Source organism: Phyllobates terribilis, unplaced genomic scaffold (genome assembly GCF_046119375.1).
Source record: "Phyllobates terribilis strain yellow unplaced genomic scaffold, ASM4611937v1 Scaffold_5__5_contigs__length_657084704, whole genome shotgun sequence".
Taxonomy (NCBI): domain Eukaryota; kingdom Metazoa; phylum Chordata; class Amphibia; order Anura; family Dendrobatidae; genus Phyllobates; species Phyllobates terribilis.
In genome coordinates, this window is record NW_027362765.1 from 618440897 (window position 1) to 618512985 (window position 72089).

Below are 72089 nucleotides of genomic sequence, written 5' to 3' on the forward strand. Positions count from 1 at the left end.
TGTTCACTCATCATGAAGGCGATTTCGGGTGCACTGAGGCTATCCAGAATGAGAACTCTAAGGGGGACACCGCTCCCATTAGAGAGAGATATCATCAGATTCCACCGCAAATGTGTCAAGAAGTGAAAGACCTATTGTCCCATATGTTATGAAATGGAGTGATTCGAGAAAGTCAGAGCCCTTGGGCCCCACGCATTGTACTGGTTTGCAAGAAGGATGGGACCTTGAGGTTTTGCGTAGATTACGCGTTGAACTCTTGCATGGTGCAGAATTCCCATCCCCTGCCGCGGATTAAAGAGTCTCTGTCTGCTTCAGGAAAGCTAAATATTTCTCCTCCCTCAATCTGGCTAGCGGGTACTGGCAAGCTCCTATGGCCGATAAGGATCAGTCGAAGACTGCCTTCATCCTCTCTATGGGTTTTTCAAGTTCGACCGGATGCCCTTTGGCCTAACTAACGCACCTTGAACATTTCAACGGTTGGTGGAGAGATGACTTGGGGATCTCAATTTGGAAGCAACATTAATTTATCTGGATGACATTGTAGTATTCTCCTCCACCTTCGAGGAACATCTCAGTTGGTTAGAACAAGTGCTAGAGAAGCTCCAAAAGCATGGGCTGAAGATTAAACCTCGGAAATGTCACTCGTTCCAGAGAGAGATTGAGTATCTGGGGCACACTATCTCCAGTGCTGGGGTCTACCCTACCCCCGAAAAAGTGTCAGCTGTACTGAAGTGGCCCACTCCAACTAATATAAAAGATCTAAGAGGCAGGTTACTATCAAAGTTTCTTCAAAGATTTCGCCAAAAGAGCGACCCCGCTTCACGAGCTCTGAGAGAATCAGCTGGGGGACATAAACAGGCCAATCAGTGGGGGCCCCAACAGGAAGAAGCCTTTTGTTCCCTGAAGATGGCATTAACTAACCCCCATATTAGCCTATGCCGACTTCTCCCAACCCTTCTTACTATACACCGATGGAAGTTTGTACGGCCTAGGAGCAGTATTAGCGCAAATTCAAGAAGGCAAAGAACGGGTGATTGCATATGCTACTCGGTCACTGAGAGAAACCGAAAGGAACCCTGATGATTAGTGTTCATTCAAGTTAGAGCTGCTGGAGCTGGTCTGGGCCATGACTGAAAAGTTTGCTAAGTATCTTTCGGGGTCGGAGGTTCAGGTGCGAACCGATAACAATCCCCTTTCTCATCTCAAAAATGCAAAGTTGGGAGCTTTGGAACAAAGTTGGATTGCCAGAATGTCCAAGTAGCAGTACAGAATCGCGTATCGGTCAAAAGCTCAGAAAACCCATGCCGATGCCCTCGAGTAACTCCAATAAGTCCCAAGGGGGACACAGATGAAGATCTAGAAGGCGACGAGATCCCAGATTTCACCCATTTCGCAGCCATCTAAGTAGCCGCCCCAGAAAAATAGGGGGAGTGTAAACCCACCCAGGTCCTGAGACGCCAAAGGGATGAGTGGATTTATCTCCAGCAGTCAAATCCTGAAATGGTAGAGCTAAGGAAGTGGGTTACCTTGGGGCAGAAACCTGATCAGGAGTTAAGAGCATCTCTATCAGCTAGTACGTTGCAGATCTTGGGCCAATGGGAAAGATTTGTCATGAAGAATGGTCTGCTGTGCCGAAGCATTCAGCTGTCTAGGGAAATGGATGTCACCTGGCAAGTGATGATCTCTGAAGAAATGGCGGTGAGTCTGCAAAGGAAGCTCATGAACGGATGACCCATTTCAGCACTGAAAAGACTTTCTGATGGCTGCAACAAGTAGTGTACTGGCCTCAGCTATGCCAGACGGTGGAAGAAGCCTGTCGAAGGTGCCATCAGTGTGAGCTAACCAAGCCTCCAGAACAAAGGGCACCAATCCAAACTATAAAGATGTCTGCCCTGTTGGAAGTATTGATGGTGGATTACTTGATGAATAAAAGATCCTACAACGGTTATGAACATTGTTTGGTAATGACTGACCACTTCACAAAGTTTGCTATGGTCATTCCGACCCTAGATTAGATGGCAGAAATGGCGGCCAAAGCAATTTGCCAAGATTTTATCAGTGTGTATGGGTGTCTGAAGAGAATTCATTCAGATCAAGGAGCCTGCTTGCAAGGGAAGATAATGGCTGAAGTGCACCATCTCTACGGTATAGACAAATCCTGGACCACGCCATACCACCCACAGGGAAATGGAGCTTGTAAATTCTTCAGTAGGACTCTGTTACATATTCTATGGACACTGGAAGAAAATCACAAAATGAGGTTGCCTGAATTTGTCTCCGAGCTGGTGTGGGTGTATAACAATCAGGTTCATGCGACCACTGGATACACACCCTACACATTGCTGTTTGGGCGAGGTGGTCGAGAAATTACTTCAATTAGGACTAGAGTTGGAGGATGAACATCCGGGAAGTCACGCAACTACCTAGGTTCGGTGCCATCGCCATCGACTTCAAATGATGAGACACTTGGTGGAACAAAAACTTAAGGAGATAGAATACCCCGTCAAAAGTCTGACACAGGAAGAACCCCTTTGGGCAGTAGAGAGGGTGTTAATATGAGCCAAGTGACCCAGGAATAAGTTAGGTTACTGGCAGGAGGAAGTGCCCTATCGAATTGTTCGACCGGAAGATGGAGAGAGTGCCCTGACATGAGTGTTACACAGAAATATGTGTCGCCCATGCCTTTCTGAGGCGGAAATACGGGAGAAGGTGCTCCCCCTGAAAATCCTACTAGAAACAGTTACTGAACTGGCGGCCGATCATGACGACGGCCAGTGAACTGACTGGAACCTCAGATCTCTTGGAAGAACCTCTATTGAGAGAACAGCGCAGGACAAAACGATCCAATGCAGGCATTCCTCCTAGGCAGTACGCACAAAATGAATTCATCTGGACACAAATCCAACAGAAGACTCAGGAATGTGTGCAGCTCTTGGCAGAAGTTGGACTACCTTTAAAGAAGCAACACATACTTGTAAACTTCCCTCACCCAGGGACTGGGGAGCTAAAAGAAGAGAGTAATATAAGAAGACAAGACACTGTGGAATCATAACAGCAAGGAGGCATGGCAGAGGGTAGGAGCTTGATCAGAACGCCGGGTACAGTGTTGTCAGAGAAAACCAACTCAGGAGAAAAACAGTGCGTGTGTAAGTTCTGAAGTGATTGTGGAACCGATGAGAGAGACCGGAGAAGCGACAGTAGTGTCCGGAGCTCCCGTCAGGAAGAAAAGTGCCAGGCATGCACCCAACACAGATGTCGACAGTCAAGCCCCGAAAACCCAAGCGACACCAGTCAAGGTTACCAGCCCAGATGTCGACGCTCAAGCCTCGAAGATCCGAGCAACGTCAGGTGATGTCGGTCGACAGAACGGGAGCAGGTAACGGCGGCACAGTTCTCAGACATGTCCGCCAGCAACAGGACGTCGCAGAAGCTCTGGAGGTGTCAGATCGGAGATTCACGGTCGGGCCAGCAACCAGGAAAGAGATGCAAGACGGGCCGTTACCTCTGAGTGGCATTGCAAAAGTGGATAGAGAGTGACGGGGGAAACGGGCAGCAAGTTGTGATTGGAATGAGTATTGCCAAGGCTTTAAAAGACTGCCCATTGCCCGGTATAGTTAATGACAATTTACAGTGTGGGAAATAAATATTTGATCCCTTGCTGTTTTTGTAAGTTTGCCCACTGACAAAGACATGAACAGTCTATAAGCTTAAGGGTAGGTTAATTTTAACATTGAGAGATAGAATATCCCCAAAAAATCAAGAAAATCACATTGTATAAATTAGATAATTTTTTTGCATTTTGCAGTGAGAAATAAGTATTTGATCCCTCTGGCAAACAACACTTAATACTTGGTGGCAAAACCCTTGTTGGCAAGCACAGCAGTCAGACGTTTTTTGTAGTTGATGATGAGGGTTGCGCACATGTCAGGATGAATTTTGGTCCACTCCTCTTTGCAATTCATCTCTAAATCATTAAGATTTTGAGGCTGTCGCTTGGAAACTCAGAGCTTAAACTCACTCCATAAGTTTTCTATGGGATTAAGCTCTGGAGACTGGCTAGGCCACTCCATGACCTTACTGTGCTTCTTTTTGAGCCACTCCTTTATTGCCTTGGCTGTATGTTTTGGGTCATTGTCTTGCTGGAAGACCCAGCCACAACCCATCTTCAATGCCCTTACTGAGAGAAGGAGGTTGTTGGCCAAAATCTCATGATACATGACCCCATCCATCTTCCCTTCAGTACGGTACAGTCATCATGTCCCCTTTGCAGAAAAGCACCCCCAAAGTATAATGTTTCCCTCACCATGCTTCACAGTTGGGATGATGTTCTTAGGGTTGTACTCATCTTTCTTCTTCCTCCAAACACGGCGAGTTGAGTTAATGCCAAAGAGCTGAATTTTTGTCTCATCTGACCACAGCACCTTCTCCCAATAACTCACAGAATCATCCAGGTGTTCATTGGCAAACTTCAGATGGCCTGCACATGTGCCTTCTTGAGCCGGGGGACCTTGCGGGCACTGCAGGATTTTAAACCTTTAAGACGTAATGTGTTACCAATAGTTTTCTTGGTGACTGTGGTCGAAGCTGCCTTGAGATCATTAACAATTCCCCCCGTGTAGTTTTAGGCTGATCTCTCACCTTCCTCATGATCAAAGATACCCCACAAGGTGAGATTTTGCATATTGCCCCAGATCGATGTCGATTGACAGTCATTTTGTATTTCCTCCATTTTCTTGCTATTGCACCAACAGTTGTCTCCTTCTCACCCAGCGTCTTACTTATGGTTTTGTAGCCCATTCCAGCATTGTGCTGGAATGATCTTGTCCCTGACATCCTTAGAAAGCTCTTTGGTCTTGCCCATGTTGTAGAGGTTAGAGTCTGACTGATTAATTGAGTTTGTGGACAGGAGTCTTTAATACAGGTGACTATATAAGACAGCTGTCTTTATTGCAGGTAATGAGTTGATTAGGAGCGTCTAACTGGTCTGTAGGAGCCAGGAGCCTGGTCAGTATCCGGCTATAGACCTGATATGACGGGCCTCCGCGCCCGGAAATGAGTCACCAATGAGCATGGCGCGCACATACTAAAAAAGCATATCGGAGTGAGTGCCCTGAGAGATTTACTAAAGAGAACCTGTCACGGAGCGCTCCATGCGTGGCCGATTTTTTTTAAGAAAACTACAAAAAAGATAAGGATTATAGAATTATATGTGCAAAGAAGAAGAAACATCTATGTGAGTTATCTACAAGGCTGTGAAGAAGAAGACGTTGTGAGCCAGGTAGCAAAGAGGCTTTAAAAGATGGAGGGAGACACACCTCTTTTGGTTGACTCAAGCCGGCAAAGGGTCTTCCAGAGAGAGAGATGTGAGCACTTAACTTTTGCTTAAATTGCATTTGGTAATACTAGAATAGAGAAAACGCGTCCTTGTATGGAGTGGTTCCGAATAGAGATGAGCGGTGTTCGACTCGAACTGTTCGCCAATCTCAAATTTGAGCTGTTTTGGGCAGTGTTCGAGCCGTTCGGCGAACCCGAATGATTTGAAAAAAATTCGGCTGTTCGAGGTTATGTTCGATAACTGTTAGTGCACCAAAATCATAACTGGATTTTTTCTCAGTAATGCTGAAAATTAATGTTAATACGCAGTTTGAGTGTACAGCGGGGTGGGGGATGGATCTCTGCAGAAATAATGAAGATCTCCATTTTTTTTTCTCTTTCCCGCATTTACAGTGGGGAGGTGCAATCTATCAGCCTATCAGCAGCGCACACATGGAGCAAACTGCTTTTTTTCACACAAGCAAGGGCATGTGTCATTGGCAGTGTATGTCACATGTCCTTGCCCTATAAGACCCAGCCATTTTCCCCATCGCCACCATTTTCTCACTGCTGCAGCTGCATGTTAGACGGCACCGCTGTTGCTGTGTGCGCTATACTTTGTAAATTTGAAGCCAATTTTCGCACAAATCTACAGATAGCTTGGGAGTAGGGAATAGTTGTGATTGCAGTCCTTTTAAGGACTAGGTTACATCATTTCCTATGACTTTTATCAGGCAGGTCTGTGCTTTTAAATAGATAGGTTGGGAGTAAAGACTAATTGTAATTGCAGTCCTTTTCAGGGCTAGGTTACATCAGTTCCTATCACTTTTATCAGGCAGGTCTGTGCTCTTAAATAGATAGGTTGGGAGAAAAGACTAATTGTAATTGCAGTCCTTTCCTGGACTAGGTTACATCAGTTCCTATCACTTTTTGCCAGGCAGGTCTGTGCCAGTGCTGTGCAAGTTTTTTTCACAGCATTTGGCTAAATCTAGCAAAGCAAATCCTTTTTGTCCTCTTGCAGTGTGTGTTAGTCATTGGAGAAGCCTATCTGTGTTTCAAGCTACACCAACTGTGTATAGAATACAATTTTTTTTACTGCACCTAGTGAAGTAAAACCTTTTGGGCATAGCATCATTCTATTAGTCCTCCACCAGGTTGCAAATTCAAAATAATTTTTATCTGCATATAGCGCTGAAAAAATATTTGGGCTTCGGCTTGTAGCAGTGTGTGGAACTTGTTCTATTAGTCCATCTATACTAACCGCCATCAGGATGCAAATTCAATATCATTTTTTTCTGCATCTAGCTCTGAAAAAATATTTCGGCTTGTAGCAGTGTGTGGGACTTGTTCTATTAGTCCATCTATACTAACCTCCAGCAGGTTGCAAATTCAAAATAATTTTTATCTGCATCTAGCTCTGAAAAAATAGTTTGGCTTGTAGCAGTGTGTGGGACTTGTTCTATTAGTCCATCTATACTAACCTCCATCAGGTTGCAAATTCAATATAATTTTTTTCTGCATCTAGCTCTGAAAAAATATTTCGGCTTTAGCAGTGTGTGGGACTTGTTCTATTAGTCCATCTATACTAACCTCCAACAGGTTGCAAATTCAAAATAATTTTTATCTGCATCTAGCTCTGAAAAAAATATTTCGGCTTGTAGCAGTGTGTGGGACTTGTTCTATTAGTCCATCTATACTAACCTCCACCAGGTTGCAAATTCAATCTAATTTTTTTCTGCATCTAGCTCTGAAAAAGTATTTCGGCTTGTAGCAGTGTGTGGGACTTGTTCTATTAGTCCATCTATACTAACCTCCACCAGGTTGCAAATTCAATGTAATTTTTTTCTGCATCTAGCTCTGAAAAAATGTTTCGGCTTGTAGCAGTATGTGGGACTGGTTCTATTAGTCCATCTATACTAACCTCCAGCAGGTTGCAAATTCAAAATAATTTTTATCTGCATCTAGCTCTGAAAAAATATTTCGGCTTGTAGCAGTGTGTGGGACTTGTTCTATTAGTCCATCTATACTAACCTCCATCAGGTTGCAAATTCAATCTAATTTTTTTCTGCATCTAGCTCTGAAAAAATATTTCGGCTTGTAGCAGTGTGTGAGACTTGTTCTATTAGTCCATCTATACTAACCTCCACCAGGTTGCAAATTCAATCTAATTTTTTTCAGCATCTAGCTCTGAAAAAATATTTCGGCTTGTAGCTGTGTGTGGGACTTGTTCTATTAGTCCATCTATACTAACCTCCAGCAGGTTGCAAATTCAAAATAATTTTTATCTGCATCTAACTCAGCCAATACTTATGGGCTAATACCACAGTTTGGCCACTCAGCTCTGCTCGGTTCCCATCCATTGTTTTTTGTACAAACAACTTCAGAGTTGTGAATTAGTTAACCACCAAAATGAGTAGAAAAAGGCCTGCTGCTGGTGGAAAGGGGAATAGGCGTGTTGGGAAGGGAAAAAAAGGTTGTGTCCGTGGGGTAGGTGTTAAAGCAACAGTAACATCTGCAGAAGAAAGACCATCTTCCAGCCAAACAAAGATGTCTACTTCTTTTTGCGGACAATGTGATAAGATCCCTTTCTTATGGCCACGCCAATCGCTACAAATTCCAGATGAGGCACAAAAACAGCAGGTGCTTCAACGGATATCAAGTCCTCCTTTAAGTGGGCTCTCCTCCACCTCAACTTCAACATCACAAATACTCCAGTCCCCAGAGGTGTCACCCCAATCGCACTTGCTTCCTCACAGCTCCCAAGTCTCCAGCTGCCCATCTGAGTATGGGGTAGAACTGATGGTTGAGTCTGCAGAGCTGTTAACTCATACTATAGCCTGGGAATCAGAGATCGGCTCCAGAGCTTCTGTGAATCCAGACGAGGAAATGATCTGCACTGATGCCCAGAATCTTTATGAGTCGGATCCAGGACCAGACGCAGAAGGTTCGGACCATAATGTAGACCCTCGTTCCCAAACTGTAACTCCTGTTGGTGGAGACAATGAAGAAGATGATGATGAGACTCAAATACCTGATTGGAGTGACAACTTTAGTTTTTTGTCAGGGCAGGAAGAGGTTGGCTCTGAGGACGACGGGTGTGATAACACACAGGGTGATGATGACTAGGTTGGAGATCCCACTTACTGTCAACCCACAGTCAGCCAAGAGATGAGGTCAGCAGAGGAGGTGGAGGAGGATGCTAGTGACGACGAGGTCAGGTTGCGCCTTCCTGGTCAGAGACGTAGTACTGGAAGCACGTCAACAACTGCATCCTCAAACACAACTCTGCCTCTGACCACAAGTCGTGGTGGCTCTTCAGGGCATTTTTTCAGATCGATAAAGATGACCCAACTCGTGTTATCTGTAACATTTGTCAGCAAAAGCTAAGTAGAGGCCAAAAAATACATAGTTTGAGTACTTCATGCATGAACCGGCACATGGATATGAAGCATAAATTGCAGTGAGAAGCTCAGTGTGCTACAATGCGGCCTAGCCGGCCGGGCCAACCACCGTCTGCCACATCTTGTGTATCCGCGGCCTCTTCATCCTCTGTGACTGGGGGGACAGCAGTCACACCTGTTTTGGGCCACAGACCTGCCACCTCTTTACCCGCAACAGCCAGCGTGATTGCCAGGTCATCATTTTCTTTGGAGGTGGAAACACCAGCTGGTGTTGAGCGCTGTCTGACGTCAATAGCACCACCTTTGGATCAAGGCAACCTAACATGTCCGCCTGCATCTTCCTCACAGACCGGCAGTTTGCCGGGGACACCCTTCTCAACCCCGTCTAAGCACAACAGCCAGCCCTCGGTCCCTCAGATGTGGACAAGTAAAAGACCATTTCCTCCTAGCCATGAGAAAGCTAAGAGGTTGAATTTCACCATCTGCAAGCTCTTGGCTACAGAAATGCTTCCTTTCCACCTGGTGGACACAGAGGATTTTCGAGACCATATGTCCGTCGCAGTGCCCCAGTACCAGATGCCCAGTCGGCACTACTTCTCAAAGAAAGGTGTGCCTGCACTCCACCAGCATGTCGCACACAACATCACCTCTTCTTTGAGAAACTCTGTGTGTGACAGGGTGCATTTCACCACAGACACTTGGACGAGTAGGCATGGACAGGGGCGTTACATGTCGCTGACTGGGCACTGGGTAACTATGGTGACAGCAGGACAAGGGGCTGCTGTCCAAGTCTTGCCGTCCCCACGAGTTGTGTGTCAATCCTCTTTATCTCAAAGTTCCTCCACTGCTTCTGCCTCCTCAACCTCCTCTCGGTCCTCCACCTGCACCCAAAGCCTGTCTGGTCATGCCACAAGCTTTCTAACTGCGCAGAAGGGATCCTGCACACCTCCTTACTATGCTGGCAGCAGGGCTCAACGTCATCAGGCGGTTTTTACTTTGAAATGTCTGGGTAATGTGAGTCACACAGCTGAGGAGTTGTGGTCATCTCTGGAGAACCAGTTTCATGAATGGTTGTCTCCACTGGACCTGAAACCAGGGAAGGCCGTGTGCAACAATGCTGCAAACCTCGGTGCAGTCCTTCACCGGGGCAATGTCACACACGTGCCTTGTTTGGCTCACGTGTTGAACCTGGTTGTCCAGCAATTTTTAGCCGACTATCCTGGACTAGATGGCCTTCTGCAGAGGGCACGGTCGCTGTGTGCTCAATTCCGCCGTTCGCATCCCGCAGCTCAGCGACTTACATCTCTACAGAAGTCGTTGGGCCTGCCACTTCACCGGCTAAAATGCGATGTGCCTACCCGGTGGAAGTCAACTCTGCACATGTTGCAGCGACTGTGGCAGCACCGACAAGCCCTGGTGCAATACGTTGTGACGTATAGCCTGGGCCAACGAGATCCAGAGGTGGGGCAAATCACGCTGGAGGAGTGATCTCAGATCAGGGACCTATGCACTCATCTGCACAGTTTAGAAATGGCGACGAAGATGTTTAGTGCTGACGATGCCATTATCAGCATGACTATTCCGGTGATTTACATGCTGGAGCACATGTTAAACAGAATTCGGAGTCAGGTGGTGGCACAAGAGGAGGTAAAGGAAGTAGAGGACGAGGAGTTGTATGCAGAAGGGCTAACATCTGCAAGGTCCAGACGGTCGGCAGCACCAAGGCGGCAGGCATGTGAGGGTGGGGGAGATGGTTTTACAAGGGCGCATGGTAGCAGCCAAACTAGTGAGGAAGGTGCAGGTGCCCAGGAAGAAGTGGAGGACGAACTGATGGAAGACTCATCAGATGAGGGAGACCTTGATCACATTTCTGTTGTGCGAGGTTGCGGGGAGAGGGCAGAGGAAGGAAGCATGATTGTTACCTCGCCACCAACACAACAAGGACTTGGCACTCCTGGATGCGCAAGACACATGAGTGCCTTCTTGCTGCTCTACCTGCAACATGACCCTCGAATTGTGAGAATTAGAAATAATCCTGACTACTGGGTTGCCACACTGTTAGATCCCCGGTACAAAAGTAAATTTGCAGAAATTATTCCTGCCATAGAAAGAGATGCACGCATGCAGGAGTATCAGCAGAGACTGTTGCAGAATCTTACATGTGCTTTTCCCCAAAACACTAGTGGTGCACGTAGTGAATCTCACAGTTCCAACTTGCCAACCGTGGGACCGTCGAGTGTTCAGCACTCAAAACGTAACAGAAACACAGTATCTGCTGGTAACATCAATTTTGCAGAATCATTTCACCACTTTTTTAGCCCATCCTTTGCAAGGCCACAGGAGACAAGAAGTCTGACACATAGTCAACGCCTAGAGACGATGGTACAGGAGTATCTCCAAGTAAACATTGAAGCCATGACTGTGTCACCGGACCCTTGCTCTTTTTGGGCTTCCAATCTGGATAAATGGCCAGAGGTCGCCACTTACGCCTTGGAGATCTTGTCATGCCCCGCAGCCAGCGTTCTGTCTGAACGTGTGTTCAGCGCTGCTGGTGATGTACTGACAGATAAGCGCACGAGGCTCTCCACTGATAATGTAGACAGACTCACATTCATAAAGATGAACAAATCATGGATCCGAAACGACTTTTCTACCCCTGTGTCATCCTGGGGAGAGTAAAAGCTTGATGATTTGTTAAAATCACCTCACCAACCATTTTAAGCTTTCAAATTACTAATCATGTTTATCTGTATCTTGGCTGGAAAATAATTTGGGCCTTGTAGCAGTGTGCAGTACTGATTTTATTAGGCCATCTCTACTAAACTCCACCAGATTTAAAATTACTAATCTTGTTTATCTGTATCTTGGCTGGAAAATAATTTGGGCCTTGTAGCAGTGTGCAGTACTGATTCTATTAGGCCATCTATACTAAACTCCACCAGATTTAAAATTACTAATCTTGTTTATCTGTATCTTGGCTGGAAAATAATTTGGGCCTTGTAGCAGTGTGCAGTACTGATTCTATTAGGCCATCTATACTAAACTCCACCAGATTTAAAATTACTAATCATGTTTATCTGTATCTTGGCTGGAAAATAATTTGGGCTTTGTAGCAGTTTGCAGTACTCATTCTATTAGGCCATCTATACTAAGCTCCACCAGATTTCAAATTAATAATAATTTTTAGCTGCATCTAGCCCGGAAAATAATTTTGGGGCTCCTAGATGCGCAAGACACATGAGTGCCTTCTTGCTGCACTACCTGCAACATAACCCTCAGATTGTCAGAATTCGAAGTAATCCTGACTACTGGGTTGCCACACTCTTAGATCCCCCACACTCTTCTATCAACCTTTTCATTTTAATAAAGAACAAAAAAATGGTCATTTTTGAAATTATAAGCATTAGCAGGTTATTAGAAACTGAAATCAAACAGTTTTCAACTCAAAACTTTATTCTAGGTGATGTTACATTTGCACATAGGACCCCTTGTTCGAAAGGAGCTTCTGAACTCTCTCATTCATTGAATTTGTCAGGTTTTGGATTTTTTCTTCTTCAATTCTTTTGCATGAGGACAGAATACCCTCCCAGAGCTGTTGCTTAGATGTGAACTGCCTCCCGCCATCATAGACACTCCTTTTGATGATGCTCCAGAGGTTCTGAACGGGGTTGAGGTCAGGGGAGCATGGGGGTCACACCATAAGTTTGTCCCCTTTTATGCCCATATCAGCCAGAGATACAGATGTGTTATGTGCAGCATGAGACGGTGCATTATCATGCATGAAAATGATCTTGCTGTGGAATACACGGTTCTTCTTCTTGAACCATGGCAGGAAGTGCTGTTTGAGAAACTCCACATACATTATGGAGTTCATCTTTACCCCTTCAGAGATCCTAAAGGGGCCAACAATCTCTCTCCCCATGATTCCAGCCCAAAACATTACTCCATCTCCTCCTTGTTGGCGCCGTAGCCGTGTTTGCATGGGGTGTCCATCAACCAGCCATCCTCCACTCCATCCATCTGGACCATCGAGCGTTGCACGGCACTCATCGGTGAACAAAACAGTTTTGAAGTCAGTCTTCATGTATTGTTTGGCCCACTGGAGCCATTTCTGCTTGTGTGCAGTGGATAGAGGAGGTCGACAGGATGGCTTACGCACAGCTGCAAACCTCTGAAGGACTCTGCATCTTGTTGTTCGGGGGATGTTGGAGGCACCAGCAGCTTCAAAAACTTGTCTGCTGCTATGACAAGGCTTTTTGTCGCTGCTCTTTTAACCTGACATAATTGCCTGTAGGAAAGAGTCCTCAATTTTCCCTTATCAGCACGCACACGTGTGTACTGTGAATCAGCTACATACTTCTTGATTGTGCGATGATCAGGATGAAGTGTCTTGGCAATGTTGATTGTAGTCATGCCTTGACCTAAACACTCCACAATTTGTTGCTTCTCAGCAGCCGACACATCCTTTTTCTTTCCCATTTTGGCAGAAAATGTAGGCTGCTTAATAATGTGGGACAGCCTTCTTAAGTAGTCTTGCCTTTCATTGGACACACCTGCCAAACTAATTAGCACAGGTGTCTGCAATTGCTTACAGTGATATAAAGAGCCCTGACACACATCACCATCAATGAGTTTAACTGACAAACAAAAAAATTCTTACCTTATCACTCCTAAACACTTTTTGCATAATAATTTGGAACACAGTGTACATGTGCTTTTCCACAAAACAACAGTGGTTCACGTAGTGAATCTTACAGTTCTCACTTGCCAACCGTGGTCTGTATGGAGTTGTTCAATAAAGGGCCCAAAATTAAGATAACATAGACGGGAGAGGTCTCCATGAATACGAATTCCTAGGTATTTGATACCCTGTGAGGGCCAGGCAAAGGGAAAGTTGGACTGGATGGAATCCTGTATGGATTTGGGGAGGGAGACATCGAGGGCCTCAGACTTCGCTGCATTGATTTTAAAATTTGACCATGTAACAAAGTGATCTATTTCAGCCATGACAGCAGGGATGGATATATCTGATTGAGTGAAATATACTAGGACATCATCAGCAAATGCAGAGCACTTGTACTCGGTGCCTCCCACCTCAATCCACCTAATATTGGGGTTATGGCGAATTGATGAGAGCAGGTGCTCCGTCACTAGGATGTATAAGAGAGGGGACAGAGGACATCCCTGCCTTGTCCCATTGGTGATTATGAAAGGTGATGAAAATGTTCCATTTATCCTCAGCCTAGGTGACGTATTGCGATACAGGGCCGTGATTTTGCCTATAAAAGGGTCCCCTAGACCCCTACCCCAAGCTTTTTAAGATAATAATATATGGCGTGCCAGGAGACTTTATGGAATGCTTTCTCAGCATCCAACGAGAGTATCTAATTACAAATTTTTAACTGCATCTAGCCCAGGAAATTCTTTGTGCCTAGTAGCAGTGTCTGCTAGTCAGCGGATTATCCCAGCTGTTAAGCAAGCTACACCACCTGTAGTTTGGACACTTAATTTTTTCAAAGGAAATGGTTCGGGCCCCCGGGACACTCAGTGAAGAGCATCGGGGAGGCACCCCAAGGCATAGGGGCTGGGACTGGCGGTAGGACGCCTTGCGGTGGACCGCCGAGCTCGATCCTTATAAAAGCTTTTTAACTGCAGCAGCTTTAGTGGACTCTACTGGAGCTGGAATTACGCGGCTGCTGGCATGAGACTTGCCCTCCAATAGATCCTTGTAAAAGGATTTAAAGTGTATTCATTCAAATTAGAGAGACAATTTAAATTAAAAAGATTAGACCTGCCTCCACGGCAGGGGGGCTCGCTCGACCCACCAGTGAACAGGCACCAGTATTGGGAGAGGGGGGCTGGCCGTCAGGGTCCACCGCGGCTCTGGCACAAAGCCGGCGACACGGAGGTCGCACGGGCAGGAACAGACTGGCCGTGTCGTCTTCGCACTTTTTTGGTTTTAGAAGGGCATGACATGCCTATATCTGTGTCTCCCCCTCCTTTTACTCCTCCACCTCTTTTCTTTTCGCATGACTATATGTACTTGTCACTTTTCCATGTGTTAGTTGTGTCTTCTGAGCAGTTTGTCAGCTTTTGGACACCTTTGAAGGTGTTTTCTATGTGTTTCTATGTGTTTTTGTTTGCCTGCCATTGGTTTCAACGGTGTTCGACGAACAGTTCGGCGAACATACGGGTGTTCGACGAACCGAACCGAAATCGAACTCTACGGGTTGGCTCAACACTAGTTACGAAAGCAGGCAGCTAAGCATGATAGCACACCCCAGCTGGAGGGGGTTAATGTTGAAACCACTTGGCTAAATTGTATGCAGTGGTTAATAAAGGAAAACAGGGAAATAGACAAGAAAAGGGCGTTAGGAAAAGATAATAGCCGAATAGTGGCTTTATGTAAAACAGTAGAAGTTTTTGATCAGTCCATTGATAGATGTCCTGCAAGTCAGCATGTTAATGTGATCACCCAGGGACAGGCTGTGTTCAGAGCAAGAGTAGAACAGCTGGATGAAACTCTAAAGCAAGCAGAGATAATACAGAAATATGGGTATGAATACTAGGCTTTGCAATTAGTCATTGATTAGATGGGAGATGTAGCAGAGGAGCAGTAGGTTAACGGGGATAAGATTGACGACTGGAGACTTAGGATAGCAGAATGTGATGACAAGACATCTTGAAAGCAGGGAGGAACAGTTTAGGAAAGCGTTTATGGGCCCCAGAAGTTCTCCAGACCCCCCATGGACTTAGACCGCCGTAGCCAGCGGTGAATGACCCTAGGCAGTATCAGCAGTATAATGGGTTAACCCTGTCTCTCAGTAGCCTTCCACTCCAGCAGTTCCTAGCCATTCAGCCCAGAGATCAATGCTATTCAGAGAGGAGATATTCCTCCTTGTCCCTGTTCTTCATTAATGAAGGAGCTGCAGGAGCATGAGGACGTGGGCTCTTACTGATGGTCTCTTTGGGGCAGAGGTGGAGGCTATAGGATGGAAAACTTTCTCAGATGAGGAAACTCCGACTGATGAGGTGCTCCCCTTGTTCTCCTTGCCCTCCTTGCCCCTCTTTCCCTTAGGAGGGAGGGAAGACCTTATGTCAGAGGGACAATAGAGGTTCTGCCGTGGGAAGACATTTTCATCGATACCGGAGCCTCAGTTTCAGTAACAGGATACAAATTGCAGTCACCCCCTGGACTGCCTGAGACTACCACTTTGGTAGGATTTGAGGGCTCCTGTATTCAAGCAGAAAAAAGTCTTCCAGTGAACCTGAGATTTCAGGACACAGGGGGATCGAAGAAAAGGGGTTTGTTTCAACTTTTGGGTAAATCCACAGTTACGGTCCACTATTCGGGGTACCAATGTTTTGGGAGCAATGTTGTTGATTTGTCTAACAAAGTTCTGTGACAAAACAAAGAAGTAATTATTTTTTCCATAATTGTATCTGTGGAGGGGGAGTTGGAGAGTCACAAATTACCCATTGCCAGTCTAGGTTTATGTACTGATGAAAATGTTGAGAATGATGTTCTAAAAAATGAATTGAAACAAAGGTTGCCTGAATTGTGGGTTTCAAAGAAAAGTTATTGTGGATTAATACAAACTCAAGTTAAAGTTGATGGCGAAAAGCAATCACCTTTCCAACACCAGTATTGAATTCCTGAGGACGCAATACTTTACATAAGGGTTGTGATCAGTGAACTGGAAAAACAAGCCGTTGTTGTAAATGGTAATTCACCATGAAACCGTCCCATTTTACCTGTGAAAAATGAAGATGGTAGCTTTGAAAGAGTTGTAGACTTGAGACTTGAAAATAAGTAAACTCCCTCAGCTGCTCACCTTGTTGCACCTGTCCTTGAAGTTATGTCACAACTAAGGCGTGAGTGTAAAGTGTTTTCTTGTTTGGACATTGAAAATGGCTTTTTCTCAGTACCCCTAACACCCAAATCTATACTCCGCTTCGCATTCACCTTTGAGAATGTGCAGTACTTGTTCATGCGGTTGTCCATGGGATTCCACAGTTCCCCTGTCTATTTCCATCAGGCATTGGCTCAGGTTTTAGAACCCTTCAGTTATGGAAACAAAGTCTTACAATATGTGGATGATTTGTTAATTCAAACTGTTAAGGATGTGAATATATTTGTTGAAATACTATATATTAATGCATTTCGATATATTGAAGATATCCAAAATGCAAAATGACTTTTACATGCTGTACCATGTCTAGGGACCGCTCCCAGTCCAAAGACAATATGCATTTGCCTGTGTGGACAGCTAATCTGATTGTTCCGTAACTTGCTAATAGATTTTAATAGCTCGGAACCAATAACAGGCTAATAAAGATAATTGCTTCAAACCCAATAAGGTTAACTTGACCACACTGATTAAACATTGAACTAAAAACATGTGACATTTGTATAATCATAATGACTTGGCATATTGGAAACCCAATCCTTTGCTATATACTGTAATCTTCTGTAATAGGCTCAATAAACAGAATTCACTTATGACTCCATCTGGTAGTCATTTGTCTTGATTTCTGGCCTGTGTAAAACTTATACCTTATTTGGCAGAAGACAATTAAGAGCTTCAAACACCTATTGAGTGTGCCCTAACATAACTGTTGATGAATATGAACACAAAGAGACCCTTGAAACTGTGTGTCAAGCCCTGCATGATGCAGGACTCAAAATGAGCCTAGATAAAGTACTATTGATCAAGTCAAAGATTACATTTTTGGGTGTGTCAATTTCAGCAGAAGGAAAAAAACAATGCATGACAGGGTTAATGCTATTCAAGCTGTTTCCATATTAGCTAATATTATTGACCTTAGAAAATTTTTGGGTCTTGTTAATTTTTACAGAGAATTAATGAAGACTTTGCTCATCTGGTTATACCACTCTATGATTTGTTAAAAGAAGTTGATAATGATTACGCCTCTGTGATAATAGAGGTAGAAGCCTTGGAGGCTCTTGAAGGATTGAAGCATACCTTTGCCTGCCACTGCATTGATTAATCCTGACCCTCCCCAGCCCTTTTACATCCCATCCCACACCGGTGATATATCTATTTCCTCAGTGCGTTTACAAAAATTGCCCAAAGATTGTCCTGAAGTGTCCAGTCAATTGTATGCCCTGGGTTACTACTCCAGGTTGCTTACCCCTTTGGAGAAAGGTTTTACTCCGTACATGAAGCACTTACTGGGTGTGCACTAGACTATGAATCAAACAAAACATATAGTCGGACTGGATCCCTTAATTTTACAGACCCCACTGAAAAATACAATGATTCTTAATTTATTAAAGGAGCTCAGGTTATGATTAAAAATTTCAGAAAGACGGGACCTTGGGAAGCTAATTGGGAAGGTTCCTTTGTTGTTAGTCAAATAACTCCCCACAGGTTTAGGAGTGCGCTGTGTTAACAAACCAAGGGACAAAGGAGTTAAAATTGTTCATACTGATCAGTGTAGACTTTTTAATTATCTTACTGAGATTTCTAATAAGGATTGATACGAAGATTTTCATATTCGACTCCCATGACCATGATCCTACTGATGATCTGGGGATTGTGTTTCACACTATACAGAGGGACTCTGATAGTGTGCAGAGGGAGAAGACCCAGAAAATCCAGAAACCTGAGAATGAGAAGAAGCAGTGAAGACAGGGATCAAAAGACTTAATTAGTATGGGACTTATTATTTTAGGACTAATACTTTAATGATTTTTTAATATGTTTTTTGCTTCTTTTTATGGATTTTTGCCCCTCCAGACACAGGTTTTTTAAATGATGAATTACCTCGATAATCCTGTCTATAACAGTTCACCTTCGCATATTACATAAATGTAATGTTGTACTTTGGACAGAGTACAAGAGGGGGACTTGTAAGAGAATGAGAAGTCCTAATATTCTGAACAGCCATGTTAAACCTAGCAGCCATCTTGGAAAAACTTTCACTAACTAACCTTTGCAGCTAATGAGATGCAGTTCTGGGTGCTCTAGCCACAATGAAGCCATAAAATCATATCAGATCCATTAGTAGAAATTAGTTGGCATAAACAAAGGTTAATTGGAGCAGCTGCAGGGCATTGTGAAAGTAAATATTACTATTAGTAGAGGGCCAGCAGTCGTCCCTCACTATTGTTAGAGGGCCATCAGCCGGCTATGCTTTGTTGTTCCCATTATTAAGGAGTGGGTCTCCTATACTGTTATTGTGTATGCAGTGACTACAAGGGCTGCCAAAAATTAGGTCGCACTCTAATACCCCTTTGAAGAGATGAATAAACGGTGGCCCACCTTATGAAGCTGACCGCTCCATGGTGTCTGGTCATGAGTACCAGGCCCTTGGCCGGTTATTGCCTACTCATATAACAAATGTTTTTTAAGAAAGGAGAAGACATGAGTTGTACAGCATGAAGAACATAGTTTTATTAAATACAATATACACACAAGTGCATACAAAGTCATGTCATACAAATTACAATACAGGGGAAGTAAAGTGCATAGTGCCAGGAGTCAGGGGATCTCACGGGGGATGCACCAGCCGGGCTGAATATACATGAGTTATTATGTAAACAGGTTTGGGGTGGGTGTATGGACATACAACCGAAGTGCTAGACTGCTAATGCACATAGTACCAGATTGCAATAAAAAATGCAAGCAGTCTCATGCGTTGCCCAGCCCATCCCACATAAATCAGTGCAACCTCATGTATAAAACTCACCTAGGTTCAGTGCCCGCACAGTCAGCACATCAATGAGACCCCCACACCGCTGGTATAGATGAGAGTAGCACGCCTCGACACGCGTTAAGCAAAGCTCTTTCTCAAGAGGCGCGTATACTAGAGCACCTGCAGGACCTTCTATAAATACGCCCACAACCCCTTATGTGATCATGAGGGGCGGGGACGCCCATTGGAGCGCATCGGCACGTGCGCCATGAGTCCCACCCCCCCCGCCGCTCGCGCCTAAGCCATCATGCCCAAGGGGACGCGTCCAGGGGCGTGCTAGTGAGCATGCCCCCGGAGGCGAGCCGCGGACATTCAGACAGCCAGGCGCAGGCACGGGAGAGCAGGAGACAATTGCGCAAGCGCACAGCTCCCAGGCAAACATACGGGAAAGTAATCATCTCTTGGAGGTATGTTAGATAGAGGGGAGAGGCAATCAAACGGAGTATGCAGAAAACTATGAAAACTATGCAATAAAGAAAGAGGGGGAAACAAGACTCAAGCACCACATCTCATTATATTGACATTGTTCCTAGGGTGCACACTGTCCATATACCATACATCTATGAAGTCAGCATCATAAAGGGGCACAATTGTCGCATCCCAATACTCAATAGAGAACAGAGAAAACAAAGACAATGAGCACTCATCAAACACACAGGGTCTTCAAAAATGCCACCCCAAGAAAAAGGGGGGACATACAGGAGTATCCCTGTGAGATAGGCCAATCCAATACAGGTAATAAGAGATGTGTGAAGATTTCACATAAATGTCAAGTTAGTCCCGATACGGAATTGTGCTTCTCCTGGTCCTCCTTAAAATGAGATATAGCATATTCCAAGGTCTGAAGGTGGGCCAGACTAAGGTACTCAGAAGTTTGTTAGTGTGAAGGCACTATATAACGGAAAAAGTGAAGGGGAATAAAGAAGAGAAAATTAAAAATCATGAAACAACAGAACAACAAACTAAAACAACATCATAACCAGGTAAAAGAACCTATCCGGACGAGGGGGGAGCGGGAGAGCATCACAGGTCCAATTGTTATAGGAACGATGAAAATCCCAGATTCTCATTTAGGCCACGTGGAGCCAAAGTATTCAAGACAGCAGTCCATCGGGCCTCCTTTTGTGTCAGACACTGTTTAGCGTTGCCCCCACGGGAGCCTAAGTGCACCACGTCTATACCACGTTCACGAAGGGTGCGTGGATTGCAGTTGTGAACTGCTTTGAAGTGACGTGGTAACGTTTTGAGCTCCCGTGGGTCCATCACTGATTTGGCCGCGCCAATGTCACGTATATGCTTCCGCACTCTAATTCTCATTTCTCTAGTTGTTAATCCTACATATTTCTTATTACAGCCACATGTGGCATAGTACACCACATGGGTTGTACTGCATGAGATAAATTTCAAGATTTTAAAAGTACGGGAGCCGTCAGATGAAGTAAAAGACGTACAGCGAGAGATATTGGCGCAGGGGTCCCGTGGGGGCAACGCTAAACAGTGTCTGACATAAGGAGGCCCGATGGATTGCTGTCTTGGATACTTTGGCTCCACATGGCCTAAATGAGAATCTGGGATTTTCATCGTTCCTATAACGATTGGACCTGTGATGCTCTCCTGCTCTCCCCTCGTCCGGATAGGTTCTTTAACCTGGTTATGATGTTGTTTTAGTTTGTTGTTCTGTTGTTTTATGATTTTTAATTTTCTCTTCTTTATTCCCCTTCATTTTTTCCGTTATATAGTGCCTTCACACTAACAAACTTCTGAGCACTTTACTCTGGCCCACCTTCAGACCTTGGAATATGCTACATCTCATTTTAAGGAGCACCAGGAGAAGCGCTATTGTGGAACCCCAGGGGTCTGGTTACCACAGTAATAGCAATATTACGTCTGTGAGCAGGTGGGAGGTCTCCTGGTCAGGAATCCTAAGCATGCAACATCTCCTGCCCAGTCCTGGGAGGGGAAGAACTTCCCCTATATAAACTGGGGCTGAGGCGGGGTTAGGGAGAAGAAGAGGAGTCCCAGACAGAGACACAGTCTGGTCTGGAGTGGAGCTGATACAGGGAGAACAAGATCAGGAGCTCTGTGGGAGCAGTGATAAAAGGGGTCAGAGACTGGAAGCTGTAGAGCTCGTCCTGACTGAAGAGATCTCACCGGACACGGAGTCCGAGGTTGTGGGGACTGAGCCATACCCAGCAGCAGAAACCGACCGGCAGGGGATTTCAGGTCCTCTGGCCAAGAAACCCGAAGGCACGGTCACACGCAAGGGACCAGCACCGCTGTCGTGGAGCGGAGGCTACCAGAAGGCCCCGAGTCACCGGCCATACGGGTGAGCACCACACGGTACACTCAGGGACGTGGGCTACTTTTACCCGCTTCTAGCAAGGTAGCCAGGAAGAGTACAATTAGTGGGGAGGCCTACAACTCCGCCTGGCCATGGGAGATCCTATCTGCTCACGGACTGACCAGGCCCCGATCGCTAGCCAGTACTGCCGGGAGGGTCTACCTTTGCCACCAGTAAAGACCCTGAACTACACCGCACCGTCTCTGAGTGGTTCCTGGTGCCTGCGAGCAATTCTACTATCCCCATCATCCACATCCACTGCCCTGAGGCCATACCCCTCCCGTTGGGGGTTATACTATCCACGCTGCACAACCGTACCACCGGCCTCAGCGGTCTGCCCTGCAGCGGCGGTTTCATACCCGCATTCAACGGGTGGCGTAGTCGAACACTATAACATCTTATACTAAACTCCGCCGCTTAGTTTGACACCCTGGGCACGGACCGGGTCACCGCCACGAGGACTACTACCCCCAGCAGATCCGGCTCCGGGTATCCCCCTGCGCAGCAGAAGCAGCACAGGCCCAGGGGGCGCGTCAACTTTGGTGTAGTCGGCAGGATTTCGTGCCCGCAACCACCGGGTACTGCGTGCCTGAAAAAGACTGTTAAACTTACCTGTGGTGAAAATTCCCGCCATCCGACGCCATCTTTTGCCTTCTTCCCGCCATCCGTGGAGTTTTCCCGCCATCTGACGCCATCTTTTGCCTTCTTCCCGCCATCCGTGGAGTTTTCCCGCCGTTGGACGCCATCTCGAGGACGCCGCGCGGGAAGAAGAGGGGCGTGGACTCCGAAAGCGTGCGAGAACTGAAGCCCCGCCTCACGTCCGGACGTTGCGTAAGGTCCTGGAAGGAACCCAGCAGACGCCGACGTCACAGGAGCGCGACGGAAGACCTCAACCCTGACGATCCACTGCGGAGCCGCGGCCTACGGAAGAGGATCATCGCAAGGTAGGCCACGGTCCACTAGGGGGGAGGAGGATGTCGGATACGGAGGAGAGCTTCACTGCCACAGCCACCGCCAGGACCACCGCTGCTGCGGTCATGCCTTTCACCATGCCCTACATCCCGGGGGCAGCCTGGCTACCCCAGTACTCAGGGGAGTCACATACCCTAAATGACTTCAGAGAAAGGCTGGATAGCCTCTTCCAGGTGTACCCCCTCACAGAAGAGCAAAAAGTGAGCATCCTGGTGGCTCAATTAACAGGGGCAGCCCAAAGGGAGGTAAAGTCCTGGCCACTTGGGAGGAGGAGGACTGTCGCAGAGATACTAGCCCGGCTGAAGGACACCTTTGATACCCGTACCTCAGCCGAGATCAAGCTTAGATTCTACGGGTGCAAGCAGCGAGCACATGAGAATATAAGGGACTATGCACTAAACCTACAAGAGGCCCTGAGAGCCATTAAGCAGGCCGACCCTGACGGCGTAGGGAACGAAGACAAGCTGTTGACTGAACAATTTATAGAGGGTCTACATTGCAATGCCCACCGAACCCAGTTGCGGGCAATGGCCTTACAGGACCCTCATCTGGACTTTGCACAGTTCAAGGACAGAGCCATCCGGGTGCTCCGAGAACCGGCACCAGGTGGCGCTGTGACCCACAAACGCCCTGCTACCACTTACCACCAGGAGACGGCGCCCTTGTCGGCAGGGCCTGTGGGAGCTGATGCGCAGGCTTTAAACAATGACCCGGCTACAGACCTGCACCATCAGGTCCAAGAGCTAACTAAAAGCGTTGCCGCGCTAACCCGAACTGTGCAGTCCTTACAGGTTTCTACTCCAGGGAAGATCCAGCTGGCATCCAGACCGGAGGATATCCCGTGGCGCCGACCAAGGAGGACCCCACCGGCCAGAGGAAGACCCAGCGACCGATACAACGAGGACGGACAACCCATCTGCCGCCGCTGCAATCAACCCGGACATATGGCAAGGTACTGTCCTTTAAACTGGCACAACCTGGGGTAGAGGGCCAACCCCTAGGAATAAGATCACCAGGCCCATCGAACTGGCGTGACAAATACGTGGGAGGACGTCCAGTCTTGCCTGTGGTACTGGATGGCATTCCTATGAGTGCCCTACTTGACACCGGGTCACAGGTCACCACCATCCCGTACGTGCTCTTCAAGCAGTACTGGAATGACTCGGATATAACCCGCTACCCAGACGACGACTTGAGTATCATCGCCAGCAATGGTCAGCCCGTGCCACAGATCGGATTTAAAGAGATGACCATTAAAATCGGTAAAGTCGAACTGGCAGCACAGGGACTGATCATTGTAGACATTGACAAGCGTGAGAGTCACCCAAAGATAACTCTAGGAACTAATGTGATTGAAAATTGTCTTGCAGAGGTGATTCTCATTTTACAGCAGGTTGCCAAGAACGCCAGCTCCGGTCAGCAGCGGGTGCTCCAAAAAGAGATCCGGGCACTGATGCGACGGCAACAAGTGGAACTCTCCGGTGGTGAGATAGGTAGCGTGAGAATGTGTGACCCGTTCCCTATTGCCATGCCCCCAAAAAGTGAGATGATGATTTGGTGCCGGGCAGCTATTGGTCTCAGAGGTAGAGACTACCAAGCAATGGTAGAACCCGTCTACTCAGACAGTAGGCCCACCATTTTGACAGCACGGGGGGTGGTTGATGTACGCCATGGGAGGGTGCCCGTTCGCATAATAAATATCGGGAAGAGGGAAGTGTACCTGCCCCGGTATGCTACGCTAGCCAAATTGTATACCATCAACCAAAATTCTGTACAGTCCGTGGAACCCTTGCCTCCATCTCATCCAGAGGAAGGTAACGGCTCTAAGCAACAAATGGAGGACTGGTGTCAGCAACTGCATTTGGGTACTGACTCCACTCCCTCACACCAGAAACAGGGAGTCTATCGGGTGGTTCGAGAGTACGAGAGAGTGTTTAGTAAACACCCGCTAGACTTCGGGCGAGTAAAGGGGGTAGAACACCACATCCCCACGGGAGACCATCCTCCCATAAAGGAGAGATACCGACCCGTACCCCCTGCACACTACCAACACGCCAAGGGGATGCTTAGAGACATGAAGGAGGCTGGGGTAATCAGGGATAGCTGTAGCCCCTGGGCAGCTCCACTAGTCTTGGTTAAAAAGAAAGACAACACTATGAGAATGTGTGTAGATTACCGGAAAATCAACCGTATCACACACAAAGATGCGTACCCCTTACCAAGGATAGAGGAGTCTTTGGCTGCTTTAAAATCTGCTAACTTCTTCTCCACTTTGGATCTCACTAGCGGGTACTGGCAGGTTCCTGTAGCGGAGGCGGACCGGGAGAAGACCGCATTCACCACCCCGATGGGACTTAGCGAGTTTACCTGCATGCCGTTCGGACTCTGCAACGCACCAAGAACCTTCCAACGATTGATGGAATGCTGTCTGGGACACCGGAACTTTGAGACGGTCCTGCTGTACCTGGACGATGTTATAGTTTATTCCAAAACCTACGAGGACCACCTGAAACACCTGGCGGAAGTGTTTGAAGCCCTGGCAAACTACGGTCTGAAGGTGAAACCGTCGAAGTGTCACCTGCTAAAACCAAAAGTGCAGTACCTGGGACACGTGGTGAGTGCTGACGGAGTGGCCCCCGACCCTGATAAGATCGCCGCGATTAAGGAATGGCCAAGACCCTCCAGCGTAAAGGAAGTGCGGCAGTTCCTCGGGTTGGTAGGCTACTACCGAAGATTCATTCCCGGTTTCACCAAAAAGGCAGCTCCTATGCAGGACCTCCTGATAGGCCAGTCCAGGAAGGCCAAGAGCCAGAAGCCGCCCTTCAGATGGGAGAAGCTGGAAGAAGAGTCCTTCCGCCAGCTGAAGATGGCCCTCACGGGGGATGAAATCCTGGCGTACCCTGATTACAGCCAGCCCTTTATCCTCTACACCGACGCAAGTAACATCGGGCTGGGAGCCGTACTGTCCCAGATCCAGCAGGGGAGAGAACGGGTAATTGCTTATGCCAGCCGAAAACTGCGACCCACCGAAAGAAACCCTGAGAATTACAGCTCATTCAAGCTAGAGTTCCTGGCAGTGGTGTGGGCAGTCACCGAACGCTTTAAGCACTACCTCGCCTCTTCCCGGTTCACCGTGTACACGGATAACAACCCGTTGACACACCTGGACACTGCAAGACTCGGTGCCCTGGAGCAGAGATGGATGGCCCGCCTGTCCAACTATGAGTTCACGATCAAATACCGGGCAGGACGCTCCAATACCAACGCGGATGCCTTGTCCAGAATGCCAAACCTACCGGACGTAGGGGAAGATCCAGAGGAACTGGAAGAAGTTGAACTCCCTGCGTTTCACCGTCATGGGACTACCCAGTATTCCCACCGTGTAAGGGGTAAGCAATCCGCTACGTTCAACCCCTTACCTCATTACAACTAGGCAGAAACGCAAGACAGTGACCCCGCCGTCCGACTGGTGAAGGAGATGCTGACTCAGCCAGATGCCCGCCTTGACCCAGACACTCCGGAGGAGACCAAGCAACTGTGGGCTGAGAAGAGTCGACTGTTCCTTTACAAGGGGAAGTTGTGCCGCAGAATGGTTAACTCCCGGACGCATGAACTGGTCTGGCAAGTAGTGGTGCCAAGAAGAGACGCGGCAATGGTACTGGAGGCATACCACGACGGAGCTGGGCACTTCGGATGGAAGAAGCTGGAGTTCCTGCTGCGCGGGCGGTTCCACTGGGTAGGGATGAGAGGAACCATCGAGAGGTGGTGCAGAGACTGTGGCCCATGCAACCTAAGAAGGAAGGACCGTGCCAGCCAGAAGACTCCCCTGCAGTCCATCATCACCAGGCAGCCGTTGGAACTGGTAGCCTTGGACCATGTAAAACTGACCCCCAGCAGAAGTGGCTACGTCTATGCGTTAACCATCGTGGATCACTACTCCCGGTTCTTGGTTGTAGTCCCCGTCAAGGACTTAACAGCTTAAACAGCAGCTAGAGCCTTCCAGCAGCACTTCTGCCGTCCACACGGATACCCAGAGCAGGTGCTGACGGACCAAGGACCTGCCTTTGAAGCGGAAGTCTTCCAGGAGTTCTGCACTCTGTATGGCTGCCGGAAGATAAGAACAACACCCTATCATCCGCAAACCAATGGATTCTGCGAGAAGATGAACCAGGTGGTGATAGACCTTCTGAAAACATTGCCCCTGGAAGAACGCAGTCTGTGGCCTGAGAAACTGCCTGATCTGGTGGACCTATACAACCACATCCCTGTAGGTTCTACCAACTGTACCCCGGCTTACCTAATGAGAGCAAGACCTGGTAAGCTGCCTGTTGATATGGATATGGGAGTCCTGACACCCGAGGACACTTCACCAGAAGCAGACTGGGACACAGAGAGGCAGCAGCAGTACCGGAAAGTACAGGAGAGCGTTGAGCGAAGTCTCTGTCAAGCAAGAGAAAGACAGGAGAAGACTTACAACCAGCATGCTCCCGCTGTTCCCCTGGTACCTGGAGAGCAGGTCTTGAAGAGGAAAAGACGGCTCCACAAGTTGGACGACCAGTGGGAGAAGGACCCGTACACCGTACTGCCATCAAGCCATGAAAACCCAAAAATCTGCACAATCAGTAAGGATGGAGGAGAAACTACAGCCATTGTCTCCCGAGATCACCTGAAGAAGTGTCCCGAGCAACTACGAAACCCTGAAGAAGATCACGAAAACCCTCGACCCGCAGAGGAAAGGGAAGAGATGGTCAGTACTGTACTCGGAGACTTCCCTCGGTCTTGGACACAAGTAAATGGCGCTGTTGTGGTACCCGTCCTCACCTTCCTCCAGCCAGCATCCCAAGTGCCTACGGAAAAACAGGTAGAGCTGGAAGAGCTGCCGGTCCAGGAGGCAGAAGACCCCACACAAGCAGACCAGGAGAATCGACCCTCTGCTTATAGTGAGCCTGCCGTGCCCCTAGTGAGCCAAAGAGTCCGTAGACAGCTGCCCAGCTTACCTTTGACAGCTCCTACACCCTGTAGCTCAGGACCGGTCAGTAAGCTCCGTAGATCTACTAGGGCCAATAGAGGCCAGTTGCCCGTACGTTGGAGGATCTAAAGTGTTCAGACTGTTTTATTGGTATTTACCTGTTTACTGTTGCTTGTAAATAATTATGTTTTTTCTAGTTATTTTATAGGTGTCTTTTGTGGATTAACCGGAACTCTGTTGTATATATGTTTGGAGCGTAACCCAGGAACGGACTAAAGACTGTTAAAGACTCGGGGCAGAACAGACCCCTACCTGGTTACGGCTCCCTGTTCTTTGGTGAAATGGACACCCTTTTTGCTTCAAAAATTGCACCCGGTTGCGGACACGCCGTGACCACCCTAATGTGTTTTTCCTTATTGTATTGCTCCTGTTTATACCCTGTTATGTTTTCAAAAATATGTTTAGTCCCGGAGTACTAAATTTTACTAGGGGGGAATGTGGAACCCCAGGGGTCTGGTTACCACAGTAATAGCAATATTACGTCTGTGAGCAGGTGGGAGGTCTCCTGGTCAGGAATCCTAAGCATGCAACATCTCCTGCCCAGTCCTGGGAGGGGAAGAACTTCCCCTATATAAACTGGGGCTGAGGCGGGGTTAGGGAGAAGAAGAGGAGTCCCAGACAGAGACACAGTCTGGTCTGGAGTGGAGCTGATACAGGGAGAGCAAGATCAGGAGCTCTGTGGGAGCAGCGATAAAAGGGGTCAGAGACTGGAAGCTGTAGAGCTCGTCCTGACTGAAGAGATCTCACCGGACACGGAGTCCGAGGTTGTGGGGACTGAGCCATACCCAGCAGCAGAAACCGACCGGCAGGGGATTTCAGGTCCTCTGGCCAAGAAACCCGAAGGCACGGTCACACGCAAGGGACCAACACCGCTGTCGTGGAGCGGAGGCTACCAGAAGGCCCCGAGTCACCGGCCATACGGGTGAGCACCACACGGTACACTCAGGGACGTGGGCTACTTTTACCCGCTTCTAGCAAGGTAGCCAGGAAGAGTACAATTAGTGGGGAGGCCTACAACTCCGCCTGGCCAGGGGAGATCCTATCTGCTCACGGACTGACCGGGCCCCGATCGCTAGCCAGTACTCCCGGGAGGGTCTACCTTTGCCACCAGTAAAGACCCTGAACTACACCGCACCGTCTCTGAGTGGTTCCTGGTGCCTGCGAGCAATTCTACTATCCCCATCATCCACATCCGCTGCCCTGAGGCCATACCCCTCCCGTTGGGGGTTATAGTATCCACGCTGCACAACCGTACCACCGGCCTCAGCGGTCTGCCCTGCAGCGGCGGTTTCATAACCGTATTCAACGGGTGGCGTAGTCGAACACTATAACATCTTATACTAAACTCCGCCGCTTAGTTTGACACCCTGGGCACGGACCGGGTCACCGCCACGAGGACTACTACCCCCAGCAGATCCGGCTCCGGGTATCCCCCTGCGCAGCAGAAGCAGCACAGGCCCAGGGGGCGCGTCACTATTCCGTATCGGGACTAAGTTAACATTTATGTGAAATCTTCACACATCTCTTATTACCTGTATTGGATTGGCCTATCTCACAGGGATACTCCTGTATGTCCCCCCTTTTTCTTGGGGTGGCATTTTGAAGACCCTGTGTGTTTGATGAGTGCTCATTGTCTTTGTTTTCTCTGTTCTATATTGAGTATTGGAATGCAACAATTGTGCCCCTTTATGATGCTGACTTCATAGATGTATGGTATATGGACAGTGTGCACCCTAGGAACAATGTCAATATAATGAGATGTGGTGTTTGAGTCTTGTTTCCCCCTCTTTCTTTATTGCATAGTTTTCTGCATACTCTGTTTGATTGCCTCTCCCCCCTATCTAACATACCTCCAAGAGATGATTACTCTCCCGTATGTTTGCCTGGGAGCTGTGCGCTTGCGCAATGGTCTCCTGCTCTCCCGTGCCCGCGCCTGGCTGTCTCAATGTCCGCGGCTCGCCTCCGGGGGCGTGCTCACTAGCACGCCCCTGGACGCGTCCCCTTGGGCATGACGGCTTAGGTGCGAGCGGCGGGGGGATGGGACTCCGGGCGCACGCGCCGATGCACTCCAATGGGCGTCCCCGCCCCTCATGATCACATGAGGAGTTGTGGGCGTATTTATAGAAGGTCCTGCAGGTGCTCCAGTATACGCGCCTCTTGAGAAAGAGCTTTGTGAAATGCACGTCGGGGCGCCCTACTCTCATCTATACCAGCAGTGTGGGGGTCTCATTGATGTGCTGACTGTGCGGGCACTGAACCTAGGTGAGTTTTATACATGAGGTTGCACTGATTTATGTGGGATGGGCTGGGCAACGCATGAGACTGCTTGCATTTTTTATTGCAATCTGGTACTATGTGCATTATCAGTCTAGCACTTCGGTTGTATGTCCATTCACCCACCCCGAACCTGTTTACATAATAACTCATGTACATTCAGCCCGGCTGGTGCAACCCCCGTGAGATCCCCTGACTCCTGGCACTATGCACTTTACTTCCCCTGTATTGTAATTTGTATGAAATGAGTTTGTATGCACTTGTGTGTATATTGTATTTAATAAAACTATGTTCTTTATGCTGTACAACTCATGTCTTCTCCTTTCTTAAAAAAACATTTGTTATATGAGTAGGCAATAACCGGCCAAGGGTCTGTTACTCATGACCAGACACCATGGACCGGTCAGCTTCATAAGGTGGGCCACTGTTTATTCATTTATGTTCTTCTGTCTTTCCACAGTCTTTGGCCTAATATGGACTTCGTGCGCGAGACACTACTTGGCTCGCACAATTGAATGAATTATCTAATGATGGGGAAGCGGCGGTGCCGGATTTGGATCGGGAGGTGCGTGAGAGCATTACAAGGTTCAAGACTTTACTTAAATGCAGGACCCGTATCTGGTGGAATCATGCTTTCCTAAATAAATATATTGAGAAGGCATTGATCCCCAGGGGCCTGCGGATACAAATTTTCCCTTCCTTTAATATGGATGATGATTCCTTTAAGGATAGATGGGAGGCATTGGTTAATACCTGCTCCCTGTGATTCTTAAATCTCCTCAAAGAACACAATGAGAAATCCCTTTGTGAAATGGAAGCGGAAATTGATTTACTTCAGGGCCAGATCAAGAAAGATTTGACCAACGATGCGATTAAAAAATTGAACAAGGAAATTGATTCTGAATGCCAGAAATGGGTAAAAGAGATACAAATGACCAAGGGCAAAAATTTCCAGCGTGATGTTCAGGATAAACAGGCCCAGAAAATATATAGATGGAGATCTCCTATGGAAAGAGTGGGGCAAAGATCCAGAAACAACTCACACTCACGCTCCAGATCCACATCTGTTGCCTCAGGCACCTCTAATGAGGATTCTGGAATAATTAATGGCTCGGAGCTCCACGCGGGACCATCTAAACAACCACCCGCGCAAACTCAAATCAGACCGAATGGTAGGAGAAAACTTACTACCCCATTTCAGGTGTGTGATTCCCGGGGGGGGGGGGCTCCTTGTTATTAATTTAACGACACATAGTCTTACCGAGACTCAGATGGAGGTCCTAAGTAGGGGCCTGTCGTTCGCACCTACCAATGAATTTGATTACTTCACGGCCCTTAAGGACCTCCATCTGTTTTCTCGAAAATTAATACTTAAAAAACTTCATTCCAGGTCGGGTGGTGACCCTGGACTCATGACGGCGACGGAGAGGGAGGCCCTACGGGATCTGGAGGATCTCCTTCAGGAGCAGACTATTTCCCATACAGGTGGGTCGCTCCAGACAAGGACTCCGAAATCGACGAGATTCCCTCCCTTGTCTATAAGTCCGGCGGTGGAAATTTTCGTGCAGCTTGTCGCGGCAGATTTCAAACAACTCCCTACGTGGAGGAAGTTTGATAATCTGACCTTCGCGCAGCGCACCATTATTATATCAACTTCAATCACTTAATGACACTGTCATTAAACCGGCCGACAAGAGAGGAAATATCGTTTTGTGGCCGTATCTGAAATATGAGAGGGAGGCCTTACGACAGCTGACAGATAGAGACACATACTCTAGGCCAGGGGTCTCAAACTCGGCTGGGTATATGGGCCGCACATGGAAAAAATTTGAATTTGGGGGGCCGCATTCTTTGTTCAATGTGACATTTTTAGTGATACCATTTTTTTTGTATACACCTTTTGAACATTTTTGCCGTGTTTATTTTTTTATGGCTTGGGTCGTTATGGATGTGGCGATAATAAACGTGCACTTTTTTGTGTTTACTTTAGTTTACATATAAAACAGCATTTTTAGTGCCCAATATTTTTTCATGCTTTATTTTATTTTTTATTTTTTTTACAATTTTATTTCCCCCAATTGGCCACATACAGTAATATTGTCTTACAATTAGCATCATATAGTAATAATGGAAAACATCTTGTAGTAATGTTCCCCATCCAAGTCCCCATCTTGTACTAATGTGCCCCATCCAGGCCCCCATCCTGTGGCTATGTGCCCCATCCACGTCCCCATCCTGTGGCAACGTTCCCCATCCTGGCGCCCATCTTGTACTAATGTGCCTCATCCAGGTCCCCATCTTGTGGCTATGTGCCCCATCCAGGTCCCCATCCTGTGGCAACGTTCCCCATCCTGGCGCCCATCTTGTACTAATGTGCCTCATCCAGGTCCCCATCTTGGGGCTATGTGCCCCATCCAGGTCCCCATCCTGTGGCAATGTTCCCCATCCAGGTCCCCATCTTGTGGCTCTGGTCCCCATCTTGTGGCTCTGTGCCCCATCCAGGTCCCCATCTTGTGGCTCTGTGCCCCATCCAGGTCCCCATCTTGTGGCTATGTGCCCCATCCAGGTCCCCATCCTGTGGCAACGTTCCCCATCCTGGCGCCCATCTTGTACTAATGTGCCTCATCCAGGTCCCCATCCTGTGGCAATGTTCCCCATCCAGGTCCCCATCTTGTGGCTATGTGCCCCATCCAGGTCCCCATCTTGTGGCTATGTGCCCCATCCAGGTCCCCATGTTGTGGCTCTGGTCCCCATCTTGTGGCTCTGTGCCCCATCCAGGTCCCCATCTTGTGGCTATGTGCCCCATCCAGGTCCCCATCTTGTGGCTATGTGCCCCATCCAGGTCCCCATCTTGTGGCTATGTGCCCCATCCAGGTCCCCATCTTGTGGCTCTGGTCCCCATCTTGTGGCTCTGTGCCCCATCCAGGTCCCCATCTTGTGGCTATGTGCCCCATCCAGGTCCACATCTTGAGGCTATGTGCCCCATCCAGGTCTACATCTTGAGGCTCTGTGCCCCATCCAGGTCCCCGTCCTGTGGCTATGTGCCCCATCCAGGTCCCCATCTTGTGGATATGTACCCCATCCAGGTCCCCATCCTGTGGCTATGTGCCCCATCCAGGTCCCCTCTTGTGGCTATGTGCCCCATCCAGGTCCCCATCCTGTGGCAACGTTCCCCATCCTGGCGCCCATCTTGTACTAATGTGCCTCATCCAGGTCCCCATCCTGTGGCAATGTTCCCCATCCAGGTCCCCATCTTGTGGCTATGTGCCCCATCCAGGTCCCCATCTTGTGGCTATGTGCCCCATCCAGGTCCCCATGTTGTGGCTCTGGTCCCCATCTTGTGGCTCTGTGCCCCATCCAGGTCCCCATCTTGTGGCTATGTGCCCCATCCAGGTCCCCATCTTGTGGCTATGTGCCCCATCCAGGTCCCCATCTTGTGGCTATGTGCCCCATCCAGGTCCCCATCTTGTGGCTCTGGTCCCCATCTTGTGGCTTCTGTGCCCCATCCAGGTCCCCATCTTGTGGCTATGTGCCCCATCCAGGTCCACATCTTGAGGCTATGTGCCCCATCCAGGTCTACATCTTGAGGCTCTGTGCCCCATCCAGGTCCCCGTCCTGTGGCTATGTGCCCCATCCAGGTCCCCATCTTGTGGATATGTACCCCATCCAGGTCCCCATCCTGTGGCTATGTGCCCCATCCAGGTCCCCTCTTGTGGCTATGTGCCCCATCCAGGTCCCCATCCTGTGGCTATGTGCCCCATCCAGGTCCCCATCCTGTGGCTATGTGCCCCATCCAGGTCCCCATCCTGTGGCTATGTGCCCCATCCAGGTCCCCATCCTGTGGCTATGTGCCCCATCCAGGTCCCCATCCTGTGGCTATGTGCCCCATCCAGGTCCCCATCCTGTGGCTATGTGCCCCATCCAGGTCCCAATCCTGTGGCTATGTGCCCCCTGTGCTGTTCTTCACACACATAAAATAGAAAAAAAAAAGATGATTCTCACCTGTCCTCCGTTCCCTCGGCGGCCTTCCTGCAGATGTGGCCCGCAGGCACCACAGAGTCCGACCCCTTGACGATCCCGACCTGGTCCAGGAGGAGCCGCCGACAGCAGCGCTGCATTGCCGCACAGAGACTGTTTCCCAGCACAGCATTTTCAATGTCAGCCGCCGGCCAATCAGAGGCCAGCAGCTGACATCTGCATATGGCAATGATGTCATACTCGCTGCGCCGACACGCAGATATCAGCTGCTGGCCTCTGATTGGCCAGCGGCTGGCATTGGAAATGCAGTGCTGGGAAACAGTCTCTGTGTGGCAATTCAGCGCTGCTGTCGGCGGCTCCTCCTGGACCAGGTCGGGATCGTCAAGGGGTCTGTGCCTGCGGGCCGCATAAAGCAGCCTCAGGGGCCGCATGCGGCCCGCGGTCCGCGTGTTTGAGACCCCTGCTCTAGGCTGTCTCATAACCCTACGGGTTCCTTCTCCGCCGCCCTCCAGGGTATCTTGGCCTGTGCCTGCGAGTGGGGTATTATAAATAAGAGGACTGTGGAGGCTTTAACTGTGCGCTTTCCCAAAACAGCTACTTTTTATTTACTTCCTAAAATCCATAAAGACACCGTCAACCCACCTGGACTCCAATCGTGTCTGGTTTGGGAGGTCTCTGTGGTCCTATCTGTGAATATATTGATAGCCATCTGAGACCACTAGTAGAGATTCTCCCATCATATATTAAAGACACGATGGACGTCCTAACCAGGGTTGACGGTGTCATGCTGGAACCTGGGGCACTTATAGTCATGGCCGATGAGGTAAATCTGTACACTTGTATCAGTCATGATCTGGTCCTTGCAGCAGTCCGCCTCTTCCTGGGGACCTCCGACCTGGACAGCCCTTCACGCGAGTTTCTCCTTGAGCTTCTCCACTTCGTCCTCTGTCATAACTATTTCCTTTTCAAAGACACGGTGTATCTGCAGCGACGTGGCACGGCCATGGGGGCGGCCTGTGCGCCTTCGTACGCCAACCTCTTCCTGGGCGCCTGGGAGAGGGAGATTTTTGGCGACAAGGGTGCGCGGGGAGCAGCTCAGGTCGTGACATGGCTCAGATACATTGATGATGTACTGTTGTTTTTGGCGGGGGACGGTTAAAGGAGCTCGATGAGTTCATGCGACAGCTTAACACGAATACGTGGGGCATCAAACTCACATATTCCTGTCATCACCAACGTATGGATTTTCTGGAAGTCACTCTGGAGGTGGACTCACACTCCTCCATCCAGACTGACGTATACAGAAAACCCACTGCGGTCAATTCGTTGGTACACGCTGCCTCTGCTCATAATTCAACGACGATTAGGGCCGTTCCGATCGGACAGTTCCTAAGGGCGAGACGGATATGCTCAACTGACTCTAATTTTGAGAAACAGGCCGCAGATCTGACTGACCAATTCAGACAGAGAAGATACAGTAATCGATCCATCGGCCGTGGCTATGGTAGAGCGCGCAGGACACCCCGCAATCACCTTTTACACCCCGCTCTACGGGCCCGGCCTCAGATCCCTGAGAGGACCCGCTTCATCTCCACATTCAATCATGAGGCGGATCCTCTCCCGACACATTCTTAACACTGAGCCCTCCCTAAGGGATCAGGTGGGGGAATACCCATTGATGACGGCCAGGTGAGCCAGTAATCTTAGGGACCTCCTAGTCTCCAGTCACTACGTCCCTCCTCCATCGAACCCTTTTGGGACACGTGGCCCCATGGGTGGATCTTTTCCTTGTGGTCACTGTGTGGCCTGCGCCAATGTCTCTCGCTGTACGTCTTTTACTTCATCTGACGGCTCCCTCACTTTTAAAATCTTGAAATTTAACTCATGCAGTACAACCCATGTGGTGTACTATGCCACATGTGGCTGTAATAAGATATATGTAGGATTAACAACTAGAGAAATGAGAATTAGAGTGCAGGAGCATGTACGTGACATTGGCGCGGTCAAATCAGTGATGGACCCACGGGAGCTCAAAACGTTACCACGTCACTTCAAAGCAGTTCACAACTGCGATCCATGCACCCTTCGTGTATGTGGTATAGACGTGGTGCACTTAGGCTCCCGTGGGGGCAACGCTAAACAGTGTCTGACACAAAAGGAGGCCCGATGGATTGCTGCCTTGGATACTTTGGCTCCACGTGGCCTAAATGAGAATCTGGGATTTTCATCGTTCCTATAACGATTGGACCTGTGATGCTCTCCCGCTCCCCCCTCGTTCGGATAGGTTCTTTTACCTGGTTATGATGTTGTTTTAGTTTGTTGTTCTGTTGTTTTAGGATTTTTAATTTTCTCTTCTTTATTCCCCTTCACTTTTTCCGTTATACTGTGTAGTGCCCTCACACTAACAAACTTCTGAGTACCTTACTCTGGCCCACCTTCAGACCTTGGAATATGCTATATCTCATTTTAAGGAGCACCAGGAGAAGCGCAATTCCGTATCGGTACTAAGTTGACATTTATGTGAAATCTTCACACATCTCTTATTACCTGTATTGGATTGGCCTATCTCACAGGGATACTCCTGTATGTCCCCCCTTTTTCTTGGGGTGGCATTTTGAAGACCCTGTGTGTTTGATGAGTGCTCATTGTCTTTGTTTTCTCTGTTCTATATTGAGTATTGGAATGCAACAATTGTGCCCCTTTATGATGCTGACTTCATAGATGTATGGTATATGGACAGTGTGCACCCTAGGAACAATGTCAATATAATGAGATGTGGTGTTTGAGTCTTGTTTCCCCCTCTTTCTTTATTGCATAGTTTTCTGCATACTCTGTTTGATTGCCTCTCCCCCCCTATCTAACATACCTCCAAGAGATGATTACTCTCCCGTATGTTTGCCTGGGAGCTGTGCGCTTGCGCAATGGTCTCCTGCTCTCCCGTGCCCGCGCCTGGCTGTCTCAATGTCCGCGGCTCGCCTCCGGGGGCGTGCTCACTAGCACGCCCCTGGACGCGTCCCCTTGGGCATGACGGCTTAGGCACGAGTGGTGGGGGGACGGGACTCAGGGCGCACGTGCCGATGAGCTCCAATGGGCGTCCCCGCCCCTCATGATCACATGAGGGGTTGTGGGCGTATTTATAGAAGGTCCTGCAGGTGCTCCAGTATACGCGCCTCTTGAGAAAGAGCTTTGTGAAATGCACGTCGGGGCGCGCTACTCTCATCTATACCAGCGGTGTGGGGGTCTCATTGATGTGCTGACTGTGCGGGCACTGAACCTAGGTGAGTTTTATACATGAGGTTGTACTGATTTATGTGGGATGGGCTGGGCAACGCATGAGACTGCTTGCATTTTTTATTGCAATCTGGTACTATGTGCATTAGCAGTCTAGCACTTCGGGCCTCATTAAAAAAATGTTTCCATTATAAAGGAGTGGGATTCCTATACTGTTATTGCGTATGCAGTGACTGCAAGGGCTCCTAAAAATTAGGATGCACTGCAATATCCCTTTGAAGAGACATAGAGGAGGTCCTCGTTAAAAAAATTGTTACCATTGTTAAGGAGTGGGTCTCCTATACTGGTAAGTGTAAGTGCATGGGCTGAAAAACATTTACCCATGGGGGATATACATTAACATACTGTATAACATACAGAATGTTAGAGGTAGGCCTCTAAAAAATATTCCTGTGGGCATCATAAACACCCTTGCATCAGTCACCCTGGTGATATGGTGATGGAGGATGAGGAGAAGGAGGAGGACAACAGAAAATATACAAAATCAGGAAGAGTATACCCATATCTGGGTGTGAAGAGGTGATTGGGAATAGACCCCCGCCAAAAAACCACTGGATTTGACTTTATGTTCCGCTGCTATTATCCGGTGGTGTCGAGAAGTCTGGCCCAATCCAGCCCTTGTTCATTTTGATAAGAGTCAGCCTGTCAGCATTTTCAGCTCCACCCCTGGAAGAAGGAAAAAAAACGAAACCTGCTTAGGGACATTAAAGTGAGGCGCTCTGGGCTTTGGGTGAGTGTCATTTTTAAACTATTATAGTATCAACTGAGACACCATTACTTATATGCTAGCTGGGAGATGATCTGATATAGCCTTTTTATCCCCACTGGAGACTACAGCCCCATCAAAGGATATAGATCACTGTATCTGCATTCATATAATTTTTTCACATAGGTGAGGCTGTGTGCAACACTGGGGATACAGATCATCGTGTTCCACTTCTTTTATTATAGTCCACCCTCTCACAGTGATAGCATTGGTTCTGATTTAGCTTTGAGCTATTTATTTCTAAACCTCATTGTATACTATTGGGAAATTTCCCTGTCTGAACATGGCTATTCAGCGTGCTCAACATTTTTTAATCATGTTTTGTATATGGTATAAATTAATAAAATTTGTGATGTTTTTGATCCAACTTTGGAAGTGACAACGACTCCTTTTTTCAGGTTGTTTCTAATATGTATTCTGAGTCGTCTTCATTTATGATGCATAGTGTTGTTCTGGGATTTTGTTCTTTCAGGACCACCAAGGTGTAGAGTGACAGTTCATGCCACGTGTGTGTAGTAGAGAGCAACAAACCATCAGGCGGATTCTTGCAGGATGTGCCAGAGATGAGGAAAGATTGCCATCTGCTGGACAGGCGAAATAAAGTGGAACCAAGTTATGCTAGAAGAGTTGAAGAGGGAACAAATTCAGATGCCGGACCTAATCAGGTTACCTCCAGGAGGGATTTCCTGGATATAAGAGTCCAGCGCGCCAAGACACAGGGAGATTTGGTGCCAGGCTGCAGAGTGGAGCAGATGTGCTCCAGAGGGACCACAGAACCCAGCACGACAAAGCTTGGCACCGCTTGAAAGGCTTCGGACCCCTTACAAAGGTGCCCTGAGCCATGCACATGTTGGCCAGAGTCAGGACCTGCGTCCCACACTGAGTAAGTTCCCGGGATCCGACGCCACCTTTCAAAAGCCGAGGTCTGGATCCCCTTACCCCAAGCGTGAGAGACTACCGTCGACGGTCAAGCCGAGAAGAGCTGAATGAGAAGTCCGACAGGAGAGACACGCCGGAATCGTGCAAGTGAACAGGGCCGTCACATCCAACTCTCACCTACGGTATCATGGACAGTTGGGATTAGGATTTCAGGTGGGAAGGGGGCCGGGTGGTACGTGGGAGGCTAAACAGGATTTGATAAACTTAATCCAGAAGAGGCTTGCGGCCTAGCGGGAATAATTGGTGACCCCCGCTAGGGCCATATAAAGAGGACTCACGTGGTGACTCCCACGACTTGGTGCATCACACTTTTGCAAAGAACTTTACTGTTATTTACTAAAAGATATTGATTATTGTTATTCCAAGTTGCTGTTTATTACCCTTGATACTAACCCCCTGAATTAATAGTTGTTATACATATAAAGTGGTTATATCAACCCCTGACTCTTCCCGCCTTGTGTCTCTGTGCATTGCGTTCTGGCACCTGTGCTACATTTGGCGTAGTCGGCTGGATGCAACATTCAGACACAGAGATGGTGGCCCAGTCCTCTGCCGAGTTCGGCAGGAGGCATATACCCTTGGGGGCTATGCTCAGCAATCTTCCTAAGTTTACAGGGAGCAGCGTGTTACTGTGGGACTGGGTAGAAAGAATGAGAAGTATGCTTCGCATGTATCCCCTGATCCCTCTCGCCCAGGCTGATTTGGCCCTCCTAACCCTTTTGGGGAGGCCCGGCAGACCGTGATGTACCGCCTGCCTGGGAACCGTGATACCATGGATAAAGTGATAAAAAACTTGGAGGACACGCACGGTGATACCATGGATCTGCGGCACTTACGTCACACTTCTAACATGCGTCCCACGGTGGAACGTACTCTGACGTCATTTCCGCTCCTGTGCTGCGACCTTTGGGTCGCGCCGCGTGACACGGAAGTGGCGCCATGCGTCCCACGGTGGAACGCACCCTGACGTAATTTCCGCTCCTATGCCGTGACGTTTGGGTCACGTCACGTGACACGGAAATGGCGCCAGTGCTTGTGGACGGCCCCGCACGATCACCTGTTGCGGGGGACCGTAACCACTTGCCTCAATTCCATTGGCCAATGGATTCTATTTAATGACCCCACACCCATGCTCCTATCATCCCTCGTTAAAGCCAGCAAAGGCAAAACGCGCGTCAGGATACGCAGGGTTCAGTGCCAACACACTGGTGGTAAGCATGCTTATCTCATTTCATCCTTTATCTGCTCCCCTTCTTACCATATGAGGGGTTCACTGCTCTAATTGTGGGTATTTTACCTTAATCTATAAATTGTTTTTTCTTTATTTATTTCTGCATATTTGCACTTTACTTGCATTGTCACTTTATCTTTTTACCACTAGGGGAAATATTACAATTATTTATTCCACAATTTTGTGATTTATGTAAATTTTGAAGAGCTTTTCCTCTTTTCATTCATAGTTCCACTTTTTGAGCCTTTGAATATAATTATTTATTGGTATTTAGATCATGCATTTTGCGGTTTTGTCAGCATTTACCCACCATGTGGAAATTTTAAATACATTTTCTTGGGTTTTTCATGTCTCTAAGCATTAATTGCCATTTATAGCATATCGTACATGTCCCCATGATTTTGTGTATTTGTTTATTCATTCATCTATCTTGGCACTTTACCCTATATACAAACACCTGTTGGATCCTGTACCATTCCATATTTGTCTGTCTAATTTTATTCAATAAAGTTTTTTGATTTTCATTATTGTCTGTTGTGCATTCTAGTTGTAGGGGATTGTAGTCGGCAGGATGCAACATTCAGACACAGAGATGGTGGCCCAGTCCTCTGCCGAGTTCGGCAGGAGGCATATACCCTTGGGGGCTATGCTCAGCAATCTTCCTAAGTTTACAGGGAGCAGCGTGTTACTGTGGGACTGGGTAGAAAGAATGAGAAGTATGCTTCGCATGTATCCCCTGATCCCTCTCGCCCAGGCTGATTTGGCCCTCCTAACCCTTGTGGGGAGGCCCGGCAGACCGTGATGTACCGCCTGCCTGGGAACCATGATACCATGGACAAAGTGATAAAAATCTTGGAGGACAAACACGGTGATACCACGGATCTGCGGCACTTACGTCTGCGGTTATTTCAGCCGGTCCAAGGGAAAAATGAGACCATAAACCAATATGTTAATGTATTGCTCGAAGTGTCGGCCCATATTGTAAAGAAGGTTCGAGATGAGAACCAGGCACTAGGACCATTAGATGAAGTGTTGCGCGACCAACTGATTGCTGGCTTGAAGGATCCCTCTCTGAAACAGATTCTAAAGGAGCGATTGTACTTGAGTCCTGATCTGGGCTTCCTGGATGTTGGTGCCGAAGCTAGAGTCCTGGAGAAAGAGGTTCCTGTTCTCAAAGCCGCAGTCCAGAGATATGAAGTGACTATTCCTAAATTCATCCACAAAGAACCCGACTGGGTGTGGGAGATACGGAAAGAGATTCAGGATATATGAGGTGAGCTGCACAATATTAAAGGAACCGCCACTGCCCTCTCCCTGGTGGGCCGCACAGCCCCATGTGGACGGTGGTCAGAGCGAGAGAAGCACTCTTACCGTACTCCACCACGTCTTATACCCAGCCCATCAGAGGAGCGAGGGGCAGAGTGTTGGACCTATGGAGGCCCATCATCTGGGCTGAGTTTAATGGGTGATGCATTCGTTGTTTAATGGACACAGGGTCTCAAGTGACTACTATGCCTGAGGCATTTCCGAAGTTTCTCGCTCCTGGAAAGAACCCACTGTCCGGCTGGTGGCATCTAATTAACTACCTATTCCAGTAGCAGGAGTAGTATGGATGACTGTCTGGGCGTGCGGAAAGGATCTTGATCGAAGAGGGATAGTGTTGACCACGGGGTCTGGAGGCGAAGGACCCATTGTAACCTTGGGCATGAACATGCTGAAAGAGGTCGGGCAGTTCTTAGCCGAGGGATCCAACAAAAATAATTGGACCCGCGCCACTTGTGATCCGGTCAGCAAGAGAGTATTCCAGCATCTCGTGCGAGTCAACCAAATTCAGAAGCTACCTGCTGCCTCCCAGTATCTCGGTAAAGTATCGATACCGTCCGAAGCCACGGTGACACTGTCAGTGGGACAGACTGTACTCGCTATACCTGTACATGCACATGTATCTTTAGAGGGTGTAGATGTCCAATAGAGGGAGAGGAGGCACCCTCCGGACTCTTAATTGCTCGCACTCTAGCCATGGTCTGACAGGGGCGGTTGCCCATATGTTGCATCAACCTAAGCGGGGCAAGTTTGCAGTTATTACCCCAACAAGAGGTGGCTCGAGTTTATATAATGTCAGGGGACCTCCCCAAAGCTGACACTATAGGACTGACACCCATGAAAGGAGAACCATGGACCCTAGAGGTGTCACTCAACAGTCAAGAGAATGGAAGAGAACCACTGGCTGGATGCCATCTCTTAGAGCAAATTGAGGCTAACCTTACTGAGTTTTCCGCAAGCCAAGTCAGACAGGTTGAACTGTTACTACAGCGATACCAGGGGGTGTTTGCCCAGCATGAAGACGACTTTGGGTGCACCCAGGACATTCAGTAGGAAATACCTATAAGGAATATCGCTCCCATTCGAGAGAGGTATCGGCAGATTCCACCTCAGATGTATCAGGAAGTGAAAGAACTGTTGGCTCACATGTTGCAGAATGGCGTGATACACGAAAGTCAGAGCCCCTGGGCAGCCCTATCATGTTGGTCCGGAAGAAGGACGATACTTTAAGGTTTTGTGTACACTACCAGAAGCTCAATGCATGCACTGTGCGGGAGTCCCATCACTCGGAGAATCTCTATCAGCATTGGGAAATGCCAAATTCTTCTCTTCCCTCGACCTAGCTAGTGGCTATTGGCAAGTCCCGGTAGCTGAGAAGGCCTGTCCGAAGATAGCTTTTGTTCTCCTGATGGGCTTGTTCGAGTTCAACTGAATGCCATTCGGGCTAACAAATACGACAGGGACCTTCCAAAGGCTGATGGAAAGATGCTTGGGGGATCTTAACTTTGAAGCTACTTTGATATACTTAGATGATATAATTATCTAATCTGCTACGTTTGAAGCTCACCTCCGCCGATTTGAACGACTTCAGAGACACAGATTGAAAATCAAGCCTTGCAAGTGTCATTTATTCAAGCGGGAGATTGAATATCTGGGACACTCTGTGCCCAGTGCAGGAGTGCACCCCACCGCAGAGAAAGTAGCTGCAGTACAGAAGTGGCCCACACCTACCAACCTGAGAGAACTGAGGGCATTTCTGGGGCTCGCAGGATACTACCGCCGATTCATGAAAGACTTTGCTAAGATTGTGGTACCACTCAATGAGCTGCTGAGAGTAATGGCGGGGAGAGCTAAGTGACAACCTATTCAGTGGGGCCCATGACAAGAAGAAGCCTTCCGAGCATTGAAGATGGCACTAACGGATGCCCCAATTCTGGCCTACGCTGATTTTTCACAGCCCTTCATGTTGTACACTGACGGAAGCATGCATGGTCTGGGAGCAGTATTGGCACAAGTACAAGAAGGAAGAGAGTGGGTGATCGCGTATGCCAGTCGGTCACTGTGGGATATGGAAAAGAAGGCAGACAATTACAGCTCGTCCAAACTGAAGTTACTGGCATTGGTATGGGCCATGACTGAGAAATTTGCAGAGTACTTGTCGGGGTCAGAAGTACAAGTGAGGACAGACAAAAACCCCTTGGCCCACTTAGAGAATGCAAAGTTGGGCGCGTTAGAACAGCGTTGGGTCGCAAGGATGTCTAAGTACCAGTACAAGATCACCAATCGGTCTACGGCCCTGAACACTCATGCAGACGTCTTGTCCCAAGTCATCCAAGCGGGGCTGAAAAGAGATATAGACGAAGAGCTTGAAGGCGACGAGATCCTGGATTTCAGTCAGTTTGCCGCTGCTGTAGTAGACGCCCTGGAGTCCGGAGGAGAGCCCAGACTCACTCAAATTCTAAGCTGATTAAAAGACGAGTGGATACATCTATAGCAGTCTGACCCAGAACTGGTGAAACTGAGAGAATGGGTCGCCCTGGGGGAAAAACCCGACCAGGAGGCAAGGGCTGCTTCGCTCCCAACAACTCTGCAAATCTTGGGCCAGTGGGATAGGCTCTTTCTGAAAGATGGTTTGCTATGCCGAAGAATCCAATTACCTCGGGAGTTCGACATTACCTGGCAAGTATTGGTTCCAGAAGCACCAGTGGTACAGTTGGCCAAGGAAGCTCATGAGAGGGGTGCTCAATTTGGTGTGGAGAAGACCTTCCAGTTGTTACAACGGCTGGTGTATTGGCTCCAACTGCATCAGGAAGTTGAAGGAGTTTGCAGGAAATGTGACCAATGTTAGCTAACGTGGGGCTGCAGAGCCCAGTGTGACAGGCCTCAGCCGCAGGCCTGCGTCGCACCAGAGCTGGACACCGCCTGAGAGGCTCTGGACCCCTTACAGAGGCGCCTTGAGCCCTGTGCATGTTCGTCAGAGTCAGGACCTGCACCCCACACTGCGCAAGATCCCGGGACCCAACGCCGCCTGTCAAGAGCCTAGGTCTGGATCCCCTTACCCCAAGCGTGAGAGACTACAGTCGACGGTCAAGCCGAGAAGAGCTGAGAGAGAAGTCCGACAGGAGAGACACGCCAGCAACCGTGGAGGAATCAGGCAAGTGAACAGGGCCTTCACTTCCAACTCTCACCTACGGTATCGTGGACAGTGGGGATTAGGATTTCAGGTTGGGAGGGGGCCGGTTGGTGCGTGGGAGGCTAAACAGGATTTGTTAAACTTTATCCAGAAGAGACTTGAGGCCTACCGGGAATAACCAGTGACCCCCGCTAGGGCCATACACTGTGTGCGGAATTATTAGGCAAGTTGTATTTTAGAGGATTATTTTTATTATTGATCAACAACTATGTTCTCAATCAACCCAAAAGACTCATAAATATCCAAGCTTAATATTTTTGGAAGTTGGAGTGGGCTTTTTTTCGATTTGACTATCTTAGGAGCATATCTGTTTGTGCAGGTAACTATTACTGTGCAGAATTATTAGGCAACTTAATAAAAACCAAATATAATCCCATCTCACTTGTTTATTTTCACCAGGTAAGCCAATATCAGTGCACAAAATTTAGAAATAAACATTTCTGACATGCAAAAAAAAGACAAAAAAAATTAGTGATCAATATAGCCACCTTTCTTTATGATGACACTCAACAGCCTTCCATCCTTAGATTCTGTCAGTTGCTTGATCTGTTTTCGATCAACATTGCGTGCAGCAGCCACCACAGCCTCCCAGACACTGTTCCGAGAGGTGTACTGTTTTACCTCCCTGTAGATCTCACATTTTATGATGGACCACAGGTTCTCTATTTGGTTCAGATCAGGTGAACAAGGGGGCCATGTCATTATTTTTTCTTCTTTTAGGCCTTTACTGGCCAGCCACGCTGTGGAGTAGTTGTATGCATGTGATGGAGCATTGTCCTGTGTAATGCACACGCCCCGGCTGAGCGGCGTGTGCGTGTGATTTCACCCGATCCGACCAGGGTCGCACAACGGCATACGACGCCAGTGCACCAAGGAGGAACCGAGCAGAGGGACCAGGTGCTACTCCAGGACAGACCCCGGACATGGCTGTTGACCCACAGGGGAATACAGGAACAGACAGGTTAGGCTGGCACACAGACTGGTGGGTATAGGCAGGCACGACTGGTATGCAGGCAGGCGGGTATGCAGGCAGGGGGGTACAGGCAAGCACGGCTAGAGTGCAGACAGGGAGGCACTAGTAGGTTGGAACACAGGCGGGATAGCACCCAGTACACACTGGGACTCAGGAACAGAACCACAGATGTGGTGGACAAACACAGCGGAGTGAGACCGCCTAGAGCGGTGAGCGAGAGTAGAGCAGGACGAGGCCGCCTGGAGTGGTGAGCAAGAGTAGAGCAGGACGAGGCCATCTGGAGCGGTGAGCAGGACGAGGCCGCCTGGAGCGGAGAGCAAGAGTAGAGCAGGACGAGGCCGCCTGGAGCGGTGAGCAAGAGTAGAGCAGGACGAGGCCACCTGGAGCGGTGAGCAAGAGTATAGCAGGACGAGGCCGTCTGGAGCGGTGAGCAAGAGTAGAGCAGGACGAGGCCGCCTGGAGCGGTGAGCAAGAGAAGAGCAGGACAAGGCCGCCTGGAGCGGTGAGCAAGAGTAGAGCAGGAGAAGGCCGCCTGGAGCTGTGAGCAAGAGTAGAGCAGGACAAGGCCGCCTGGAGCGGTGAGCAAGAGTAGAACAGGACAAGGCCGCCTGGAGCGGTGAGCAAGAGAAGAGCAGGACAAGGCCGCCTGGAGCGGTGAGCAAGAGAAGAGCAGGATAAGGCCGCCTGGAGCGGTGAGCAAGAGTAGAGCAGGACAAGGCCGCCTTGAGCAGTGAGCAAAGGGTCAGAGCGGAGCGAGACTGCCGGAGCAGTGAGCAAAGGGTCAGAGCGGAGCGAGACTGCCGGAGCAGTGAGCAAAGGGTCAGAGCGGAGCGAGACTGCCGGAGCAGTGAGCAAAGGGTCAGAGCGGAGCGAGACTGCCGGAGCAGTGAGCAAAGGGTCAGAGCGGAGCGAGACTGCCGGAGCAGTGAGCAAAGGGTCAGAGCGGAGCGAGACTGCTGAAGCAGTGAGCAAAGGGTCAGAGCAGGCCAGAACCGCCGAAGCGGTGAGCAAAGGCAGAGCAGGCTAGAACCGCCGGAGCGGTAAGCAAAGGCAGAGCAGGCTAGAGCCGCCGGAGCGGTGAGCAAGGCAGAGCAGTCTAGAACCGCCGGAGCGGTGAGCAAGGCAGAGCAGGCTAGAACCGCTGGAGCGGTGAGCAAGGCAGAGCAGGCTAGAACCGCCGGAGCGGTGAGCAAGGCAGAGCAGGCTAGAACCGCCGGAGCGGTGAGCAAGGCAGAACAGGGGGGACAGGGCTCTGTACACACGGAACAGGCAGGAAGGGAAAGGCAGAACCAGATACCCACAGGGTACTTGCAGTGAAGTAGCGAGTGGACCACAAACTCACAAACGGAAGTACAGTGACAACGAGCAGGAGTTAGGTATGAGTTCAGACTCTGCAGAAAAAGGAAAGGTACGGACATAGAGAAACACAGAAAACAGGCTAGAAGAGTATACAGACAAGAACAGACACAGAAGCAAGATACAGGAGCGGGTCTAGGTATGCAGCCCCTAGAAGGCGGGAGGACCAGGCTAGGAGCGTGTTCAGACAGGACAGACAAGATACAGGAGCGGGTCTAGGTATGTGGCCCCTAGAAGGTGGAACGAACAGGCAAGGAGCGTGTTCAGACAGGACTGGAAATACAGCCTACAAGAAAGGCAAGCAAGCAAACACAGAAAGGGACCTGGCACATTCAGAGTGAGAGAGCACACTGAATGAAACACAATGCTCAGGCATGGGTTAATTGGAGCAGCTGGTTTAAATACCAGGTGACAGACAGCAATAGGCTGAGGACGCACAAGGGGTGTGCCTGCAGCAGGTACAAAAAGCAGGAAGTGATCGGGCACCTCCCTTAAGCAGCAGAAACAGAATCAAATAGACAGCATGGAGGGAAGCCAGAGAGACATTCTGGATTGGAGATCAAGTGCGCGCTCTTGCACAGTGGGAGATGGACCACTATGCAAGGACGCCGCCAGGTATGTTACATCCTGCATGAAAATCATGTTTTTCTTGAACGATACCGACTTCTTCCTGTACCACTGCTTGAAGAAGTTGTCTTCCAGAAACTGGCAGTAGATCTGGGAGTTGAGCTTCACTCCATCCTCAACCCGAAAAGGTCCCACAAGTTCATCTTTGATGATACAAGCCCAAAACAGTGCCCCACCTCCACCTTGCTGGCGTCTGAGTCGAAGTGGAGCTCTCTGCCCTTTACAGATCCAGCCTCTGGCCCATCCATCTGGCCCATCAAGAGTCACTCTCATTTCATCAGTCCATAAAACCTTTGAAAAATCAGTCTTAAGATATTTCTTGTCCCATTCTTGACGTTTGATGTTATGTTTCTTGTTCAAAGATGGTCGTTTTTCAGCCATCCTTACCTTGGCCATGTCACTGAATATCGCACACCTTGTGCTTTTTGATAGTCCAGTAACATTGCAGCTCTGAAATATGGCAAAACTGGTGGCGAATGGCATCTTGGCAGCTTCATGCTTGATTTTCCTCAATTCATGGGCAGTTATTTTGCGCCTTTTTTGGCCAACACGCTTCTTGCGACCCTGTTGGCTATTTGCCATGAAACGCTTGATTGTTCGGTGATCACGCTTCAAAAGTTTGGAAATTTCAAGACTGCTGCATCCCTCTGCAAGACATCTCACAATTTTGGACTTTTCAGAGCCTGTCAAATCTCTCTTCTGATCCATTTTGCCAAAGGAAAGGAAGTTGCCTAATAATTAAGCACACCTTATATAGGGTCATTAGTCAACATCCCTCCTCATTACAGAGATGCACATCACCAGATTTACTTAATTGGTAGTTGGCTCTCAAGCCTATGCAGCTTGGAGTAGGACAATATGTATAAAAAGTATCAAAGTGATCAAAATACGCATTTGCCTAATAATTCTGCATGCGGTGTATAAAGAGGACTCATGTGGTGACTCACATTTTTGCAAAGAACGTTACTGTTATTCACTGAAGGATATTTATTATTATTCCAAGTTGCTGTTTATTACCCTTGTTACTAACCCCCTTGCATAATAGTTGTTATACATATAAAGTGGTTATATTGATCCCTGACTGTTCCTGCCTTGTCTCTCTGTGCGTTGCATTTCGGCACCTGTGTTACATGTCCAACTTGGATACCCAATAGTTATAAGGCACAGAGGAATTACGGAGGGCATTGGTACGGTCAGCAAGGTACTCTTTCAGCATCCTCCAAAACATTTTCCTCCTTGTCAGAGTACCCTGCGCATCAGGGCCTGGGCGCTGGGAGGGTCTGAGAAAACAGTCCCACACCTTTGACTGTGTTCCCCTGCCTCTACTGCATCGTGTTTGTGTCTCCCTCACGTGTTTTCCTTAGTTGTCCAACGAACTGTGACCTCTGCCACCAGCGTTTTCAAATGGGAATTTTTTTAATAATTCCTCAACAAGGACCTTCTAGTGCTGCAACATTTTATTAGCTCTCTCCACCATGGGAAGGAGAGATAGAAATTACTGTCGCCCAAAATGTGTACAATGCGAGGGTCACGGGAAAGGCAGCGGAGCATAAAGTCAGCCATGTGTGCCAGACTGCCAACAGCCAAGACTTGAAAAAAAGTTGAAGAAACCAGCTTCCAAAAGTGCAAATATTCATGGAAGCAAATCCACGCAGTTTAAAAATTTCCAAATTACATCGGGGAATCTCACATGGAAAAAACAGAGCTGTGTCACTCTCATGTGACCAAGTATATCGATCTGATTGGTTGTTATTGGATATAATACTATAGTGTGTCATATGCATGTCAGCTTTGACAAAGAACACAGCTCAGTGTTCGAAACGCGTTGTGTTTTTTCCATGTGAGATTCCCCGATGTAATTTGGAAATTTTTAAACTGCGTGGATTTGCTTCAATAAATATTTGCACTTTTGGAAACTGGTTTCTTCAACTTTTTTTCATGCAAACACGTGAGGTCACACGTACCTGTGCTTCCTTCCAAAGCCTACAGCAATCAGGTGAGCTGAATCTACTCTCCTCTTTTTTCAACAGCCAAGACTTCCCTGTCCTGACCAAGGGGACAACTGTCCATGCTCTCCTCCTCCTCATACTCCTCCTGGCCCTCCTCCACGTTCTCCCTCTCCTCAAGCCATCTATGCTGAACAGACGGTATGACTGTTGTGTGGGTAGTACCGTCTGTAGAGCAGGAAACAGCTCCTGTTAATCCTCCTTCTCATTATCACCCAATACGCGTTGAGATGAGATGAGGCTTGGCTGTGTGGCATCACCCTATGTGGTTCCTTGTTCCATCTCATTGTGCTCCGCCTGCAATGCCTCCTCTTTAATTGTGAGCAGCAAGCGTTTCAGTAGACAGAGAAGCGGGATGGTGACGTTAATTATGGCGTCGTCGCTGCTCACCGTCTTGATGGAGTCCTCAAAGTTTTGGAGGGTGGCACAGGTGTCAGACATCCATGCCCACTCATCAGCTCTTATGTGCGGAGGCTGACCTGAATACCAACGGGCATGTTGAAGCTGGTACTCAACAATTGCCTTCTGCTGCTCACAAATCCTTCCTAACATATGCAACGATAAGTTCCAATGCGTGGTGACATCGCACACCAGTCGGTGAACTGGAACAAACGCTGCTGAAGCATGGAGAGTGCGGCGGAAGCTGTAGGTGACATTCGGAAATGGACACACACGTGGCGTACTTTCACAAGCAGATCAGGCAGAATCGGGTAGGTTTTGAGAAACAGCTGAACCACTAGGTTGAGCACATGGGCCAGGCATGGTACGTGTGCGAGCTTGCCTAGCTTCAAAGCCACCACCAAGTTCCGGCCATTGTCACACATGACAATGCCTGGCTGTAGGTTCAGCAGTGACAGCCACAAATCTGCCTGCTCTGTTACGTCTGTCAGCGGTGTGCGGTTTGTCTCCTAAACATATTAGCTTCAGCATAGCCTGTTGCCAATTGGCTGAGGCTGTGCTGCAGTGCTTCCTGCTTCAGACTGATGTGGTCATTTTGGAGATGGAGGCTGAAGAGAAGGAGGTGCAGGAGCTGTAGAATGCAGGGGCAACCATGATTGACCCAGGGTCTGCAATCCTCGGCGCCAGGAGGATGTGTTCCGTCCCAGGGTCCACTATATTAACCCAGTGTGCCATCAGTGAGATGTACCATCCCTGTCCACAAGCACCAGTCCATGTGTCCGTAGTTAGGTGGACCTTCCCAGTAACTGCTTTGTTGAGTGCACAGGTAATGTTCTGGGACACTTGCTTGTTTAAGGCGGGGATGGCTCACTAGGAGAAATAGTGGCGGCTGGGGACCGAGTACCGAGGAATTGCAGCCACCATGAAGTTGCGGAAAGATTCCATCTCCTTGAGCCTAAAAGGCAACATTTGAAGAGCAAGCAGTCGAGAAATGTGGCAGTTTAGCACTGTGGACTGTGGGGCATTGGCTGCGTATTTGCACTTGCGTTCAAAGGACGGGGGACAACTTCACCCTGCGCTGGGACAAGGACATGGACGTGGTTGCTGATGGTGGTGGTTGCAAGTGTGCAGTGACAGGTGCAGGGCGGGAGGCATCTTTGCCTGCACCATGGACAGGGGATTGACGTGCACGCACAACAACAGAATAGGCAGTGGTGTCACCCACAGACACTGTTTCTGGACCCTGGCCTTCGGCCCAACTAGTCGGGTGCTTTGCTGTCATGTGCCTGAGCATGCTGGTGGTGGTCAGGCTGGTAGTTTTGCTGCCCCTGCTGATGCTGGTATGGCAGATATTGCAAATGGCCTTTTTGAGTTATCTGGACAGTCTTTAAAAAAGAGCCAGACTCTGGAAGACCTAACAGTTGAACTGGCAACTTCCCTCATGTTGGTGTTCCAGGGAACAGTTGCCCGCCTTGTGTCTGGCCACCTCACTGCTTGTTCCTGCCTGTTGTGGTGCTATGCATCCCTTGCCCTTGGTGCTGCTGTCCTCGCTATGCATGTCACTTTGCCAGGTTGGGTCAGTGACTTCATCGTCCACCACCTCATCTTCCACGTACGCACCCTGGGCCTCCTCCTGACTTGCTGCCAATTGTGTCTCATCATTATCATCATCCATCTCTTGCAATTTCACACTGTCATCTTCGTGTGACCGTGGCTGCTCAAATATTTGGGCATCGCTACATGTGATCTCTCCTTGCTCTGCTTGAAGGCCGGGCGAGAGACCCGAATCTATATGTCGGAAAGTGAACAGCTCTTCGGAGTGTCCAAGTGTGGGATCACTTGTCTCAGGGCATTCGGCATGGTGGGAGGAAGGAGGATCAGGGTGAGGAATATGTGGTCCAGGCTCACGGATACTGAGACTGGACCATGTGGAAGACAGGGTGGTGGTGGTGGCAAACTGACTGGAAGCCTTATCTGCTATCCAACCAACAACCTTTTCACATTGCTCTGGCTTCAAGAGTGGTGTTCTGCGGCCCCCTAGAATTTGGGAGAGGAAATTAGTTAGACATGATGTGGGTGTTTGTTGTGCTCCCTCAGCAGGCACAGTTTCATCTTGCCCATGGCCTCTGCCCCTGCGTGCACCATCAGCATCACGTCCACTTCCCCATCCCTTGCTATGTGCCTTGCCCATTTTAACTGGAGTGTAATATTTGGCACGCTACAAAAAATGTGACGATTATTACCGCAGTAATATCGGATCACGTCTGATGACCACAGTTTTAGGCAGTGGCCTTATAGATATGGTATTGGTCAGCGACCAAGTGTAGAAAAGGTTGAACAACACACAACTGGCAGACTTTAACTGGAGTGTAATATTTGTCACGCTACAAAAAATGTGACGATTATTACTGCACTAATATGGGATTACGTCTGATGACCACGGTTTTAGGCAGTGGCCTTATAGATATGGTATTGGTCAGCGACCAAATGTGAATAGGTTGAACAGCACACAACTGGCAGACTTTAACTGGAGTATAATATTTGGCACGCTCCAAAAAATGTCACGATTATTACCGCAGTAATATCGGATCATGTCTGATGACCACGATTTTATTCAGTGGCATTAGAGATATGGTATTGGTCAGTGACGAAGAGTGAATAGGTTGAACAGCACACAACTGGCAGACTTTAATTGGAGTGTAATATTTCGCGCGCTCCAAATAATGTCACGATTATTACGGCAGTATTATCGGATCACGCCTGATGATCATGGTTTTGGGCAGTGGTGTTATAGATATGGTATTTGTCAGCGACTAACTGTGAATAGGTTGAACAAAACACAATTGGCAGACTTTAACTTAGAGTTTAATATTTGGCACGCTCCCAAAAATGTTACAGCAGTAATATCGGATCACGTCTGATGATGGACAAGTTTCTCTGCTTCCAAAATACAGCAATGCGAATAAAATCAAACAAACCTGGCTGTATTCTGTTAACAAGCAAATGGAGCAGTAAAATGGTGTACTATATTGCTTTTTAAACAAATAATCAGGATTAAGAGCAAAAAAAATTAACCCTGACATCTAGGAATATGGATATCTGTAACAGCAGCAGACAGAACGTGCAATTGACCATATTCTGCTCTATACACTCTCCACAAACTCTGCCTGCCTAACTCCTGTTATCACCAGGAATAATATATGCAGCTGGATTAAACCTTAGAAGAACTGTTGGTTCAGATTTGTATATATTGCTGTGGTGGAATACCTAATACCTCACCAATAAACCGCCAATTCTCTCCCTAGCGCAACAGCACCTCCCCCTATTCTGCTTGTCTGAAGGGTAGACTGTGACGAGCATAGGGTCACCGGGTCTGATATAGACCCGATGATGCTATGCGGCCAACCAATCACTGTAATGCCAGAACCAACATGGCTGAGGCATTGCAGTGAGTGGCAGGTAATCCCCGCATGTTTATTCACTGTCTAAACAGCGCCAAACATGCGAGGCGGGGGACTGGAGCTCCCACCCGAGCATTCTGGGAGTACTCACTGAGCATCTCGAACAGTGAGATTCTCGAGCGAGCACCGCGCAGTAGCGAGCACGCTCGCTCATCACTACAATACAGTTGTCAATATGTAGAGAATTATGGGGATAATGACATTAGTTAAAAGGGACATGGGGATTTATGGATTCTAATGGAGTTTGGTGAAAATACTCATAAATATTGACATGTTGTATGACCACTTTTTTTGTTGTTCTACAACCCCTGGCAAAAATTATGGAATCACCGGGCTCGGAGGATGTTCATTCAGTTGTTTAATGTCGTTGAAAAATACAGCAATGCGAATAAAATCAAACAAATCTGGCTGTATTCTGTTAACAAGCAAATGGAGCAGTAAAATGGTGTACTATATTGCTTTTTAAACAAATAATCAGGATTAAGAGCAAAAAAAATTAACCCTGACATCTAGGAATATGGATATCTGTAACAGCAGCAGACAGAACGTGCAATTGACCATATTCTGCTCTATACACTCTCCACAAACTCTGCCTGCCTAACTCCTGTTATCACCAGGAATAATATATGCAGCTGGATTAAACCTTAGAAGAACTGTTGGTTCAGATTTGTATATATTGCTGTGGTGGAATACCTAATACCTCACCAATAAACCACCAATTCTCTCCCTAGCGCAACAGCACCTCCCCCTATTCTGCTTGTCTGAAGGGTAGACTGTGACGAGCATAGGGTCACCGGGTCTGATATAGACCCGATGATGCTATGCGGCCAACCAATCACTGTAATGCCAGAACCAACATGGCTGAGGCATTGCAGTGAGTGGCAGGTAATCCCCGCATGTTTATTCACTGTCTAAACAGCGCCAAACATGCGAGGCGGGGGACTGGAGCTCCCACCCGAGCATTCTGGGAGTACTCGCCGAGCATCTCGAACAGTGAGATTCTCAAGCGAGCACCGCGCAGTAGCGAGCACGCTCGCTCATCACTACAATACAGTTGTCAATATGTAGAGAATTATGGGGATAATGACATTAGTTAAAAGGGACATGGGGATTTATGGATTCTAATGGAGTTTGGTGAAAATACTCATAAATATTGACATGTTGTATGACCACTTTTTTTGTTGTTCTACAACCCCTGGCAAAAATTATGGAATCACCGGGCTCGGAGGATGTTCATTCAGTTGTTTAATGTTGTTGAAAAAAAGCAGATCACAGACATGGCACAAAGCTAAAGTCATTTCAAATGGCAACTTTAGGGCTTTAAGAAACAGTAAAAGAAATCAAGATAAAAATATGGTACTCAATAAGGGTAAGTTTTTTCAGACCAAGCAGAGGGAAAGAATTATGGAATCACTCAATTCTGAGGAAAAAATTATGGAATCACCTGTTAAATTTTCATTTCCAAAACTAACACCTGCATCAAATTAGATCTGCTCGTTAGTCTGCATCTAAAAAGGAGTGATCACACCTTGGAGAGCTGTTGCACCAAGTGGACTCACATGAATCATGGCTCCAACACGAGAGATGTCAATTGAAACAAAGGAGAGGATTATCAAACTCTTAAAAGAAGGTAAATCATCACGCAATGTTGCAAAAGATGTTGGTTGTTCACAGTCAGCTGTGTCTAAAATCTACACCAAATACAAAAACATGGGAAGGTTGTTAAAGGCAAACATACTGGTAGACCAAGGAAGACATCAAAGCGTCAAGACCAGAAACTTAAAACAATATGTCTCCAAAACAGGAAATGCACAACAAAACAAATGAGGAATGAATGGGAGGAAACTGGAGTCAATGTCTGTGACCGAACTGTAAGAAACCGCATAAAGGAAATGGGATTTACATGCAGAAAAGCTGAACATAAGCCATCATTAGCACCTAAACAGAAAGAAACAAAGTTACAATGGGCTAAGGAAAAGCAATCGTGGACTGTGGATGACTGGATGAAATTCATATTCAGTGATGAATTGCGAATCTTCATTGGGCAAGGTGATGATGCTGAAACTTTTGTTTGGTGCCGTTCCAATGAGATTTATAAAGATGGTGCAACAAAATACTAGTGATGTATTGTAATGTTCTTTTGTGTCTTACAGCAAGGAAAGTGAAAAACCTGCAGCACCTGCAAGCAGCTGCAATAGTCAAAGCAAAGCTGAATATGTACAATGCAGACACCTAAATAGGACTTGGTAACATTTCAGGTGCAAAAGCTCATAAAAAAGTTTAAACAGTCCAAAATAACCTTAAGAAAGAAAAATGAGCTGCACTCACCAGTCCTTAAAAGCAGTATCTTTATTCCATGAGGATAAAAAGTCCGGCAAGCAGGGAGAGCGAGGAAGAAAAAAGCAGACAACAGTTGTTTCGCGTGAAGACGCTTCTACAGGTCTGTGTTACACACAAAACATGACATCACATCCTTTATATGCAAATTAATCAAGAACACATGATCAGAAAAATAAAAAAACACAAATCAGAACAGAATAATAAAAACATAGAAAAATCCAGACGATCATTTAAGCCCAATGGACCATTAGCATTCAGGCGAATGATCCATTTAGTTTCGATTTGAAGCAGCAGCTTAAAAATCATACATTTCTTCCATTTCAATTCTGTTGCAGTGTGTCTGTGCAGCTATTCACACTAGGTCTCCATGTAGAATAATATTAGTAAATTACAGGCTTACAATTTAAAGCCATTGTTCTTTGTCAGACATATCACTGAAAAGACTTCTACAATCATACATTTCTTCCATTTTCTTTCCGTTGCAGTGTGTTGGTGAAGCTATTCACACTAAGTCTCAGTGTAGAATAATATTAGTAAATTACAGGCCTACAATTTAAAGCCGTGGTTCTCTATCCGACATATCACCGAAAAGACTTCTAAAATCATACATTTCTTCCATTTTCATTCTGTTGCAGTATGTCGGTGAAGCTATTCACACTCGGTCTCCGTGTAGAATAATATTAGTAAATTACAGGCCTACAATTTAAAGCCATGGTTCTCTGTCAGCCATATCACCAAAAAGATTTAAAAAATCATACATTTCTTGCATTTTCATTCTGCTGCAGTGTGTTGGTGACGCTATTCACACTAGGTCTCAGTGTAGAATAATATTAGTAAATTACAAGCCTACAATTTAAAGCCGTGATTCTCTGTCAGACATATCACTGAAAAGACTTCTAAAATCATACATTTCTTCCATTTTCATTCCTTTGCAGTGTGTCGGTGAAGCTATTCACACTAGGTCTCCGTGTAGAATAATATTAGTAAATTACAGGCCTACAATTTAAAGCCGTGGTTCTCTATCAGACATATCACCGAAAAGACTTCTAAAATCATACATTTCTTCCATTTTCATTCCTTTGCAGTGTGTCAGTGAAGCTATTCACACTAGGTCTCCGTGTAGAATAATATTAGTAAATTACAGGCCTACAATTTAAAGCCGTGGTTCTCTGTCAGACATATCACATATAACTGCGCTCCAAAATCAGCCATTTCTCATGAACGTGGAAAATATTGTCCCTCATTTAAAATGGGAAAGGTGCGTGGCAAGGGACGGGGAAGTGGACGTGATGGTGAGAGTGCATGCAGAGGCCGAGGACGTGGCCGTGGGCAAAATGAAATTGTGCCACAACAAACACGAAGATCTTCTCACTCGACCTTCCTGTCCCAATTACTAGGGGACCGCAGAGCACCACTATTGAACACAGAGCAGTGTGAAAAGGTTAATGGTTGGATAGCAGATAATGCTTCCAGTCACTTGGCCACCACCATCTCCACCCTGTCTTCCACACCGTCAAGTCTCAGTAGCCGTGAGTCTGGACCACATATTCCTCACCCTGATCATCCTTCCTACTGACGCGCCCCCTGGGCCATGTTTGAGGAATACCCGGAGCCGGATCTGTTGGGGGTAGTAGTCCTCGTGGCGGTGATCCGGTCCGTGCCCAGGGTGTCAAACTAAGTGGCGTTATTGGTATGATGGTATTAGTGTCCGACTACGCCACCCGTTGAATGCGGCTATGAAGCCGCCGCTGCAGGGCAGTCCGCTGAGGCCGGTGGTACGGATGTGCAGCGTGGATGGTATAACCCCCAACGGGAGGGGTATGGCCTCAGGGCAGAGGATGTGAATGATGTTGGGAGAGATGGTGTGTATATCCCAGCACTGATGGTACCGGTGCGACAAGGAATCACTGAGACTTGCAATTGCAGTTTTCACAGCTTTACTCACAGTTCTTTATCAGGTCCCTTGTGCACAGTTAAGACCACCCGAGCCGTGCTGCGTCCACCAGGTGCGGGACTCGGCCAACTCCCAGGCAGTTCCAGAGCGTGGTCCTGAGCTCCCCTCTCTTCCTTCCTACTGGCCGTCCCCACCAGGGACCCACCTTTGTCCGGCTCCCTCGGGCCTTCTGGTGGTGAAACCTTTCCCGGTTTCCCTGACCCTATATGGTATGCCTTCCTGGTGGATGTGGTGAGGGGTCGCACCAAAACTTGACCACGACCTCCGGTTCCTGGCTAAGGATGATTTGCCTCCACCAGCTTGGGATCCGGTACCCTGTTCTGCCAACCCTTCACCCGATATTCCTTGGGATCTTAGGGTTCCCTCTTTCCTTGCGTCTCTGGGCCTTTCCTGGTGTTTCTATTCCTTCTTCCTCTTACTTCTCTCTCTCTCTCTGCCTCAGGCCTCCTCTCCAGGCCTGGCTCTGGAGCTGAGCCCAGACTGAGCCACAGCTCCCTGTCAGCCCTCTCTGGCTGAGCTCCTCTCTGAACAGACCCAGAACTAAGATGGTGCCCACCTTATATACTCCCTTCTGACACCCGAGCCCAGGTGATCAGCACCCAATGGGCTCCTACCTATGCCCAGAGTCCCTCCCCTGTCTGCTCCTACACCACTGGGATATTCCTCCCCCCTCCCAACTCCAGCCAGGGACAGAAGCTGTCGTACCTGCACATCTATCTGGTGGGAGTACCATTGGTCTGTCCCCCGGAAATGGGGTGAGTGTAGTGCATGCAGCTAACTGAGCTATGTTCCACACTCCATCCTTACCCGGGAGTGGAATACCACACCTCTGGTTCGAGGTGCAATACCCCTGTAGCAGCCGAGTCCTCGGGGTGCTACACTACCACCATGCCGAGTGCCCAGAGACAACTGATCCTACACTTGGACACTCAGAAGAGCTGTTCACTTTTCTATTTGTAGATTCGGGCCTCCCTCCCAGCCAGCTTCAAGTGAGTCAAGAGGAGAATGCGTGTAGTGATGCCGAAATATTGGAGAAGCCACGATCCACAAAGACGATGGTGATAAAGTGCAATTACTGTCGTAAGAGGTGAATGATGATGATGAGACACAGTTGCCAGAAAGTCAGGATGAGGACCAGGGTGCGGAAGTGGAAGACAAGGTGGTGGATGATAAAGTAACTGATCCAACCTGGCAGGGGGACACACAGAGCGAGGACATCAGCACACAGGAGGAGGGAGGCGTAGCCCCACAACAGGCAGGAAGAAAGGCGGGAAAGCGTTCCTCGTAACGCCAACACAATGGAAGTTGCCAGTACAACTGTTAGGTCTTCCCGAGCCTGGTTATTTTTTAAAGACTCTGCAGATAACCCCAAAAAGGCCATTTGCACCACCTGCCAGGCCAGCATCAGCAGGGGTAACAAAACTACCAGCCTGACCACCACCAGCATGATCAGGTGACGCACCCCTGGGCCTGTGTCGCGCAGCGTTGCGCACGTGGGGGCTTACCCGGAGCCGGATCTGTTGAGGGTTGTAGTCTCGTGGCGGTGACCCGGTCCGTGCCCAGGGAGTCAGACTAAGTGGCGCTGTATTAGCGGTAGATGTTGTACGACTACGCCACCCGTTGAATGCAGCGAAGGAGCTGCCGCTGCAGGGCAGACCGCTGAGGCCGGTGGTAGGATTGTGCAGCGTGGTAGTATCACCCCCAACGGGAGGGGTATGGCCTCAGGGCAGCCGACGTGGATGATGGGGGTAGCAGGAACCACTCGGAGACGGTACGGTGTAGTTCAGGGTCTTTACTGGTGACCAAGATAGACCCTCCCGGAGTACTGCTAGCGATTGGGGCCTGGTCAGTCCTTGAGCAGATGGGATCTCCCCTGGCCAGGCGGAGTTGTAGGCCTCCCAAACTGATTGTACTCTTCTGGCTACCTTGCTAGAGGCGGGTATAAGTAGCCCACGTCCCTGAGTGTACCGTGTGGTGCTCACCCGTATGGCCGGTGACTCGGGGCCTTCTAGTGGCGTCCGCTCCACGACGGCGGTGCTGGTCCCACGCGTGTGACCGTGCCTTCGGGTTTCTTGGCCAGAGGACCAGAAATCCCCTGCTGGGCGGTTTCTGCTGCTGGGTAAAGATTAGTCCCCACAGCCTCGGACTCCGGGTCCGGTGATAGCTTCTCAGTCAGGGCGAGCTCTGCAGCTGCCAGCCCCTGACTCCTTATAGCACTGCTCCCACAGAGCTCCTGATGTTCTTTTCCTAGATCTGCTTCTCTTCTCTGTTTCTACTTCTTCTCTACTCACTAACCCTGCCTCAGCCCTAGGTTTATATAGGGGAAGTCCTTCCCCTCCCAGGACTGGGCAGGAGGTGTGGCATGCATAGGATTCCTGACCAAGAGACCTCCCACCTGCTCTCAGACACAACATTGCTGTTACTGTGGAAACCAGACCCCTGGGGTGCCACATTCCCCCCTAGTGAAATTTAGTACTCCGGGACTAAACATATTTTTAAACATAACAAGGTATAAACAATAATAGTACAATAAGAAAAACATATAAAGATGGTCACGGCGTGTCCGCAACCGGGTGCAGTTTTTGAAGAAAAACAAGGTGTCCATTTCACCAAAACAGGGAGATGTAACCAGGTAGGGGTCTGTCCTGCCCCGAGTCCTTAACAGTCTTTAGTCCATTCCTAGGTTACGCTCCAACCATGTACAAGGATTCCCGGTAAATCCACCAAGGACTCCTATAAATAACTAGAAACACATAATTATACACAAGCAACAAGAAAAACAGGTAACCACAAATAAAACAATTTATACACTTCAAATCCTCCAACGTGCGGGTAACTGGCCTCTAGTGGCCCTAGTGGACCTACGGAGCTGACTGTCTAGCCCTGAACTACAGGGTGTAGGAGCTGTCAAGGGTAAACTGGGCAGCTGTCTACCGGCTCTTTGGCTCACTAGGGGTACGGCAGGCTCACTATAAGCAGAGGGTTGATCCTCCTGTTCTGCTTGTGTGGAGTCTTCTGCCTCCTGGACCGGCTGCTCTTCCAGCTCTACCTGTTGCTCCGTAGGCACTTGGGATGCTGGTTGGAGGAACGTGAGGACGGGTACCACAACTGCACCATTGACTTGAGTCCAGGACCGAGGGAAGTCTCCGAGCACAGTACTAACCATATCTTCCCTTTCCTCTACGGGTCGATGGTCTTCTTGTTCCTCTTCAGGGTTCCGTAGCTGTTCAGGACACTTCTTCAGGTGATCCCGGGATACAATGGCTATGGTCTCCCCTCCGTCTTTACTGATGGTACAGACTTTCGGGTTCTCGTGGCTTGAGGGCAGTACGGTGTACGGGTCCTTCTCCCACTGGTCGTCCAACTTGTGGAGCCGTCTTTTCCTCTTCAAGACCTGCTCTCCGGGTACCAGGGGAACAGCGGGAGCATACTGGTTGTAAGTTTTCTCTTGTCTTTCCCTAGCCTGACAGAGACTTCGCTCCACGCTCTCCTGTACTTTCCGGTACTGCTGCTGCCTCTCTGTGTCCCAGTCTGCTTCTGGTGAAGTGTCCTCGGGTGTCAGGACTCCCATTTCCAGGTCAACAGGTAACTTACCAGGTCTCGCCCTCATTAGGTAAGCCGGGGTACAGTTGGTGGAACCTACAGGGATGTGGTTGTATAGGTCCACTAGATCGGGCAGCTTCTCAGGCCACAGACTGCGTTCTTCCAGGGGCAACGTTTTCAGGAGATCCATTACCACCTGGTTCATTTTCTCACAAAGTCCATTAGTTTGCGGATGATAGGGTGTCGTCCTTATCTTCCGGCAGCCATACAGATTGCAGAATTCCTGGAAGACCTCCGCTTCAAAGGCAGGTCCCTGGTCCGTCAGCACTTGGTCCGGGTACCCGTGTGGACGGCAGAAGTGCTGCTGGAAGGCTCTAGCTGCTGTTTGAGCCGTTAAGTCCTTGACGGGGACGACAACCAAGAACCGGGAGTAATGATCCACAATGGTTAACGCGTAGACGTAGCCACTTCTGCTTGGGGTCAGTTTTACATGATCCAAGGCTACCAGTTCCAACGGCTGCCGGGTGACGATGGACTGCAGGGGAGTCTTCTGGCTGGCACGGTCCTTCCTTCTTAGGTTGCACGGGCCACAGTCTCTGCACCACCTCTCGATGGTTCCCCTCATGCCTACCCAGTGGAACCGCCCACGCAGCAGGAACTCCAGCTTCTTCCATCCGAAGTGTCCAGCCCCGTCGTGGTATGCCTCCATCACCATGGCTGCGTCTCTCCGTGGCACCACTACTTGCCAGATTAGTTCATGCGTCCGGGAGTTAACCATTCTGCGGCACAACTTCCCCTTGTAAAGGAACAGTCGACTCTTCTCAGCCCACAGTTGCTTGGCTTCCTCCGGAGCGTCTGGGTCAAGGCGAGCCTCTGGCCGAGTCAGCATCTCTTTTACCAGCCGGACGGCAGGGTCACTGTCTTGCGTTTCCTCCCAGTTGTAGTGAGGCAAGGGGTTAAACGTAGCGGCTTGCTTACTCCTTACCCGATGGGAATACTGGATAGTCCCATGACGGTGGAACGCGGGGAGTTCGACTTCTTCCAGTCCCTCTGGATCTTCTCCTACGTCCGGTAGGTTTGGCATCCTGGACAGGGCGTCCGCGTTGGTATTGGAGCGTCCTGCCCGGTATTTGATTGTGAACTCGTAGTTGGACAGACGGGCCATCCATCTCTGCTCTAGGGCACCGAGTCTTGCCGTGTCCAGGTGTGTCAACGGGTTGTTATCCGTGTACACGGTGAACCGGGAAGAAGCGAGGTAGTGCTTAAAGCGTTCGGTGACTGCCCACACCACTGCCAGGAACTCTAGCTTAAATGAGCTGTAATTCTCAGGGTTTCTTTCGGTGGGTCGCAGTTTTCGGCTAGCGTAAGCGATTACTCGTTCTTTCCCCTGCTGGATCTGGGACAGTACGGCTCCTAGCCCGATGTTACTTGCGTCAGTGTAGAGGATAAAGGGCTGGCTGTAATCAGGGTACGCCAGGATTTCATCCCCCGTGAGGGCCATCTTCAGCTGGCGGAAGGACTCTTCTTCTAACTTCTCCCATTTGAAGGGCGGCTTCTGGTTCTTGGCCTTCTGGGACTGGCCTATCAGGAGGTCCTGCATAGGAGCTGCCTTTTTGGTGAAACCGGGGATGAATCTGCGGTAATAGCCTACCAACCCGAGGAACTGCCGCACTTCCTTTACACTGGAGGGACTTGGCCATTCCTTAATTGCGGTGATCTTATCAGGGTCGGGAGCCACTCCGTCAGCGCTCACCACGTGTCCCAGGTACTGCACCTTTGGTTTCAAGAGGTGACACTTGGAGGGTTTTACCTTTAAGCCGTAGCTTGCCAGAGCTTCGAACACTTCCGCCAGGTGTTTCAGGTGGTCCTCATAAGTCTTGGAATATACGATGACATCGTCCAGGTACAACAGGACCGTCTCGAAGTTTCTGTGGCCCAGACAGCACTCCATTAATCGTTGGAAGGTTCCCGGTGCGTTGCAGAGTCCGAACGGCATGCAGGTAAACTCGCTAAGTCCCATCGGGGTGGTGAATGCGGTCTTCTCCCGGTCCGCCTCTGCTACAGGAACCTGCCAGTACCCGCTAGTGAGATCCAAGGTAGAGAAGAAGTTAGCAGATCTTAAAGCAGCCAAAGACTCCTCTATCCTTGGTAAGGGGTACGCATCCTTGTGTGTGATACGGTTAATTTTCCGGTAATCTACACACATCCTCATGGTGTTGTCTTTCTTTTTGACTAAGACTAGTGGAGCTGCCCAGGGGCTACAGCTATCCCTGATCACCCCAGCCTCCTTCATGTCCCTAAGCATCCCCTTGGCGTGTTGGTAGTGTGCAGGGGGTACGGGTCGATACCTCTCTTTTATGGGAAGATGGTCTCCCGTGGGGATGTGGTGTTCTACCCCTTTGACTCGCCCGAAGTCTAACGGGTGTTTACTAAACACTCTCTCGTACTCTTGAACCACCCGATAGACTCCCTGTTTCTGGTGTGAGGGAGTGGAGTCAGTACCCAAATGTAGTTGCTGACACCAGTCCTCCATTGTTTCCTTAGAGCCGTTACCTTCCTCCGGGGAAGATGGAGGCAAGGGTTCTACGGACTGTATGGAATTTTGATTGATGGTATACAATTTGGCTAGCGTGGCATACCGGGGCAGGTACACTTCCCTCTTCCCGATATTTATTATGCGAACGGGCACCCTCCCATGGCGTACATTGACCACCCCCCGTGCTGTCAAAATGGTGGGCCTACTGTCTGAGTAAACTGGTTCTACCATTGCCTGGTAATCTCTACCTCTCAGACCAATAGCTGCCCGGCACCAAATCATCATTTCACTTTTTGGGGGCATGGCAATAGGGAAAGGGTCACACATTCTTACGCTACCAATCTCACCACCGGAGAGTTCTATCTGTTGCCGTCGCATCAGTGCCCGGATCTCTTTCTGGAGCACTCGCTGCTGGCCGGAGCTGGCGTTCTTGGCAACCTGTTGTAAAAGGAAAATCACCTCTGCAAGACAATTTTCAATTACATTAGTTCCTAGAGTTATCTTTGGGTGACTCTCGTGTTTGTCAATGTCTACAATGATCAGTCCCTGTGCTGCCAGTTCGACTCTACCGATTTTAATGGTCACCTCTTTAAATCCAATCTGTGGCACGGGCTGACCATTGCTGGCGATGATACTCAAGTCGTCGTCAGGGTAGCGGGTGATATCCGAGTCATTCCAGTACTGCTTGAAGAGCACGTACGGGATAGTGGTGACCTGTGACCCGGTGTCCAATAGGGCACTCATAGGGATGCCATCCAGTACCACAGGCAAGACTGGACGTCCTCCCACATATCTGTCGCGCCAGTTCGATGGGCCTGATGATCTTTTTCCTGGGGGTTGGCCCTCTACCCCAGGTTGTGCCAGTTTAAAGGACAGTACCTTGCCATATGTCCGGGTTGATTGCAGCGGCGGCAGATGGGTTGTCCGTCCTCGTTGTATCGGTCGCTGGGTCTTCCTCTGGCCGGTGGGGTCCTCCTTGGTCGACGCCACGGGATGTCCTTCGGTCCGGATGCCAGCTGGATCTCCCCTGGAGTGGAAACCTGTAAAGACTGCACAGTTCGGGTTAGCGCAGCAACGCTTTTAGCTAGCTCTTGGACCTGATGGTGCAGGTCTGGAGCCGGGTCATTGTTCAAAGCCTGCGCATCAGCTCCCACAGGCCCTGCCGACAAGGGCGCCGTCTCCTGGTGGTAAGTGGTAGTGGGGCGTCTGTGGGTCACAACGCCACCTGGTGCTGGTTCTCGGAGCACCCGGATGGCTCTGTCCTTGAACTGTGCAAATCCCAGATGAGGGTCCTGTAAGGCCATTGCCCGCAACTGGGTTCGGTGGGCATTGCAATATAAACCCTCTATAAATTGTTCAGTCAACAGCCTGTCCTCATCTCCCACGCCGTCGGGGTCGGTCTGCTTAATGGCTCTCAGGGCCTCTTGTAGGTTCAGGGCATAGTCCCTTATAGTCTCATGTGCCCGCTGTTTGCACCCGTAGAATCTAAGCTTGATCTCGGCTGAGGTGCGGGTATCAAAGGTGTCCCTCAGCCGGGTTAGTATCTCTGCGACAGTCCTCCTCCCAGGTGGCCAGGACTTTACCTCCCTTTGGGCTGCCCCGGTTAATTGGGCCACCAGGATGCTCACTTTTTGCTCCTCTGTGAGGGGATACACCTGGAAGAGGCTATCCAGCTTTTCTCTAAAGTCATGCAGGGTATGTGACTCCCCTGAGTACTGGGGTAGCCAGGCTGCCCCCGGGATATAGGGCATGGTGAAAGGCATGACCGCAACAGCGGTGGCGCTGGCGGGGGTTGAAGCGGTGAAGCTCTCCTCCGTATCCGACATCCTTCTCCCCCCTAGTGGACCGTGGCCTACCTTGCGATGATCCTCTTCCGTAGGCCGCGGCTCCGCAGTGGATCGTCAGGGTTGAGGACCTTCCGTCGCGCTCCTGTGACGTCGGCGTCTGCTGGGCTCCTTCCAGGACCTTACGCAACGTCCGGACGTGAGGCGGGGCTTCAGTTCTCGCGCGCTTTCGGAGTCCACGCCCCTCTTCTTCCCGCGCGGCATCCTCAAGATGGCGTCCAATGGCGGGAAAACTCCACGGCTGGCGGGAAGAAGGCCGAAGATGGCGCCGAATGGCGGGAAAACTCCACCGATGGCGGGAAGGAAGCGGAAGATGGCGCCGGATGGCGGGAATCTTCACCACAGGTAAGTTTGAACAGTCCTTTTCAGGCACGCAGTACCCGGTGGTTGCGGGCACGAGATCCTGCCGACTATGCCAAAAGTTGACGCACCCCTGGGCCTGTGTCGCGCAGCGTTGCGCACGCGGGGGCTTACCCGGAGCCGGATCTGTTGAGGGTTGTAGTCTCGTGGCGGTGACCCGGTCCGTGCCCAGGGAGTCAGACTAAGTGGCGCTGTATTAGCGGTAGATGTTGTACGACTACGCCACCCATTGAATGCAGCGAAGGAGCTGCCGCTGCAGGGCAGACCGCTGAGGCCGGTGGTAGGATTGTGCAGCGTGGTAGTATCACCCCCAACGGGAGGGGTATGGCCTCAGGGCAGCCGACGTGGATGATGGGGGTAGCAGGAACCACTCGGAGACGGTACGGTGTAGTTCAGGGTCTTTACTGGTGACCAAGATAGACCCTCCCGGAGTACTGCTAGCGATTGGGGCCTGGCCAGTCCTTGAGCAGATGGGATCTCCCCTGGCCAGGCGGAGTTGTAGGCCTCCCAAACTGACTGTACTCTTCTGGCTACCTTGCTAGAGGCGGGTATAAGTAGCCCACGTCCCTGAGTGTACCGTGTGGTGCTCACCCGTATGGCCGGTGACTCGGGGCCTTCTAGTGGCGTCCGCTCCACGACGGCGGTGCTGGTCCCACGCGTGTGACCGTGCCTTCGGGTTTCTTGGCCAGAGGACCTGAAATCCCCTGCCGGGCGGTTTCTGCTGCTGGGTAAAGATTAGTCCCCACAGCCTCGGACTCCGGGTCCGGTGATAGCTTCTCAGTCAGGGCGAGCTCTGCAGCTGCCAGCCCCTGACTCCTTATAGCACTGCTCCCACAGAGCTCCTGATGTTCTTTTCCTAGATCTGCTTCTCTTCTCTGTCTCTACTTCTTCTCTACTCACTAACCCTGCCTCAGCCCTAGGTTTATATAGGGGAAGTCCTTCCCCTCCCAGGACTGGGCAGGAGGTGTGGCATGCATAGGATTCCTGACCAAGAGACCTCCCACCTGCTCTCAGACACAACATTGCTGTTACTGTGGAAACCAGACCCCTGGGGTGCCACACAGGCACATGGCAGCAAAGCAGCCGACTAAATGGGCCAAACCCCAGGGTCCAGCAACATTGTCTGCGGGTGACAACACTGTCTGTTCTGCTTTGCTCGGACCCAGTCGGACCTTGGGATGGAACACGTACTCCCGACGCCGAGGATTGCGGGCCCTGGGTCAATCAGGGTTGCCTCCACATTCTACAGTTCCTGCACCTCATTCTCCTCCTCCTCTTCAGCCTCCATCTCTGAAATGACCACATCAGTCACAAGCTGGAAGCACTGCAGCACTGCCTCGGCTAAGCGGCAACAGGCTGTGCAGAAGGTAATATGCTTAGGTGACAAACGACACAATACTGAAGAGTTGTGGACAGCTCTGAAATAGCAGGCAGATCTGTGACTGACACCGCTGACCCTACAGCCAGGCATGGTAGTGTGTGACAATGGCCGGAATCTGGTGGCGGCTCTGAGGCGAGCTCACACACATACCATGCCTGGCCCATGTGCTTAACCTCGTGGTTCACTGGTTTCTCAAAAGCTACCTGGATCTGCTGGATCTGCTTGTCAAAGTACGCCACCTGTGTGCCCATTTTAGAAAGTCAGCTACAGCTTCCGCCGCCCTTGCCTTGCTTCAGCAGCGTTTGCAGCTTCAAGCTCACCGACTGATCTGCGATGTCCCCACACGTTAGAACTCTACATTGCAGATGTTGGGAAGGATTTGTGAGCAGAAGAGGGTAGTTGTTGACTACCAGCATCAACAAGGCCATCGGTATTCAGGTCAGACTCCACACATAAAACCTCAGGAGTGGACATGGATATACCATCTGTACCATCCTTCATAACTTTGAGGACTCCACCAAGATGGTGAGCGGCGATGATTGTCTATCTTCTGAAATGCTCTCTGCTCTCAATTAAAGAAAATGCATTGAAGGCGGAGCACAGTGAGATGGAACAAGGAACCTTACAGGGTGATTACACACTGCCCAACCTCATCTCATCCCAAACGTGGAATGGGTGACAATGAGGAAGAGGAGGAAGAACAGGAGCTAGTTTCCTGCGCTATAGACGGTACTACCTGCACAACTGTCATACCGTCTGTTCAGCGTGGATGGCCTGAGGACAGGGAGGAGGAGGAAGAGGAGGAGGATGAGGAGAAGAGAATAGTCAGTCGTCCTCATGGTGAGGACATGGAAGTCTTGCCTCTTTGCAGTCTGGCACACATGGCTGAGTTTATGTTACTCTGCATTTCCAGTAACCCTCGCGTTGTCCAAATTTTGGGTGACAGTCATTTCTGGTTGGTGACGCTTCTAGACCCACACTACAGGGAGAACTTTATGTCTCTTATTCCCTTGCAGGACAGGCCAAATAAAATAGTGCAGTACGAGAAGGCCCTTGCTGTGTAATTATTAAAAAAATTCACATCTGAAAATGCTGGCGGCAGTGATCACAGTTCGTTGGACAACCAAGGAGTACAAGCGAGAGAGACACAAATTCAATCCAGCAGAGGCAGGGGAACACTGTCAAAGTTCTGGGACAGTTTTCTCAGACCCTCCCATCACACAGGCCCTGAGGCGCGGGGTACTCTCACGAGGAGTGCAAAGTTTCGGAAGATGGTAAGGGAGTACCTTGCCGACCATACCAATGTCCTCCGTGATTCCTCTGTGCCTTATAATTATTGGGTATCCAAGCTGGACACATGTCATGAACTGGCTCTCTACTCCTTGGAGGTCCTTGCCTGCCCTGCCTCTAACATTTTGTCAGAGTGGGTTTTTAGTGTTGCCGGTGGAATTATAACCAACAGGCGCATCCGCCTGTCAACTGAAAATGCTGGCAGGCTGACTCTTATAAAAATGAACAAGGGCTGGATTGGGCCAGACTTCTCAACACCACCGAATGATAATTGTGTAACATAAACTCAAATAAAGTGTCTTTTTTTGCTGAGGTTTAACTCTAGTCCCATGCACCTATGTCTTCACACCCAGACACGGGTATACGCTTCCTGATTTTGTCTATTTACTTTTGTCCTCCTCCTTCTCCGCATCCTTATCCTCCACCACCATATCACCACCATATGTATTATATCAACATATCTACGTCTCTTGCAAGGGGCATTGGAGTTCTTCCAAATTTTTGGCAGCTGTTTCTTCACTGCATAGGCAAACAGTATGGGAGACACACTTCCTAATAATGGGAACATTCTTTTCAGGAGGCCCTCCAACCTCTACGTCTCTTGCAAAGGGGCATTGGAATTCCTCCAAATTTTTGGCAGCCGTTGCATTCACTGCATAGGCAAACAGTGTGGGAGACCCACTTCCTAATAATGGGAGTATTTTTTTCAGGAGGCCCTCCGACCTCTAAGTCTCTTGCAAGGGGCATTGGAGTGCCTTCAAATTTTTGACAGCCATTGCAGTCAGTGGATAGGCAAACAGTATGGGAGACCCGCTCCTTTCTAATGGTAATATGTCATTACTGAGGCCCACTGTTAGAACCCTCCTGTTTGTTTTTTCCATCTTGTGTTTTGAGGTCACGTGACCATCTGCCTTTATATTCCAGCTTTTGGTTGTGCTGGACTTCAGTGTTTGACTGTTTCTCTAGCCAGCTGCTTCTGTGCCTTTCTCTGTCAGTTCGCTTGGTCCTTCTGGGACCTCTAGTACCTTTTTGTCAGTTTGTCTTTTTGTGTTCTGCAACAACTTCTCTGTTTAGGAGGTGTCCCATTTTTTGTCCCAGTCCTTAGTTATTTTAGGGACTCCTCCCTTTATGCTATAGGTCTTCGTTCAGACAAGCCGAGGACTAAGGCGGGTCTGTTCGCTAGGAACAGGCAGCCCGCTACATCGTAGGGATTCAGCTTAGTCTTACTGTAGGGACGGCTTTCCCCTTTCTTTCCTTAGTTCATGTTGCAGATCATAACACCCACCTCTGTGTCTTTAAATTGTTATTGGGGTTTTTCCTAAATTTTGGCAGCTGTTGGACTCACTTCATACCCTATAACTGTATAGCAGACCCTCTCGTTTCTAATGGGAACATGTCGTTACTGTGGCCCAGCTCTATGTGTCTTTAAATTGTTAGTGGGGTTTTTCCTAAATTTAGGCAACCGTTGGACTCACTTCATACCCTATAACTGTATATCAGACCCGCTCCTTTCTAATGGGAACAAGTCGTTACTGTGGCCTAGCTCTATGTGTCTTTAAATTGTTAGTGGTTTTTTTTCCAAATTTTGGCAGCCCTTGCGGTCACAGCATGGGCATTACCACTATAGGAGACCCGTTCCTTTATAATGGGTACATTTTTTTACTGAGACCCTCCTCTTCATGGGTATTGGGATGCATCCAAATTTTTGGCAGGCCGTGCAGTCACTGCATGCGCAATAACAGTGTAGGAGACCCACTCGTTAATAATGAGAACAACAAAGCATAGCCGGCTGATGGCTCTCTAACAATAGCGATGGTCGACTGTGTAGCACCCTGAGGATTCGGCTGCTACAGGGGTATTGCACCTCAACCCAGAGGTGTGATATTCCACTCCCGGGTAAGGATGGAGTGTGGGACTGAGCTCGGTAGGCTGCATGCACTACATACATCCCATTTCCGAGGAACAGACCGACGGTACTCCCACTTAGAAATGTGCAGGTACGACCGAGTCTGTTCCTGGCTGGAGTGGGAGGGGGGTGGAACATCCCATGTAGTGTAGGGGCAGATAGGGGGAGCAGCCTGGGTAAAGTTAGGAGCTCATTGGGTGCTGGTCACCTGAGCTCACACATAGAGGGATATATAAGGTGGGCACCAACTAGAATCAGGGTCAGACGCAGAGAGTCAGATGCAGAGAGGATCAGCTGCAGAAAACAAGTTAGGAGAGGAGAGAAGAAAGACCAAGACCCAGAGTGAGAGAGGAGAAAAGAGAAAGACCCAGAGCACAGAAGAGAAGGGACCCAAGAACCCAAATCAGAGCACCGGGTGAGGAGTCAGCAAAAGGGTACCGGAACCCAAACTGGTGGGGGTAAAAAACAATCCCTAGCCAGAGACCGGAGACCGTGGGCAGTGTCTGTCACGGTCACCCACCACATTCACCCCGAAGGCACACCACATGAAGGGTCAGGGAACCCAGGGCCAAGGGTGTCCCAACAGAAGGCCCGAGGGAGCTGGACCTAGGTGGATCACTGGTGGGGACGGCTGAAGAAAGGACAGAGGGAGAGCTCAGGGCCACGCTCCGGACTTGTTTGGGGGTTGGCTGGATCCAGGACCTGGTGGACGCAGCACGGCTCGGGTGGTCACTAGCAGCTGGAGTGACCGGTACAACATCTGCAGTAAGTAAACACCCTTAACTGCACAACTCGACTCTGTCTTCACTGCCGTCTGCACTACACCACCACAACCCCCATCCTCTGCGCCTGTCCCCTCTGAGGCTATACCCCTCCCGTTGGGGGATATCTCACCAAGCTGCGCACCCACCATCAGCCTCAGCGGACCCTGCTGCAGCGGCGGCCACAGTGACCGCATCACAACGGGTGGCGTAGTCGACACAAAAGAACTTTAGTAACATCTGTAGAACTGCCACATCACACTGAGCTTGACGCCCTGGGCACGGGACCGGGTCACAGCCGCTCGGAGACTACAACCCCCCATCTGATCCGGTGCCGGGTATTCCCCTCAAAAAGGAATATGTCCCAGGGGGCGCGTCAACTTTGGCGTAGTCGGCAGGATTACGTGCCCGCAACACCCGGGTACTGCGTGCCTGAAGAAAAGTGCAAGTTTACCTCAGAAAGAAGTCTCCCGCCGGTTCCGGAGGGTCCACGCCATCGGACTCCATCACCAGTCGTTTCCCGCCGATTGTCCGCCATTTCCAACTTGTTCCCGCCATCTGCAGAGTTTCCCGCCACTG